Source organism: Patiria miniata, unplaced genomic scaffold (assembly GCF_015706575.1).
Source record: "Patiria miniata isolate m_02_andy unplaced genomic scaffold, ASM1570657v1 HiC_scaffold_13, whole genome shotgun sequence".
Lineage (NCBI taxonomy): Eukaryota > Metazoa > Echinodermata > Asteroidea > Valvatida > Asterinidae > Patiria > Patiria miniata.
The window spans coordinates 6,682,499-6,754,587 of NW_024037051.1; the positions used below are offsets into that span (position 1 = coordinate 6,682,499).

Below are 72,089 nucleotides of genomic sequence, written 5' to 3' on the forward strand. Positions count from 1 at the left end.
GTTGCTTTAGGTGTATATGTTATTAAAGGGGCATTGCGTCCTGAAATCGCCGAAAATGTCATGCTTTGGATTGTTTACTTATCCTATTTCAAACATCTAGTTGAAAGGAAACCAACCTAATGTCTTACGGTTCCCTAGTCTGAGTATCACCGGATATCCACGGTGATACATTGTAATATAAAAATTATTTACATCTTACCAGATACTGGTAATAATGTCCGCTTTGCACAAAAATACAGACATCGGCAGCTTTGTTAGGGGGTATATGTAGGCCTAGTGTTAATAATCGTCGGATTTTAACAGCGCCCCCATTGAAAGTATAGTACGATCCCCCCCCCCCTCCCCCTTACCAACTTTTGATTTTCGGAGGCCAAGTGTCATTGCACACTACTCGATCATGTCTTGCGCAAAACGATCGAGGAGGTGCAGGCGCGGATCCGGGGAGGGGCCCCCAGCTCCATGGGAGTCGCCAAGATTTTTTCTAGAGGGGGCAAAACATATTTTTCCCAAAAAAGTCTTGTATTTCTCAACAAATAGAGGGGGGCAGGGATTTTTCATAAAAATTGGCAAAAAATATGAATTTCTTTTTGATAATATATCTGTCCCTAAATCGAGTTGGAATGTGTTCCAGAGTCTTTTACGAGTCTTTCCAGGAAGTTTGGAGCAATTTAATTTTTGACCCAAATTTACAAACATTGCAAGGGGTTAGCTTTTAATTTTTTTAAATAAAAATTGGCTAAAATATGAATTTCTTTTTAATGATATATCCCTCCCTCAATCGAAATGGAATGTGTTCCAGGGTCCCTTAGGAGTCCTTCCAGGAAGTTTGGAGCAATTTCATTTTTTGACGAAAATTGACAAAAATTGCAAGGGGTTAGCCTTGCAGGAGGCCATAAAAATTAGCTAATATATGAATTTCTTTTTAATGATATATCTGTCCCTAAATCGAGTGGGAATGTAGTCGAGGGTCCCTTAGGAGTCTTTCCAGGAAGTTTGGAGCATTTTCATTTTTTGACCCAAATTTACAAAAATTGCAAGGGGTTAGCCTTACATTTTTCATCAAATTAGGCTAAAATATGAATTTCCTTTTAATGATATATCTGTCCCTAAATCAAGTGGGAATGTGTTCGAGGGTCCCTTAGGAGTCTTTCCAGGAAGTTTGGAGCATTTTCATTTTTTGACCAAAATTGACAAACATTGCAAGGGGTTAGTCTTACATTTTTTTATAAAAATTGGCTAAAATATGAATTTCCTTTTAATGATATATCTGTCCCTAAATCAAGTGGAAATGTGTTCGAGGGTCCCTGAAGAGTTTTTCCAGGAAGTTTGGAGCATTTTCATTTTTTTTGACGAAAATTCACAAAAATTGCAAGTGGTTATTTTTACATTTTTTTTATAAAAATTGACTCAAATCTGAATTTCTTTTTAATGATATATCTGTCCCTAAATCGAAATGGAATGTATTCCAGGGTCCCAGAGGAGTCCTTCCAGGAAGTTTGGAGCAATTTCATTTTTTGACGAAAATTGACAAAAATTGCAAGGGGTTAGTCTTACATTTTTTTATAAAAATTGGCTAAAATATGAATTTCCTTTAAATGATATATCTGTCCTGCAATGGAATGTGTTCCAGGGGACCTTAGGAGTCTTTCTAGGAAGTTTGGAGCAATTTCATTTTTTTTTGACGAAAATTGACAAAAAAATGCAAGAGGTTAGCCTTACAGTTTTCATAAAAATTAGCTAAAATATGAATTTCTTTTTAATGATATATCTGTCCCTAATCGAGTTGGAATGTGTTCGAGGGTTCCTTAAGAGTCTTTCCAGGAAGTTTGGAGCATTTTCATTTTTTGACCCAAATTGACAAACATTGCAAGGGGTTAGCCTTACATTTTTCATCAACTAAGGCTAAAATATGAATTTCCTTTTAATGATATTTCTGTCCCTAAATCAAGTGGGAATGTGTTCGAGGGTCCCTTAGGAGTGCTGCTGCCGAAAGCTTCTGAAGAAATGCAGGGTCTTACCCGATGTCATTGCACACTACTCGATCATGTGTTCCGCAAAACGATCGAGGAGGTGCAGGCGCGGATCTGGGGGAGGGGTCCCCCATCTCCATGGGCGTCGCCAGGACTTTTTCTAGAGGGTGGCAAAAAAAATGTCCCCAAAAATTCTTGTATTTCTCAACAAATTCTCGATTTATCAGTTAAAGAGGGTGGCAGGTACATTTTTACACCACTATGACCTCGCGCCTATTTTTCTGGGTTTTTTTTCCTTTTCCGGAGGGGGGGGGAGGGGGTAAGCGCCCCCCCTCCTTGCCCCCCTCGCGATGCCCATGCCCAGTCTGTCCAAAAAAAAACAATGCATAGAATTCCGTGGGAAAAAAATGCGAAACACCCCCCCCCCCCCTTTCTGACACGCTTAGACTGTTTACTGGTAATAATGTCCGCTTTGCACAAAAATACGGACATCGGCAGCTTTGTTAGGGGGTATATGCATATTCTGTGATATAGGCCTAGTGTTAATAACCGCTGTAGAATAGCTTTACTTTTTTGTGTCAGAGCAGGGGAGGGGTTCGAACCCCCCCCCCCCAAAAAAAAAAACAACAACCAAGTTCCTCAGGATCCGCTCCTGCATGTTACTGACTGTAAAAAAGCAAGTCAGTAAAAGCCCCATGCGATGGATTTTTTTCCCAATTCAATCCTTAATGTACATTCTTGTATTCCACTTGACTTTGTTTTTCATTTTGAATTTCCAGTTTTAAGGGTGATGGACTTTGTTATCTTGCGTTTTTTTCCCTATTTTGCGAATGACTATATTTGTTGGGAATGTTCACAATTAAAGAAACTTTATTTGAAAGATGTAAATAATGTTTATATTACAATGTACATCTTCATTTTTCCCCGGTATAATATGGCGTTTTTACGTCAATTGGAAATTGCGCCATTAATAATGGTATAGTCATATGGATCGAACGAAACTCCGTTTGAATTATAGTCAATTATGATTCATTGATTCATGACATAGACCTCTGTTTCGTTTTCAAAACTACCGTACATCTGCCGAGCAGATGTAAATATCAAACTAAACCAAAGTATAAAAGATAGAGGATAAAAAAAAATCAAAAAGTTATGTGCTAGTCAAGCTTTCAGGGATCGGTCTGAGCCATAACAATGCCCCAGCCGATCCCTTAGTTCTCTTCCGGGGTCTCGGCGTTCCCGACCAATACACATTTCCTTCCCTATCCATCCATGTAACCCCGGAGGGCCAGGCACCATGTAAAAGCAAAGAGCTAAGGGAGGAACAGGGCGGCCCCTAAGCCCTGATCCTCCGAGTGGACCAAATGCCCTGAACCTGTACGAAGGCGCCAACCTGGAACTCGCGGACAGTACCAGCAGCAGTGCTTACCGGTTAAGCTAAGGTACTGTTGGTATTTTACGACGGGAAATTAAACATCTTATATAATGACTGAACGAGTGCGATTAAAACCAAAAAGACACCGAGGGGATTCGAACCCGTGCCCCGCGCGATGCGTGGACGGCGAATCTAACCACTAGGCCATTCGGCTTTCTTAGAGTTCTTCTCAAAAATAATAGGCGTAGAAACGTGGCACATTGGTGGGTCCATCTGTTTGGGCTCCATGGACGAAAAGGAGTTGACATTTTGGGCAATAATGAGCCCACTGTTTTCATTTCTTTGGAAAATTGTATAGGCAGCCTCGTTAGTCGTAGGCCTACGTGTGCTAAACGTGCTTCTCGTTACGCAACAATGGAAACTATTATTATGCAGGCCTTTTTTGAAAAAGACATCAGGCGTGCAGGGGCGGATCCTGGAATTTTGCCGGGGGAGGGGTCAGGCCCGTTAGAGATGTTTATATCCGATTGTTGCGGACAGGCGGACCTTATCATTATTATAATTGTTATAGATGTACATATTTTTGAGTGCGTCAGTATGTGGGTGGGGGTTGGTGGGGGGGGGGGTTCAAACCTCTCTCAGGGGTTCCGCGCCTGACTTCTACTCTTTGTATTTGGACAGACACAGATTCTCAACTCCCCTACTACTATTTTAAAAGCGTACGGACGTCTTTAAAAAGAAAACGATTTTTACGGATTTGTTTGTAAACACTGTATATCAGGCCTACATGCATATTCCGTTTGCTGTTCCCAACAGTCCTTCGTCAGCCTGTTATCAAACATTATTTTCGTGAAAAATAATATCAACTTTAAAATCTAATCCTTATTAAATTAAAAAAACCCGACTTTTAAAATGTAGAAGAGAACAGTGTTACACCAGGACACCACATTTCACTAGGAGCGCTGTTCATGATACCGATGTGCATCTTAATACGCATAGCGCTTCGCTCGAACACCCCGTGCCCTGCAAACAGCTAGGGCCTAGGGCGCTTGGCCGGGAAGGGCTGACGAGTTTAACGGAATCTTGTGAAGGACGGTGGGGATGGCATTCTGGGTAACTTATCGTGGCCTATATATAAAGACATAATTAAAGCTGCTGTAGCTGTTTTAAAGGATGCAGGCTAGTCCGGTTCCCCAGACCCCATTGTCCTTCGGACTTCAAAAAATATCTTTAGGGTTGCAGACCAGTAAATAGCTCAGGCCTTAATCACTTATTAACGGTGGAAACTACATGATAACAGTGTTATAACACTACACATAAACCTTTGTCAATACTGTATCAAAAGGACCAACAATCTGCACAATTCTTTCAATACAATAAAACAGCATTGCCAGGAATTATGAACACATAAAGCATGAAAACAATGTGGCTATGCTGTATAACATAATGGCAGCTCATCATTATCATACACGTGTTTACATAAATCCGAGTCAAAAAAATCGCTCTAAAATACCTCTAATTCAGCTAAATAAAGAGAGGATATATTACAAAATACAGGCAATGCAATAACCAAGCATTGCAGTCGATGAGATGATATTGAATGGGGCGCAAAATTCTGTGAACAACGTGGTTAAACTTGTGAGAACTACCAGTGAGAAAAAAAGACTACATGTATAGCAACGGTAAATAGAGGGCGCTGTTTAACATAAAACAAAACTGGACAAACCATATATGGGACAAACGGTTTAGAATCGATAGTTCATGAATGCCGAAAAACGTAATGTTGACAAAGCGATAAAAAGTACTGGGTTCTTATTCCAAATTATGGACAAAATGAAAATGTAAATGAATACAACTTTTATAAAAGATTTAAATAAGTATATTCGAGCAGGAAATGATTTGGGCAAGAAACTAAAACTAGTAACTAGCTACACAATGCCACCCTGTCAATTTTAAACATCATGAGATTTCTTTAGTTTAGAATAGGCAACAGTTTTCAATTTTACTTTTATGTGACACACTAATAATGAAGAAATGCATTTACATTTATGTAATACAAAAAAAGGAGTGAATATAAGCGCATGGGTCTGTCGGAAACAAGGTACTTAAAGAGGCCCAACATTAGTCCCACTGACTGGGGCGATAGAAGTTAGAACTCCTTTTTTGATATTTGCGAGTACGACAGACCAACATCCCATTGGTCAAAAAAGGAGTTCTAGCGCCCCAGTTAGTGGTGGGATCCGGGACTAGCCGAACATAACTCCGAGTCGTCAGGGTTACTTGAAACCATGGAGCTATAAATTGAAACCAAGTCGTTTCTCCTCTGTCACCGTTCGAAACAAGCTTCCACGAAAGTGTAAAAGGCCCGATCTCGTGACAATTAGTTGACATCAAATTTCGTCACGATAACATCCCGTTTCGTTATTCCGTTAAATTCCTCATACAACGGCCTCGAAATTCTTCTGCTTCAGTGAATCAGACGACCAAACTTTTGGTCCGTTACCAAGCCACTGGCGGTTTTGCATTAGCGCAGGGATGAGACGGGAACCAGATCAACCACAGACACGCACACGCATAGCAGACATTCCCCAATCATTCATCGCATGCGGAGCGATACACCTGTAGATCTGACCCAATTTTTTGGCAAATGACTAAACAAAAGTACAGCTTAACCTTTCGAAGCGAACCCATTGAAGCATTCTGGAGAGGAATGCGCTCCTTCCCGTTGTATTTAGAGGAAGTATTTGCCAGCCATTGCTACTTCAATGAGATGAATTAGTTCCGGCGGAATTAGACTGTTTTTGTGTGAAACGGCCACAGCTAGCGCTGCATGAACTGTGTGTATACAATGTATACATGTACATGTGTAGCAGCCGGCAAGTGGTGTGTCAAGACATGGAGGAATAAGAAGAGTACGGGACTGGGGCCACGGATCATACGATTGTGCGATATTAAAATTGGGATTTTTATGATATGACTGAATGCTCCTCAGTTACATAACGTGAGTAAGTATATTTGTTAGCTGTAGCTGTATAGTAATAGTTTGTAATTTAAACCGCTCTTAATCATTCGATTTCTGTTTTGCTTTGCGCCTTTGCGTACGTGTGTTATGACATGCAAAGCATTGCGTTGTGTACAATTTAATACATGCAACATCCGTATTCGATCATATAGCCTCAGTCACACATGCTGTTTTGCACAGGTTGCCATGGGAGTTGACATTAAGAAAGCACAGTCATTGTTTCAATACGTTCAAGTTATATATCAGGCTTTGTCAAGTTTTCTTCTGGATTAATTATTAGTTCTATTATTACTAGTTAGAAATAAATAGGTTACTGTTTTTAGACAAACATGTTATTGTTAATTGTAAATATTGGCCCCAATTGACCATCGCACTTGTTTGCAATCGATTACAAACCTATGAACGGGTACGAGCCAGCTAGACTGGTTCCCTGACCTTACAATTCCCCAATGTATGTAAACTGCTCTGTTTCTTCTTATATGGAGTCAGGGAACCAGACTACAGGAAAATGATCATTTTCTTGGTTTTTATAGCATTTTCGAACCCAAAACCTCAAAAAAGTCAGTGTAACTATATTTGCTATATATTTCCAACCCCCCAATTCCATCCATTTCTGAAAATTACAGCAAAAGCAAATGATGTATATTCCCTTTAAGAAAAAGACTTCTAAGTTGTAGGCTGTCATGGCTGTAGTGTAGGCCTGCCCTATCCCTCTGACTCAATGTCATTTTTGTTGCAGCAGGCCACCACTCTATAAATTCAGCCGTGCAGTTACTTTTTGCCAGTGTTTATGGATAACATGTTGATCTGCTTTCATATAAATGTATTGTCTAGTCACTGCATACTACTAGTATTCTGAATGTACATACATGTACATTTTCCTCTGATTTTTTTATTGTGGTGGAAAAATCGGAGATTTCAAAATCCAGTTATCATATTTTATTTCAAACCAAATAACGGTTGTCCGATTTCATCAGAAGTTCCCATTCAGATCACAGTCATGCCAACCAAAAAGTGAGGTGCCACATATTGAAGACCGATGAATAAAAACTATGATTTGGTAGGCCTAAAGTTTGCAGGATGAATGACCACTGGGTCTTTACAAAAACACTCCTGAGCTGTAGTGTTGATAAAAATGGGTGGGAACTCTTCAATCAGATGAATACGTGTAGGCAGGCTATTCATGAACCAAGAAGACAGCTATAGTGTGCGAATGCAGTTATGATCAGACATCATGGAGCAAATTGAGGAATGTTCCAGTTGTTGTCTTTAGCTTGTGTTCCAAAAAAAAAGGGCCAGATTTTTAAGGGTTGGTTTCGACTGTTACCAAAATCCAAACCGAATAGTAGAATTCAAACCAAACTTTAAAATATCTGGATTTTATTCCCACCACTGTTTTATGAACAGCATGCCTGTGGGATCGATGAATATGCACACTTTTTAAGTCAATAGCATTTTTTGACGAACCATGTTCAATTGCACCATGTACATTTGTATGTATTTGTTTCTGGTTCTGGTTGAGTCAGTAAAATTCACTCAAGAATATCACACCAACTTTTACCTTTAAACATGTACATGCATGCACACTGCACATATTACATGTCTGACAGCTACATGTGCTCAACATTCCAACACTTTCATGCTTGGCTTGTCTAATTGGCGAAGAAACATTTAAAATATATGTCAAACAAGGGTCAAGGTGTCCCATAATTCCATCTGCATCCATTCCATGGGCCTTTGGCCAAGAAAAGGTCAAATGAAAATTTTAACCCTAACTCCCTAGCGTCTTTTACTAGGAACTGGACCAAGTCCATCAAAATCCATCAATCACTGTGCGTCCAATACAAAACTGTACATGACATAATGGAATCCACCACTAACACACTGGATGACATTCATTGACTTGCTACACATGGCTTTTATCACAATAGCAGTACATGAAGCTAGGCAAAATCAATCGGACACCCCTAGCACTGCTTCAGGCCATTAGGCCCAAGACCATCAAACTCCATCAATATTTAGTCACGTCAGGCCTTCTGGACCAAGTCCCCCAAAATCCACCAAAATGAGGGGATGGATTTTGATGGAGTTGGGGTGGTTAGGGTTAATGTAGAAAATGTCGGATGGTGGGGTAAAATGTCAGGACTATACCTTTGGTGTAGATTTAAAAAAAAAAAAAAATTGTTATGCTTTTTTGTGAATTGTACATTTTGATGTCCTAATTGTTTTCAACCCATGTTCGGTCTCCATGCAATGTCTATTGGTACATCACATTGAAGTGAAAAGGAACCAGATTGGGATCATCCTTGCCATTCCTTGTTTGTACTTAATACCTTTCATTGACATTTTACTTTTCTTGTCCATACGTAGATATCGACAATCTATCACGCGTCAATCGGATGGAAAGATGCACACATTTTGTAACTAGTGGAACTGGGAGGAGTGCAATGCATACCCGAACATTGAAAACGGTTTGAGAAAATCTGCCTTTTCTCAGGAGGAGAAGTTTAACTTAAAAATAAAAAACGACTTGGTTCTTCTGGATGCCCTCCCGTGACTGGGGAGTAAATCCCATCAAAATGCCGTTTGGCTTGCGTCTGAAGAAAACCCGGCGGTACAATGTGACGGGCAAGAACTCCTTTGTCATAAGGATAGAGCTCTTGGATAACACGCTCCTGGAATTAACGCTGACATCGGAGAGCCTGGGACAAGATTGCTTGGATACCATTGCGCAGAGACTGCAGCTTGAAGAGGTGGGTGTGTCTCAATTATTTTCCCCCACACTGGTAACTGTCATTCCCCCCCCCCCCCTTCCTCCACCCAAGGTCAACCGGAAACTTAGCAAAAAGTGACCGGTGCCAGCAGCCTAGTTCGTTTCCATTAGGGAATTAAGACTTGTCCTGAAACTGTCCTCATTTGATACTAGTGCTTGGGTAGATCAGGCCAGGAAAGCTACATTAAGAATGCGGGAGCTGGTTAGTGTGAGTACCACCGGTACACATACATGGCAAAACGAGGCACAACTCAATTTCAGCTGATTAGTACTGAAACCATGGTGCCACCACGTGACAGGAACACACGTTTTTGGCACTTCTTTCCTCCAATAATACAGAACGTCTTGCAGTTTTAACTGCCGAGTAGGGAAAGATTTCCATATACGAAGTTCACTTATTTTCCTCTGTATTGACTAACAAGCCCCCAGATAGCAATTTCATGTCATCAAAGTCAATTTGAGCAGTGAGAAAATACAAGCATTTTCTTAGAAAACACTTAGAATTTTTCAGTCCAATCTCATAGGGTTTGTACACAGGGTGTTGAGTGAACTTCGTATATGGAAATCTTTCCCCGAGTAGTGCTGAGGGTGCATAGTTGTGCACGGAGTCCACAGGACCTTGGACAGGTCTGCCACGATCTTACAATATGACAAAAAGTAACTACATGTAAGGTAATGCATATGAAGCCATTTTGACTTTGCATGCAAAATGTACTTGTTTGACGTTGAAAGAGCTACGTGTATGCGTACAAGTCCTATTTCCTAGAGAACACTGTACATGTACCTGAAAACCAGTAACCAAAAGCTACCCACCATTTATGACACACTACAGCTACCGTTACTATTTTGTGTACATGTCCAAGAATAATGTAAAGTAACAGGTCTCCAGAACCGTGCTCACCAGGGGGTGACCTTGACATAATTTCTCAGATCACGAAGGTCATCACAGCCAAGAGGTGGAGCGCCTGTGTATCAGTCACTTTCTAAATTAATATTTGGGCACCATACCGGTACGTGTAGTGTCAAACAGAATGATTGAAACACAATGATTTGAAAAGTGACAAGACTGTGTGCTACACGTAGGCATACATGTTCAACTTCAAGCTTCATGTACAATGCACAGGGAAGTTTTTTGTATTCAAGAACATTACCCAGTCTTTGATCTACCATCTTACTTTTGGAAACTCTGGCCTTTTCACATCGAACAGATCTTGGGGTTTATCAGGAGTGAAAACGTGTGGCGTTTTACACTTGAAAATGTTCAACCCTGCGTCAACCCTGAGATCGAATTCGTCCCGGGTTGAACTCAACCCTGCTCCAGACTGGTTGAGATTTCAACCCGGGTTAAAATTCTCAGACAGGGTTAAAAAACAGTAGTAACCGAGCAAAATGAGCTCAGTTTGCACGCAACAAGTATGAAACGACACAGGGGTGAATGGGGGTTGAAAAATCAAAAACTCCACCTAGAGCGGCGCTGAGTTTTGCAAGGGTTGAGTTCAACCCAGGTTGAGAGGTTCTAGTGTGAAAAGGTAAAACAAACACATGCACATGTGGCAGAACTACAAGTATTATACAATGCCACATTCATCTACGGTACATGTACATGTACATCAGGTCCCAATTGCATGGATCTGCTAGGCAGAAAAATATTGCTTACCAAATGTATACGGTAAGCAGATCTCTCAGAACCAGTCACAAGCAAAATTCATTGCTTAACATTTTTGGCTTCGGAACTGTAGATACCTGCTGAGCAAATATTTTTTAAAAATCGCTGTGCTTAGCAGCTTCGTGATGTTGGCCAGAGGCTAGCACTAAGCACTTAACATAACCAGGGCGACTGAAGACCTTTTTTTTAAGGATGTGGGAAAGACAACCTGCAATGTGAAATTCTTGGTGTGATGTGTCATGTCTGGCTGTCGAGGCAGGAGGTCTGGTTCAAGTGAGGTTATGCCTATGAGGCTTCACCGCTATCGCCACAGAGCTATAAATTTGAAAAACGGTTGTGTTAGTCATTTGGAATGATACAAACGATCTCTTACTTGCTTGTAGTCATACCGTACACGTACAGCGTGTTCCATTTTTTGTATGTGAGCAGGCAAGTGTGTTGATGAGAGAAAAAGACTTCAAATCAATTGACCTGACGATTTTCCAGATGTATAAATTTAGCACCGATCGTTATGTATTTAAACTTTGACAATCGATACATCCCCATGAAATATGCCCTGAGCCTACTGTGACAGAAATTGTTTGGATGGCTCGTTAGAATATACATTAAAACATGCCGTTTAGCAATTAATAGCACATTAATTTGCTTTTTTTTGTATCCTCATACCTAGGTTTCTTGTGATGAACTGCTAAATAAATTTCTTTTCGCCTAGTGAGATTATAAATTATTCAGTCAGATATGGTTTAAGTTGACTGCATGAGGTAAGAATGCAAATTGCCTTGGACTTCAGTGGCAAATTGTCAACAACAAAAATTAAAAACATATGTTCACTCACAGGGAAAGAAACCTTGTAAAGGCTTGTAACTTCAAATTGACCTTACAGTTACACATAAAGGTACAAAATACATTCCTGAACACAAAAGAAAAAATTGGCTCATTTGGATACCTTTTATGGTATCTGCCCTTAAATTATAAATAGCTCCATGGTCTGACTAACGCATACAAGCCAATCTATTGTCCAAAGTACGGTACATGTACATTTGTACATGTACATGTAGCATACAGGAAATAAAATACTCAGTTTATTAGAAAACAGTAGTGAGGTCTCATGTACATATTTTAATGAGGGTATAGGGTAAACTGGGGTAAAAACGCCCGATTTTTAAGTTTTTGTTAAATATCTCTTTACTTCTTGGAGACACCAGGAAATAAATGTGTGGTTTTGTGCAATACATGTCTCCTCTATCAGATGCAAATATAATATCATTGTCATTATATTGATAAGGGGAAATTTTCCCCCCTTTTCGGGAGGAAGTTTGGCGGGCGTTTTTACCCGGGCCTCGGGGTAAAAACGCCCGCCCACATTTATAAAAAAAAAAATTGCCATACCACAGGTTTCCCTGTAGTATAGTCGTATTTTTGTAATTTATTTAATATGGAGGGATACTTCATTAAATACAAATAACTTTTCAAACACAACTGGTTAATTATAACTACAAACTTGATAATTTGAAACAGGTATTTTTATGTGGAAGGAAGTGGAACATTAGCGTACATAATTCACCCATAACAAACTTGTAGGTTATGATAAGACCTGCCAATATTGAAAAATCAATTTCAATCTTGTTTAGCCAAATCATAGTTCCATGTTATTAGGCATGTATGTGTGCTTTTAGCCTACTGCTGGTAACCTAAGGCTTTATCAAGGGAGAACTATAGTACTAAGATAAGATACTAAGATTTCTTAGAGAAAAGAAAAGCGTTCATGGAGAAACTTCTACTCTGTAACCACAAGAAAGAGGAAATTGCCAGTCATAAAAGACGTACAATTTGAAATCTGTGAGCAATACATCATGAATGAAACACAACCAAAAAGAACCACCTCTAGTCTTCAAGATAATCTACACACCACTCATCAAAACCCAGCAGCTAACAAAAGTATTGCTGAAAGACTGGCATTTAATTCCGGAACACCTGAAATTACATGTATGCAATCTGTTTCCCAGCGAACCAATTCCTGCCTATAAAAGGCCAAAAATCTTCAAATCAAGGTTTATCAATAAGCCGGAATTGGACTTATTACAAGGTTCACACAAAATTTTATTAGATGCACTTATGTGTATCTATAGATGCACTCTAACATTTGACACGACTAATTTAGCCGAATATAAAATACCGGTTTTGGCTTACTACTGATGAAGCTCTGCTATTAGAGCATGAGAGTAGAAACCGGTCTAGTTGGGTCTTACAACCATTTCTAGTCATTTTTACTTATTAAAAGTACACTCAAATCACCATAGAGGTGTAATTCCCTAACAAATGCTAGTCTGAGTATCACCCATTATCCACAGAGCCCAGACTCCTGTTTAACGTCTTATATATCAAAGCATGCAGATTTATGCGATCTCGCGCCTCAGCCAATCGGAGTCGACTTTACTAAATAGTGACGTCATTTCATTCCCAAATCAGGACTAAACGTTTGATTGGTCAATTCGAATGCAGTGTTATGTTATGCAACAACAGCCGGGCGCGTTATCGCGTAACATAATAATAGAGTGCATAACGCAGGGCTTTTTAATCCATTGTCTATAACGCGCAACGGTGAATGACCGAAGACCCGATATAGAAAGTGCCCGCTGATTGGTCAAAATCTAGGAGGTCAAGAGGCGGGGTCTTGCCTAAGTAATCAGCAAAATTGCTCACATATCATAGACCCATGGCATTCGCCACTAAACAAATGCAAGATTCCTTACCACTACGTAACGTCAGTTAGTGATACCGCCTGCATGTACCTCCCCACTTCACATAATACACTGTTACATATTTATGTGGAAGGACTCTAATAGCTAATACTTACTCATACAACAAACAGAATGCTGTAGAAAGTTCCAACAGTGAGGTTTTTGAAGATAAATGAGGCTGCAATAGAGTTTGATGTCAAGAAAAGTACTGGGCGTTTTTACCCCGAGACCCCTGATTTTGCCCGGGGTAAAAACGCCCACTTAAAAAACATTATTAAACAAATATTAAAATAGATTTTAATATTCTAATCATTTATAATTATGTAATTAACCCTTCTTAATATATATCAACTAAAGAATAATAAAAATATAAAATACTTTTTTTTATAAAATAATTTTAAGCAATATAGGCTAAACCTTCGACGGCCATTTTTTAAAACTTTTTTTTAAATATTTTTTTCAACAGCACCTACGTACCCTTCAAATATGTTAATGAATTTAATTCTTTTTATTATTAGTTTTTATCTACATTGTACTTATTAAAAATATATTCCATTGAGTTATTCATCTTGTCATTTTTTACTAGCAGGGGAAACAAGTCAATTGGGCGTTTTTACCCCATGGGCGTTTTTACCCCAGTTTACCCTACATGTACAATACAGTACACAGAAACCTGTGCTGATGAATTTTCAAAGAAATGGGTAGTGCTGTGCACACCCATAAATAATGCTTGGCACATTCCAATCAGTACCTGCCACCTTGCCAGGATGTTTGTGTGAGTTGCCTTGGCAGTGTCATCCGAGGTCACGTCAGAAAACACAAACATAGCCAAGTTGGGTAGTTGGACCATGGTTGGACCTACATGTAACCGCAGGATTTTTCCATCTCTTGGTTTTTAATCAGGATAATGGGCCCAGACTGGCCAAGAGGAAATGTGACATTTTCTGAAGTCAGCACATTTTCTGGAAGGGCTTGGCACCGGATGACAAATGACTGCTTTTGAAAATATGCCAACAGTTTTCCCCCTTTACATATATGTACACCTGTACACCTGTACACCTGTACATGTACATGTATATAGCAAGTCATATCCTAATGTCTGCTGCCAAGCAGATATTTATCATTCTGACAAGTCAGTCATACATTGTGTACATAGAGCCAAAGGATGCAGTGTACAGTACAATGTATGTAAAGGATTCAGTTGCCTTTGCAATATTGTTTCAAGCCTTCTAAAATGTATTTTTAGTTTTTAAATATGACCTTCACGTAAACACTTAGTAATGCAAATATTTGTTTAATCAGTGAACGTTTGTATACATTTCAAACAAGCCAAACCTATTGGTAATTTTGATGATTAACGTTCATGTTGTATTGTTTATGATAGAATATTTACAATGTACCATTGTAGTATACATGTACCAATACAGTTTACATGTTGTGGAGTTGAATGACCCAGATTGGAATGGGTAACTCGAGCCAGCTATTTTGGAGTAGGAGGCTATTTTCGAAGAAGTATGGAATTTGTCAGACACTGCTGGTACTGTAAAGAACATGGGTACCAGTATAATGGTATAATGTGCCTAAACTACAAGGGCGGTGGACAGTGTCAGATTACTTTACATTTGTAGGACATGTTCTCAAAAATTAATTTCAATGGACATTATCTTTAAAATGCGAAAATGTGCACTAACATGTACATGTACAAGTATACATACATGTACGGTACATGTACATGTGAGTTTGTCTTACAGTCACTATGTGGACATGTGAACAAAAGATTTCCACATAATGCAGGTTGTGTTGACGTTATGTGGACGAAGCCGTGTCCACATAACGTTTCGCCCTCTCTGGAAAACAGGTTTAATTAGAGGCATTGTCGGGTTAGGGTTATCCATCGCAGAATGAAGAGAAACATTCAAGGAAATCAAAAACAAAATTTGGGGTTGAAAGAGTTTTCACAGTTTAAGTAAAGTGTTTTTTTGGTACTGAGTTTTCTTAACTACACGAAAACAAAGGAATGTCCACATCATGTAAAACAAACATGGGTGTACTTTACTGTGGTCTTCATGTGTTGAGTATTAAAAAAAAGATACAGCATAGCACTTGGAGAGCATTTAAAATCATTCTTGACAATTCTCAAAATATTGAAAGATTTTTCGCATGTTTTTTTCATTGATTCCATTTTGTTGCTGTAGGCTGCATCACTAATAAAGTTGTCATTGATTGACTCTAAGTGCTTCCGAGTTGTCTGCAAATGAACACAAGCCATCGCCCGCTGCCTTCACTTCAGCTCTGCACAGGATGCACACATAATTGACAATCAATTCACACATAAATAGCCGCTGGGCTTTTTGACAGGTTTTGCCAACCCTGCGTTTCCTCCTTTAATGACAAGAGATCTTTACATTGCAAATGCCTACATTTACACATGGACCAGTCCGGTGCCAAATTTCAACTCAGATTGCGACATTGACCCTGCCCTGATGATCAAGGCCCCAACCTCAGCCGACATTTTTGGCATAGTTTTACAGGTTGAACTATGCGACCCTTGCCCATTTAGCTCATAAACATCAGCCCTTCGGCAAATACTATTAGTGGTCCAATCAGTCCCATTTATTGACATTAGCTCCACTTGGTTGTTTTGTTTATGGAGCTACAATGAAATTTATGTGGTTTTTGTCTCTGAAGTAGAAATGTTAAAAGTTTGCTTACATGTATACATGTACAATGTACATGTACATGTACATGTACATGTACATGTTAATGTACATTAGCAAATTAAAATTATTAAATTTACGCACGTACCGGTACAAGCATACCGGTATGCAAAGATTGGTTTTCCACCGAGGTACGGTACCATACCAATACTTTTGAAAGTTTACAAGTATACAATTTGAGAGCTAATGATTATGTATACATATGTACCAAATTTTGTGGAATTTGATGACACTTTATATATTGTATACATGTGCATAATTGCCTTATTGTATGCTTGTTTGCTTTCAAGTACATGTACATACCTGTCTTGAATATGTGAGACAGTTTTTTTCTTTCAAATTTTAAAGGGAATGTACAACATTTGCTTTTGCTGCAATTTTCAGAAATAAATGGATTTGGAGGATTAGTATGTTATAGCAAATATTGTTAAAATGATTTTTTTCACATTTAGGGCTTGTAGATGCTGGAAAAACCAAGAAAACCAATCATGTTCTTGCAGTCTGGTTCCCTGACCCCACTTAAGATGAAACGGAGCAATTTATAGACTTTGGGAATTGTAAGGTCAGAGAATCAGTCTAGCAGACTTGTACCCCTTCACAGGTGTGTAATCAATTGCAAAGAAAATGCGAAATAACTACTTATGAAAATTCGGAGCAGTTTTTGAAAAATAGCCAGTTTTCTCCAACGCTGGTCAGCCGACCAGCGTTGGAAAAGTAGAATTTTTCTTGAAAATGTCAGCACAACAGGAGCCACGAGTTTACAGGATGCTTTAGACTGTCATTCCCTTACAATCCAGTAAGGTATTTCGTGATAATTTGATCATTTCATTTTGTGATGTTTGCAAATGTTGTATCTTCCCTTTAATGAAGGGACTTGGCAGAAATGAAAGTGTCTACTATCCCAGACACACATATAAGTTGATACACATGTACATGTACATGTATCTGTGTTGTTATTCCCCACGCAGACAGTGTATTTATTTACCCGTACACATCAACACATGTATTTATTTATTTTATCTTTCTCTGGTCTAGACCATGTACTTTGGGCTCCAGTACATCAACAAGGGCTACAAGCTGCGCTGGGTGGACCTGGAGAAACCTCTCAAGAAGCAGCTGGAGAAGAACTCCCAGGACCCTGTCCTGAGATTCTGTGTGATGCTGTTCGCTGCCAATGTCCAGCAACTCCATCAGGAAATCACAAGGTCAGCCCTGGAGCCTGTATAATTTGTTAAATATAGAGGCAGACTTTATGGGAGATTTGAAACCAATCTCCCTTGGGCTTCAACACAAAATACTACTTTGTAAGCTTGACTCTTGAAATATGCCCTGGAATACAGGGAAAATATTCCCTTATTTTAGGACGAAGCTTAATGGTGACCTGTTTTCATTGCTTACAGTTTTTCCTGTGCCGGCTTAGTTGTAGAACGTTGTACTTAAATGTGCTTAGTTGTATGTGACTGGCAGCTTAATACTTGGGGACCAATGTGTTGAAACTGCTAAGCACTGAAATTTGTTTATTAACACACCGAATATTTGCCCAGTAGAAATGGGTTCCCATCCTAAGTGGGACTGTTTCTCAAGTGATTTTAACACAAAAACTAGTCTCACATCTTTCTTTCCTTTAGTTGAACCATTGAAATTAAAAGAACTTTTTCAAAGGTAGGCAACTTTTTGAAGTAAAGTTTATTTTTTTAATAAAAACAAAATTCTTTACTTCCATCGCCAAAATTAATATCATTAATATGCGAGCTTTTTTGTCTCCAACCTGTAAGAAGCTGCAGTGGAAATGACCAACTTTTTTTCTGACCAGTGAGCATGTCGAGATACATGTACCACACATGTATACACATGCGATTTTTACCAAAAGTGTACTGAGCCATATGTGTGCATTCCAGCAAGGTGGTTTCTGTTGTCCATCATCCTTCAAATTCCAGCCGTGTTTTTTGTCCCTCAGCCCAGGCCTTTGTCATGCATGCATTCCTCTGTAAACCGCTGATCCTTTTTATGGCTAACAATATATGCAGTGGTGATTTGGGTTTGGCTGAAAACAGGGCCATGCTGGAGAGACACATGGGCATGACCACTCATGCATGTATACACGCTATGGTCGTACTGGTACATGTATTGTATTTGAATCCTGTTATCATGATGCAGAATTTTCGTTTTTAAAGAGGTTGTGGAATGCTCGAAGACATTTCCGTCATTTTTCGGGTATATTTGGCCTAAGGTGTGACGAAATAAAAACGACTATTGTGTCTGTCATGAAATGAGTACAAAAGGTACTTTTGAGAGCTGTTTTTCAGGTCCTGTTTCGACCCGAACGTGCAATTTGTGTAAAAGTCGTCGTTGGGGGCAGCAAACAAAACATGGTAAATCGTGGCGTAATAAACAGGACTCGTTTATACTACGCTGCATCGGGAGTCCTGTTTATTATTTCACGATTTGCTATGTTTTGTTCGCTGCCCCCAACGACGACTTTTACACAAATTGCACGTTCGGGTCGAAACAGGACCTGAAAAAACATCTCTCAAAAGAACCTTTCGTACTCATTTCATGACAGACACAATAGTCGTTTTTATTTCATCACACCTTAGGCTAAATATACCCGAAAAATGACGGAAATGTCTTCGAGCATTCCACAACCTCTTTAAAGGGGGGGGGGGGGGGATGTTGTTTAATTTGACAAAGAATTCCAAACTGCATGTATCTTTTGGCAAAAGACATTCGTGAGACTGAATACAAATGTACACTTTCTACCGGTAATACTACACGTAGATTTCCATGCACATTTTGCAACCCCGACCCTCCAACCTATACAATCAATCTGGGCTCGCTTTATCAATTCTATCACGGAGGCCCCCTCAAATGGCATAAGCATTGTGCTAGCTATTGTTCACATTAGACAAACTGTCACGGGCACACAGTTGCTTTGTACAGTAAATGTCATGTTAATATCATGCACAGTGGTTTCTCCATAGAAGGGGGTTTCATGAGAGTACAGACAGTGATCACGTCACATTTAATGTCAACACTTTGAAACCAGTCATGTGCATTATGATGATCTGATGCACCGTGCCCTCTGGAGACATGCACACACTAGGGAACAAAAGATTGTATACGGTACGTCTCCACCGGGAAATTTCTATAGATGAATACGTCTCCACAAGGTTTTCACGAAATATGGATTTTACTCAAAAAGTAGGAATTTCCAAGGTATGTTGATCTGTCTTAGAAAAGGGATATTAAGTCCGAATTTCAGCCAAGGAAATTAATTCTGGTAAAAGTAACAGCATTTGAAACTGTACTTTCAAACTCGAAAACTTTATTACATGAAAACAAAGAAATGTCTCCACAAGGATACAAATTTCAGTATGTGTGTACATACATGTGTAGGCCTACATGTGCAGTGCAGAAGAGAACGGTTTGATGAAAAATGGCATCACATTACCACAACATCCAATTTTGTAAACAGATACATACATGTATGTGACATGGTCTATACTGATATTTTCTAGAAGTCTGTGCAAAGTCCAACAATGCGAACCTACCGTAGCAGGTGATGAGACCATGGAGGAAGGAACATCCTCCATGATTTGACAACCGCTAAATCTAGATTTTGTTCTCTGCCCGTACAGTGTAAACAACAGCCAGTAGTATAGCCGTGTTCCCTAACGTGGCACACTTCGAAGCTTACCCAACTTTCCTCGTGTAGTGTTGCCAAACCTCTTTGTTGACAAACCTCAAATTCATGCAGTAAAATACTAGTACTTTTACCTTATTAACGCATGCTATTTAACCTAGCTGTGAACAATTTCAGTTACATAAAATTTAATCCGAAATTCAAAAACGGTGGTGTCCGGAAATTGGGCACAAATTGGTTGAGTGTTCCCTAACGTGGCGCACTTAAACAAATCTCAGAAAATTCCAAAGTAACATTTAAGAATTTCTGTAAACTTGACAAATTCTGATAAATCATTATTATCTCTACTTACATACCCAGCCAGATGTTTTTCAGAAAAATATTTTCTTATTTTTCGGGGCATTTTCAAAGGGTTCACTTTGCACTTGAAAATAAAATCGGAAAATCACGCCAAAATTGATTTTTCTTCTAACTTTGTAACGGGTAAATAAACTCGCGATTTATGAACAGGAGTGTTTAGAACTTGATGAAATTTCACTCTCTGTGAAATTTCAGTTACAACTTTTGCTCTAGCTAGGCGCTACAGGCGAAAAATCAAAGTGCGCAACGTTGGGGGCCGCGCAAACGTTAGGGTACATCAACAATAATTACTCACTGTCAGAGCTTTTCTCAGACGTTCAGCATTGTTGGGCTTAAACTGTATGTTGATTGAAGAGACATTGTATGTGCTCATTGGCGTTATCTGTAGAGTGTGTGCAGGACAAGGTGCCTGCATGTACATTGTAGCCACACAATTCCAGAGTTCATATCCAAACATAATTAAAAATCGTTGATGATCCCCACGGAATCCACTTTTATCAGTTTTTTATTTGATTTGCTATCAAACTTCAGCATTTACTGGTACTTACATTGTATACATACATGTACAATGTACAGACCCTGTACAGTACATAAACGTGTGCAGTACATGCACCGGATTTTTGGAAACTTTTTTTCATGTACACAGTAAATGTAGTTTACTGTTGTTGTTTTTTTGAGTTTAGTCATGATTTGGTTTTAAAGTCCAGTTATTTAAACACCCATGGATGAATAACACTGCACTGGAAAACAAACATTTAAATCTCACATTATCTAGAAAAGCCTACACTGCAGTGTCATTACATTTTCAAGGAAGTTTTGGAAGTTCCTGCCCAGGTTCTCTGAAGAGATTGCGTATTCACCTCTCTCCATGATGAAACATCACTATGTTTAATCTGCATTTTTGTGGTGTGACCCCGGAATGTCCTAACCCTGTGTTCTCTGGGCCTGCGGTAGGGTAGATTCCGGTTTGAAAGTAAACAAGCTCAAATCTGCCCCCAGAATATCTGTCCCTATTGATCACGGAAATGTGTGGGGCAATTGCTTCATTCAAGTTACCTCATGTGAAAACCACTCCAAATATTGAGGTTTTCCTTTAGAAAAGGTGGTTTCCAAACATAATTGTATGAAATGTTTGGTCATTTCCAGAACACATGTACCGGTGGCTTGAAACGATTTGATCATTTGCTATTAAATTGGAATATTACCCCAAAATGCATTGACTGGCATTCCATGCGTATATTTGTAAAAACAATTCAGCAGCCAAAAAAAAAAAAAAAACATCAGCTGAAGACTGGCAACAGATTCAAATTTTAAATTAGAAGCATAAAACAAAATACATGTTTCAGTTCTTAATTTGTAACGAGGAATCCTTTTTAAAAATGGAATTTTTCAACAGAACACGGACATCAAACTTTGACTAAAATGAAAACATTTAAAACAGGGCCCAGCATGAGCTACGGTACAGCGCACATGTACCCATTATTGTGATGAAAGTGTGTTACTTTGATAGTTACATGTACTTGCCCACCTTTAAACATTACAATTAGATTGGATTTATGGATGACATTTTCTCACACCTATTCTTTTACAACTCAGAATGCCTGCCTCGTACGGAATCTGAAATATGACTGATTCTTGCTCTCCGCCCACACTGCAGATTACAGAGGCAAAACTTAATATCAATATGTAGGGCCTACTGCATGCATACAAAAACTATGGTAAACTTGTAATAGACAATGATGAAATACATGTACATGTGGACCATAAACACTGTGTATCCTATATTTAAAGACCCTATGCTGTCTGATGTCTGTCTGTCTGTCTAATGTCTGTCTGTGTGTCTGATGTCTGTGTGTCACGTTTATTTGTAAAAGGCGTAAAGAGTGTGCGCAAGCACAAAATGCAATGGTTGAAGGAGAGGCTTGGTCATTGTGAGGAAAAATTCACAAAAAGCTTGGTTGGTATTCGAACCCACGACCTCCTACTTAATAGTGCAGACGTCTTACCACTCAACCACCGAGCTTGCCGAGGTCGACTGGCCGGTTTAAATGTACCGGTACATGTACATGTAGCAGTGTGGACCGTAACCAAATAATAAATGCAATGTACATATGTACATGTACATCCATTGGATTTTCCTGCTTACGTGCTGCAGAATCTGGAATGTTTACAAGAAGCATGTACAAAATTTTTTTGCTCTTTTCAGATACGATCAGAAAGCTACGTACATGTAGTAGGGCCTATACAACGTACGTGTACATGTAATGCACATTTTTGTAACAAAATACATTGTACGTTATTTGAAGGGCCGTCAAACTACTGGTACATAAATTCATGTTACAAAATTTTCCTTTCATGTTTGATAACAGGTACAATTACCGGTACATATAAAAAAAATGCCATGTGGACAAATATGTAATACAAAGTATATGGTCATTGTATACATTTGGGGTCCACTTTTCTCTGTTACAGCTGACATCAATAATTTGTTAAATCTTGATGCATTCCCTAAAGCAGTCGTCTTCCAAGTAGTGATTACGAACAGCAAACTACATTTTACTCACCCAACAAATACAAAAAAATGTTTGAAGTTCCTAATGATAATTGAATGGTAAATTAATGAAAAGTTTGCGGAAACACCATGTGGGAATAATTTCTCAACTAAGAGAATGGTTCTGAAAAGAACCAGAGGTATAAACTCGGCGTTCCGGTCAGTATGCTCTGACCGTCTTCAGGAGACAGTAAATTACTTCATGATAATTGAATGGTAAGTTCAAAGGTAACAGGACAGGAAAATTTCACACCTTGGACCCTTAATTTATAGAATGACCATACCAGTACGTATCGAGTTTTGTTTCTTTTAAATTAATTATACTGGTATTCGATGTGCACACATGTTGCCTTGCATGGCATAGAGTGACTTCGGCACACGTCAGTGCATGACGTTAACCAACTCCTTAATTTGTCATTAAATTTTATGTGGTCAAAAGTAGTTTGCACTTGGTAACCTGTGTATATGTGTTTTTTACTCTTTATTGCAGATACCTGTATTTTTTGCAACTCAAAGCTGATATTATTGAGGGGATATTGCCATGTAGCCCAGAGCAAGCTGTGCTGTTGGCCAGCTATGCTGTGCAAGGTATGTGTTAACCCTAACCCCTTGGGCTCTTTTACTAGAAAGTATCCTGAATCTGCCAAAATCCATCAATTTTGCCATGCAAAAAAATGTTGGTGGCCAGCGAGTCCATTAGAATCCACCAGCTAGGCTGGAGTATATCTGTTGAAATCCTGAATCCGCCCAAGTCCCCCAATAGCTCAATTCAGAGGTATCCGGAATCCATCAAAATCCACAGGGGTGTGGAGTTTGATGGATTCAGGTACGTTAGGGTTAAAGCTACAGTCCATCACTTGCAGCTATCCAAAAAGTAACTGACGTAATTATTGATGAAAAACATACATTGGTGTAAAGATAGTATGGCGTCTAAAGGCACATCGTTGGAAATTTCCGTTTGTAGTTTTTTAATTTTTTTATTTGGCGAAGCGCGCACAAGCGTTGGCACGACGCACACGCATGCGCGGATGCTACATTTACCGGTATAATTTGTCAGATTAGTGCGCGACATCGCGTAGCTGCAATTGGCTCAGCGAGACCGTGTCTCGGACGCTGAATTCAGGCCCAATTCAAAACATGATTCAGCAACTTTTGATTTGAAATCGAGATCCTTGAATGTTGTTTTCTCAGAATATACAGCATTCACTGAGCTGAAACTTCATCGGGTTAGTTGTTCAGTACCCGTCTTTAGATTTTGAGCACGTCTGTTGCTTCAAACGAACAAAATGCACCAATTACAAATGATGTACTGGTACCTTTAAATTTGACATAATAAACAAGATTGTAGCACATTCATTTCACTTTTATAAATAATTGATTTTTATGAGTTACTCAATATGGAAAGTACATACCGGTACATATGTGGATATATTATACTTGCTTATGATGAGAGTGGAGATCAGTGTTGTAGTGCTCATACTAGTACTCATACTGGAGTACATTTTTTTGGTACGCATACTCATACTTGTACTCTTGGTAAAACATTGCCGTGCACTCATACTCGTACTCATGGTAAAGTACTCATCCTCGTACTTGTACTCATGGAAATACACACATGTTTACGTTACATGCCTAGTGTGGACATTCCATTGCTTTCGTGTAGTGAAGAAAATCTAGTGAAAAAACTCATTTTTCTCAAACTGTGAAAACTCTTTCAACCCAATTTTTTTCTATGATTCCCTTTAGTGTTTCTCTTCATTCTTTATAAACCTTACCCAAAAATGCCTCTAAACCTGTTTTCCAGAAATGGGGAAACACTGTGTGGACTTGCCCAAGTCCACACAACGTCACCTCTACCTGCTTTATGTGGACCTAGATGTTCGGAAGTCCACATAGTGAATGTAATGCCTACCCACTCAACTACAACACTAGTAGATCCAGTTCAAGTTTATGACAAATGAACAAGTTGCAGATCTGGAGGTTAATGTTTGTCTTTTATTGTAATATATGCTTTTGCTGTGACTTTTTTTTTTGCCAGCTGAGTTTGGAGACTATGACCAACAGAGACATACAGTTGAATATCTTCAAGACTTTGTGCTTCTCCCAAAGGTACGTGTGTAAATGTGAGTGTGAGTATGTGAACACCGGCAATCGTGTACCTACATGTAGGACAAAAGTGTTAGGGCACAAACAATACGTCCACGATTGACCGATAGTCCATGATTGAAATTTGTGTACAAAACCAATAAGAGCTGTTGCTAAACAAGTACAAGCAAAGGAATGAGTATTGTAGACAATAGACCGCTTGCAGATGCGTTCGATAATCGACGCGCGAAGGCGCGCGACGCCATGTTGTGGGACAAGCGTATATCTATCTATGCACATTTAGTCCCATAACATGGCGTCGCGCACCTTCGCGCGTCAATTATCGATCGCGTCTGCAAGCGGTCTATAGGGGGTCCACGATTGCCGGTGTTTACAAAGATGTGTGTGTGTGTATATGTAACTTATCATTTATCCCAACTCAAACGCTGGGATTGGTTTGGTTCGTTTCTCCTTTTATTCAATCCAAATTGAGTAATGTATTTTCCTGGTCTGTATTTTTTTTAAAGTACTGGGCTAAATTAAATGGAGATTTAAGCTCAGTAATCAACTTTTGAATCTGGATTTCTTTTTTTTTACTCTAAATTAAATTGTTGTCATTGGAAAGATTCCCATATCTGGCCATCACTAATTGTCCCTTTAGTGACCTATCGGCCATCAGAAAGTGATAATATGCCCTAAAAGGTCAAATTTAGCAGGAAAAATATTGAAGTATTTACTGAGAAAATTTTCAGACCAGTCTCATAGGGTTTTTGCACTGGGTGACAAGTGACGGCCAGATATGGGAATCTTTCCTTGATTTTATTTTTTAAATTCATTATAACATGAAGTTCGGTTGTGAAGTTCAGTTGTAATTATTATGTTTGCAACCTACGTGTAGGTAGTTCCCCATTCTAGTTTATCTGATTACTTATTTGTTTTTTAATTTAAAAAAGGCTATTTAATTTACATGTAGCATTTTTTTTTTTAAATTACATTTAATAACCTTTATTGAATTGATTTAAACGGTGCAAAATAATTATTACTATTGATGTTAATGTCTTGATGTTTCATTTTGAGTAGATATATCAGCTCGCTATATATGCAAACAGTTACCATATGTACATGTATTCCCATTTATTTCTAACAGCAGTGGTTGAAAAATGTGATGACTTCACAGATACAAATGTATATTACATACGTACATGTATGTGCAAATATATATGAGTGAATGTAAGCACCATCCATGTCACGTAGTAGGCTTCAGTGAAGTAATTTGATTTATTCTCCCCCCTTTTTTGTCCGTCATTATTGCTGGCATATGGTTACTTTTGAAGTAGGATGACATATGGATGTACCAGTACCTGGCCATGTCCTTTGCTTTCCTTGGGGAATTAACCTATAAATTATTAGAACTAGGTATGGTACAGTGTATGTCAGGTTAGAATGTAAGAATTTTTTTGTCTGTGAATTTTTTTTATTTCTGCACGTAAGCTTGTCTATTTTAAGCAAAGCAATCAATTTCCTTCTGCAGGAAAAATGACTTCAAGATTGCACGTTCAATTTCACTATGCCATTAGGTTTTTAGAAAGATGCGGAGTATTTAATTGTTTAATTAACCTCAAATAGTTGCTATATGCATGTATGGACGTGTGTAGGCTATGTGACATTTGTCTTTTTGCAAAGTGGTAACATTTTGAAAGACTCTGAATGTGTTATGAAAATGCTGCAGATGTCATTGTAAATATACAATACACTAACCACAGTCAAATAACAAAAAAAACTCCAGTTGATTTCGTGCATTTAACCACCTGATTATCTTGTCTAGCAACTTTCCAGTTTCTGTTTGTTGGATATTTTTTGGAACACAATCACCTTCTTTTTCATTTCTCTGCCTATAGAATCTGACCTCCGACCCCGAGATCCTGTCAGAACTGATCCAAGAAGTGATCAACGCCTACACCAATCACGGTGGGCTGTCGCCCGACGTTGCCGAGCTGGCCTACATCACCGAGACCTCACAACTCGAAGGTTACGGCCAGGAGAGCTACCCAGCGAAGGTACGTTCAATTTGTTCTTCTTTTCTCACATCACAAGGTCCTAGAAAACTAGAAAAGGCTACTGGAGGATTCTTGACAGTGTTGTAGCCATCGAGACTGATCTTGGTCTCGAGACCAGTCTCAAGACCAGTTTGGACGTGTTCCCGGACTTGGTCTTGGTCTTGGTCTCGGACTGTCGGTCTCGGTCTTGGTCTTGGTCTCGGACTGCCTGGTCTTGACTACAACACTGATTCTTGAATCCTTAAAAATATTCAAATGCTGGTATTGAATGTCAAGCAGAAGTTCAGATAGTAAGGATGAATGGAATCAGTTGGCTAAGCTTACATTGTGTGTCTTTTCTCTCCAGGATGAGACGGGTCATGAGCTGCTTCTCGGTGCCTCCTCCCTGGGCGTCTTTGTCAAACATCTCAACGGGCAGCCCACAGTCACATTCAAGTAAGTCATTCTGGGTGAAGTACCGTGGCCTTCTGGTCTGGTACCGGTACATTGAACTCATGATGTTGGGTCAATCTGAAGGTTGCGGGTTCAAGTCCAGCCTGGGTTTGTGGTGCGTGTCCTTTGCCTGTCACTCAATGCTTCTTCCCACCCAGGACTAAATGGGTACCCGTGAGGTTAGAGATGGTCATGTGTTTGATTTAGCTGATTGCGCCGATATCCGCTCCGTTCACAAGTACCCCCTCACCGGCAAAGAAAGTACAGTTGGGGGTGACCGACCGACGCCATCTTGCCTGACTGTAATTTTGCCGCGACGCGCGGCCGTTCCACTGCTTTTTTTTTATATATACAAATCCCCTGGTGTACGTGCGTCACACTCCAGGAACGGTGCGCGTCAACCAGCTAAATGTCCCACCCATGGGACGTCGTTGCTCGGTAAAAGGGCGCCCTCTTTAGTTGGCGCACGGAGCCCATGGCAGCATTTTGCTGTATGCTCCCCAGGGAGCTGAGATGGTTTTGAAATGTTTCATTGGCTCTGTGAGCAGGGGTAATAATATTGTTCTGCGCCATGATAATTAGTTCGGTTGCAGGTGTGCAGGTTTTCCTGGGATTCACTGATTTCCTTGTTTTTTACTTCTCACTAGTGCTATTACAAATGGAGAAATACTGTACAAAAAGTCTTGTGTGGTTTGGAGTTTTCTCGTTTTTTTTCCTTCTAAATTCTCAGTTGCATGCCTGTTGGTTTGTAACGGGTATGTGCGCTATATAGATTGATATTATTGTTATTATCACTCCGTCTGAGATGTTTCTGTAGTTTACCAAACTGGATGTTTCCAGTTCCTGATTACAGTTGCAAGGATTTAAGATTTGAAGGTGAAGACAGCAATTAGAGTGCGTCTACCGTTGCTTAATGCCAAATGAAATCTCTATATAAGAGTCTTCTGGCGTTGAAATGCTGTTGGAGACAGGTCTTATTCAAAAGGCAAGGGCCTACATCAATTAGAGTGCGTCTACCGTTGCTTAATGCCAAATGAGATCTCTTTATAAGAGTCTTCCGGCATTAAAGTGCTGTTGGAGACAGGTCTTATTCAAAAGGCAAGGGCCTACATCAACTACATGAGAGAATGGCAATTGTTGATTGTGATTTTCCTACACGTAGGTGGAGCGACATTGTCAACATGGGCCACAACAAGCGCTTGTTTGGCATTGAGACGGCGCACAACGAGGAGACGGTACAGTTTCAAATGGAGGATGCGGAGACGGCCAAGTATGTCTGGAGGATGTGCAAGACGCAACAGCAGTTCTACAAGATATGTCTGGCCAACACCAAGTGAGTTGCGCCCAGATATTTTTTAGTGCTGAGGTTTTGCTTTAATAGCAGAGAAAATATATTATAAGATGGAATTTTGCGTCGGGGTGATATAAATCAAATTAGGTTTTGCCCTTCACCGACGTTTAAACACTGTGTACTCAGTGTGTTACCTCCCAAGTGAAAGTTGGAAAAAATCACTCGGGTGGGACTCGAAACCACGACCTCCTGCTTTCTAGTGCAGATGTCTTACCACTCGACCACCAAGCTAACGGGATCGGTTGGCTGGTTCGAATCTGATGTACATAGCAGCGGGTACCGCATAAACTATTATAAGATGGAATTTGTGCGTCGGGGTGATATAAATTATCAAATTAGGTTTTGCCCTTCACCGACGTTTAAACACTGTATACTCAGTGTGTTACCTCCCGAGTGAAAGTTGGAAAAAAATCACTCAGAGGAAATATACTTGATTAGCAGAAACAGACTACCAGCCAGAATGTAACATGATGTATATTGCTTTGTCACCGGTTATCCTCTGATTTAAGTTCAGGTTTAAGGATTTTTCCTGATTTCACGATTTTTCGTGAAGATTTGTCCTGACTTCAGGATTTTAAAAAATTCCTGTTTAAATAAAAAATTCTTAGGTTTTACCGTAGAGGTGTTGTTAATACCTGTAAAAGTTTATTTGGAGCGAAAGAAATGGATATTTAACCCTTCTATATCGGTACTTATAACTATCACAAACTGTAAAAAAAAAATTAACCCCCTACCTTTCTCAATAGCTTTTGTACAGGCTGGTCACCAACTACCAGAAACCCCTATGGATTAAACCGTATAACTGTCAAAGCCTGTTGAAGGGGTTTGATAGATAGGGTGCCAATTAATAATGGTACAGCTTGTGTACAAGCATGCTGATTTCCTCGTTTTTATTTCTCAGGAATGCCATTACAAATAAAAAAAAAAACACTGTACAAAGTCTTGTGTGGTTTGGAATTTCTTCGTTTTTTTCTAAATTCCGAGTTGCATGCCTGTGTGTAGCAGCCATTTTATGGGTGATGCCTTTGTTTGGCTGGAATGCATGAGTGAACCTTTTGTGCCTACATTGTTACTGAGCTTAATCCATCATTGACAGACACTCACCAGCGCTGACCCACCTCATCCATCAACGTCAGTCAAGGCATGGTACCCTCAGTTAACAAACTACCACAGCCTGTCGATTGTACCAATATGGGGCCAGATTACAGACCAGGGCCCAATTTCACGGCGTTCCTAAACAGTTAGCAGAAAAGTTGTATTTAGCATAGCAGAAAAATTTGCTAACGTTAAGCACTATTTCACGGCGTGTGTGTGCTAACGGTCGCGCGTGCATGGAGATTTCTATTGTTACGTCACTATGTTCAGCAAATATTTCCTCTGAAGTAAGCATGCCTTTTGCTGTGCTTATGCTTACGGTCTCCATGAAATAGACGCCGGCTCTGTTAGCATAAAATTGTGTGTTTAGCAGCGCCGTGAAATTGGGCCCTGTTAGAACCTGTCACCTGATAAATGTTGACGTATAGGGTAACTCTCTACAGATTGTCACTGAGAGAGGAGGGCTAAAGCACGGATCCTCTGCACAAGGATAAACGACTCATCTGAGCTTGTGTTCAAATGTACGCAACGGTTTGTCTACAGGCGTGATATGCCGTGTCTGCGCATAAAATAACGCAGAACATGTATAACTTTGCGCGCGCGTCATGATCGCCGACAGCAGGCGTCCTGACAGAAATTTGACCTCTGAAAGACTGCAGTCACGCGCCATGTCTCGTGCACGCGCATGCACGACGCGCAAGTGCCATATCACGCCTCTAACCAGAAATTTTAGGAAGTCGTTCATCCTTGTGTAGAGGATCCATGGTTGAAGGGATGCCCTTAGGCAGATTCAAATATGCACTGGAGCCCTCGGCATCCCTCAGATCCTCCGCCGATTATTTCATGGATTTTAAATTTTTCCCCAGATCTCACCCTGCAAGCACACAACTTTGTTGAGCAATAGCTTTTGTGTCTCAAGGTGAAGCAAGCGAGATTGAGTGGCTCCAACGGTAGCTTGTCTGTCAAGCAAATAAACCCAAGTGACTCTTTATTTTTAATCTGTGACTTTGGATTTTGTCTCCCAATAGGCCGGCTTCTCTTGAAGTTTCCCTGGACGGCATCTCCGGGTTTGACAACAAGAGAAAGTTGATCAGCAACAGCTCGTACCGTGGCGGCTCCATAGAGAGAAGACCTACCCTGAAGCGGCACTCAGAACTGAACGAGCAGAGCAATGTTAACATGAAGGAGGTTTCATCCGATGGTAGGAATACCTAATTTGATTTTGTAACAATGTCTTGGGGAAACAATTCTTGGGCATTGTGCTTCAAATGTGCATCTTTATGTACAGTTTTTCTTGTATCTTCCGTGCTAATTCAATGAGTCTGTTATTTGTGTGACAGAGTCCATTCATCAGACGATAGCACCTGACGGTCCAGCCTTCAGCCAGTCTCAACTCAGTCTTGACCACCAGTGGGCTCAGGATAACTACGGTCAGTTCACCATGTCCCAGCTCAGCCTGGAGAGGCCTGCCACAGCCGACCACCATGCCTACGCCAACGGCAACCTCCGAGTGACCAATCACAACGGCAGTGTCTACAGTGTCAACTCGGCCAACCACGTCATCCCCATGCAGGTCTCCCCGACGTCTTCCAACCTCAGCCTGACGGGAAACGAACTCCTCAAGGCCCAGCTGCAGGCGGCCTTGCCCGCCTACCGGCCCAGCCCGGATTACAACCCCAACGTCCACGGACAGCGGATCATCATGCTGAACCACGACCAGAGCTCCAGCATGGGCAATCTCGGGGCCAGTGGGGCCTACAGTCACATGGACGGTCTTTTGTACCAACAGCCTGAGCTCCGCCAACGGAGCCACACTCACAACAATCAGTACAGGCACCAATATCGGCTCAGCTACGGTGGCCTGCCGAGCCATCACCCAGGACACTTTTTGGAAACGGCACCCCTCCACCACATGATGTACGGGTCAGGAAGCCACGCGGCCATCATCCACACGTATAGTGTGCCTGAACTTACCTCCCACCTCCAAACCACGGAAGAGTACATAGCTGCCAAGCTGCTTAAGAACAAGTTCAGACCTCCGCCGCCATACCCACGGGGCAGCACAAGTACGCCGGACCTGGCCCGGCAGAACTGGCAGAACTATCAAGTCAGTAGCAGCAGCCCTGACCTGGTCAGCAGAAGATTGCAACACATGCTCATCCATCCTGTGCATGAGGTGAATCATGGTGTCAGCTCCATGGAGTCCAACATGAGCACCTCCAGCGGCAACATCGCTCAATCCCTGCCCATGGAAGCCTTCCAGAATCTCCATGTCAGCCCTGACCCGAGTAGGCCGCAGGATTTTAGTAGGCCGCAGGATTTTGGTGCGCAAAACATGAACATGTTCATGAGTCAGCAAGCATTCCCTTCTTCCCCTCAACATGGTGCTGCCGGAAACCTGGTCATGCATAACTCTGGGAGCACAAGCCCCACCGAGGTCCCCATCTTACAAGCCCCAGCTGGTTACGAAGACTCAGGCGCTGTCTTCTTGCCAGATAGAACATTCCCAATGGACTCCCAAGTGCAGAGTCCAAAACTCACAAAGGACTACCACATTCCATTGGTGCGTCCCCCAAGTGAGTTTGCCGATACCAGCGACATGGATTCCAATATATCACCCAATAGCGTTGGCAGCCCCCCTCATCAATTCAAACTGCCAGGTCACAACCAGGAAATATTTATCAGTACTCAAACCACCGTGCCTGAAAACTCAGTCGCAACCTATGCATCAGACTTTGCCCCAGTTGAGCGCAGGCGACCAAACTCCATAAGCACCCAGACGGCGCAAAACAGGGACAGTGGGCTACAGCAAAGCCCTGGGTCGCTGAGCCCTGAAATGCAGGAACTCAACCCCGGCCAGTTTGCAATGCTGCACATTGACAAGGCGAACTTGGTGGATCCGTCCAGGTCCCAGCTCAGCCAGCGTGACTCTGGCATCGTTGAGACTGCCTTGGTTGGTCCCCCGCCTTCCTCTCCCGTTCACAGCCCTTCCAAACCTTCCCGGTCAACTAAAGCATCTCGGATTGTAAATGCCAGTCCAGATCAGGCTGGGCCGATGACCAGCGGTTATAGTACATCTCAGGAGTCGGAGCCAGAAGAGGCTGCCCAGGGTGCCGACGGTACGGAGAAAGACAAGAATGGCTACATGGGGCCGTTGAAGCTGGCAGCCATGAGCGGTCTAACGCTAGTCAGGCCTGGAGACAAAGACGACGAGGATGATGATAATCCCAAACACCCAAGAGATGCCAGAGTAAGTTTCACGTAACACTGATAATTGAAATGAGCATAAACTGGTCTTTAAATCAGCATTTCAAATTCAGTTTTGAATGGAAGTGTTCATGCTTGTTTTCTCTCAAAGACACATGGCATTTTTTTTTTACGTGACGAGTATAATAAATTGAATTGAATTGAAGGCAAATTTCTTTCAAGGTCCAAACTGAAATTTCAATAATTTTTTTTCATTTTGGTTGGTGTGTTTCTCCTTAAGCCTAGACATTTAACACAACACCTCGTGTTCTTTAAAAAAAAAAAAGGAATTCAGTTGTATTTTTCACCATTGAAACACATTGAGCAATATACATTTGATGAGCATTTGATAAATAAATCAGCTTAAGTGTCAATTACAGTGTCTGGTAATATTGAAAAACATGTTGTATTTAGCAAAAAGATTTAAAATCTCTAGTTTTTTTCATACATAATCATGTATCCGATAATTTCCCCCATTAACGGCATTCCATATGGCGTTTCATTTAGTTACCACCATCAGCCGAGATTTTCTTAACCAGATTTTCAAGCTGTCTGCCTAAATCTTGAAGCCTTGTGTTCTCTCCCCAAACCAGAGGAAGATACTGGAGGAACACCTCAGAGATGGTCAAGTATTCACAGAGTATGATCTCATTCCCAAGAGAAGACCCAACGCCATCTTTTACACAGCCCAACTACCTGATAACGGACACCGGAACCGATTCAAAGATGTGCTTCCATACGAGGTGGGTGCAGATGGTTTATGAAAAAAATGTATCTGAACAGAATCGGTGAACTGTGACATCGTTTTGATCATTAGTAATAGCCTTCTCCCCTGAGTGTTAATAAACACCAAATGTTTGGTAAAATGGTGCTTGTCAATGCAGTGTTCTGTTATTGTTTCATGATACAAACTTCTGTTTTCCAAGACATAAGGACAGACGTCCAGGCTTGGACAATTTTGTGGGGTGCTGTGGTCCAATGGTTAGGGTGTTCGACTCGTGTGCCGTGGTGCATGGGTTCGAATCCTGACTGGGAACATGATGCTTGTGCTCTTGAGCAAGGCACTTTACCATTGTTGCTTAGTCCTTCAGATGGGATGTAAAGCCGTAGGTCCCGTGTGTTGTGTAATGCACGTTAAAGAACCCAGTAACACTTATCGATAAGAGAAGGGGGTTTGCCCTGGTGTTTCTGGCAGTGGCTGCAATATGCGTGCCGCAGCACCTTGTAAACCCTTATAAGGTGCTTCATAATGGGTCTCATATTTCTCATAAACTTTATTTACCTTTCTTTGATAATAGACATAATTTCCAGCGCCTTGAGTACCTAATTGTTGGTAGATACGTGCGCTATATAAGACTCCGATATTACTATTATTATTATTATTGTTATTATGACCAAACCTCAATTCGTTCCTTGATCTCAGGACAAGAGGATAGAGCTAGCCCCCATGCACGACAACAGCACGGGCTACATCAACGCGTCCAACATCAAGATCCCCATAGCCAGGGAGAGCTGCCAGTATGTGGCCACCCAGGGCCCGCTGCCGAGCACCGTCAAGGACTGGTGGCGCATGGTCTGGGAGAAGCGGATACACGTCATTGCGATGCTGACCAAGTTAGAGGCAAGTGATCGGGATCCTTCTAAATTTTCACTTGGCTGAATTTCATAGAACTGCTAAGTACAAAATATTGCCAGGTGCTAAAGGAGAACCAGTCATAAGTGCTACACACTACATATTGTTTCTGCTGGTTACCGTTTTTTTTCATTATTATTATTAAGCAAATTTTTTCTGTGCTAAACAAAAATCTGTGCCTATTAAGGAGATCCATGAAATTTGCCCCACATCTGTTCATGATCCTTTCCTATCATGACAATGTGGACTGAGAATGCACACATAACCATTGGCAAGGTTCTTAAAGCACACATCAGTTATATATTAGTTTACCATAAGTTTACTATCAGTTTACCATCAGCTTACCGTTAGTTTACCATCAGTTTACTGTTATAGTGTACCATCAGTTGACCATCAGTGTACCATCGGCTTACCATCCGTGTACCATTGGTATACCATCAGTTTACCATTAGTTCACCATTAGTTTGCCATCAGTTTACTATCAGTCGATCAGTTTACCATTATAGTGTACCATCAGTTTACCATCAGTGTACCATCGGTTTACCATCAGTGTACCATTGGTGTACCATTAGTTTACCATTGGTGTACCATTGGTGTACCATCAGTTTACCATTAGTTTGCCATCAGTTTAGAAAGTAAATCAGGTTTCAAATCTTTCGGAGACCATCTCCCAGGAGAAGGCGGTAGTGTTTTTTTCCCAATCAAAAACAAATGTGCATAAAATGATAGAATCAAAACCTTCGTCTTGCAATTATCTGTAGCTGTTGATGGAAGTTATCAGATTATGACTGATTGTTCTTTCCATGTCTGTGTTTCAGGAGGGAGGCAAGGAGAAATGCTTCAAGTACTGGCCGGACTGCAGCTCCTCCAAAAACACGGTGGAATTTGGACCGGTACGTTTGATTCTTGGTTCTTGGTTGGTTCATCTCCTAAATACTCCGCGTGGGAGTTTATACAGGAGACCAGAAACACCGGGGCAAACCCCTTCTCTTAGCGATAAGTGTCACTGGGTTCTTTTACGTGCATTGGATTACACGTGCATTGGATTACACAACACACGGGACCTACGGCTTTATGTCCCATCCAAAGGATGAAGCAATAATGGTTAAGTGCCTTGCTCAAGGGCACAAGTGTCCACCCGGCGGGCTCAAACCCACGCCACTTTTGCCTCTGAAACACCAGAGCATGAGTCTGGTGTTCTTAACCGCTAGGCCATGACACTCCATTGTTGTTGTTGCCTCAGCTTGCTGATCTTAGATTCAGCTGTGAACTTTTTCTCCTTTTCCATTTTTAAAGTTTCAGTTTTTGCCGATAACTCAGAATTGGATGTGCTACCTTTCAGGGTTGCCTTGTAGTCTTAATTATCACTTTTCAAGGATTTTTTTAACCCCTCACTTTATCATTGAGACTGTCTCTAGCTAATCCCGAGCATTTCCTTCTGTGATTCAGTTCCGTATCATAGGCCAGTTCAGCAACGACTCCGGCTGTTACGTAACCAGCGGGCTGACGGTGCGTCACGTTCCCTCGGGGGAGCAGCGGACGGTCTGGCACCTCCAGTACACGGACTGGCCCAACCAGGGGTGCCCTGATGATGTCCATGGGTATCTGGGTAAGTTGGCCTTCACAGCTATTCATGGTAAACCAGTCAGTGTTTTGGAAATATAGGCTTTGATTTCAGCATTCTTCTTCTTCCTTGCAAGTGCAGCCTTCATATGGTTGAAGATAAACGCACTGCCAGAAACACTGGGGCAAACCCCTTCTCTTAGCGATAAGTGTTGCTTGGTTCTTTTACGTGCATTACCCAACACACGGGACGTACAGCTTTACGTCCCATCGGAAGGATGAACAATAATGGTTAAGTGTCTTGCTTAAGGACACAAGTGTCAAGACTGGGACTCGAACCCACACTCGGCCGATCACAAACACCAGGGCTTGAGTCCAGTGCTCTTAACCGCTCGGCCACGACGCTCAATGATATTGGCTCTTAAGACCCAGTTTCATGATTTTTAGGCCTAAGATGTTGGAGCATTAGGAAGTGTTTCAGAAACCTAAGATTTGCCTCCAGCGGAGGCTTCAGGATCCAAGTTTTTATGATGATGTCCATGGGTATATAGGTGCATTAGGCGTTGTTTCAGAAACCTGGGCTTTGCTTTCAGCCTTGACTTCAGGCTCCAGTTTTGTGATTTGAGGCCTTTGATGGAGCTTTTAGGCAGTGTTTGAGACACTTAGGCCTTGATTCCAGCTGTGCCTTCACATTCCAATTACATGATGTTAGTCTTTTAAAGTAGGACCATAATGTAGTTTTTCAGAAATCTAGGTTTTGCCTCCAGCAGTGCCTCATGCTCTAGTTTCATTATTTTAGAGCCTTTGATAAAGGAGACTCAGGCTCATTGATTTAGTATCATGTTTCTTTTCTAGTTCTGGTCGTTTCTAACCGCTCCTTGTCTGCAAAACTTCGCTACTTTCATGCAATTGGATTTGTTTCTTACAATGCTATTAATTCCAACTCTTTGTTAACAAGTTGTTGTTTGTGTTGTTTTGTTTTGGTCTTGCCAGCTTTCATTGAGGAGTTCCAATCGGTTTGCCGTCACGCCAACAGCATCAGTGACAAGCCCTCACCACCGTTAGTCCACTGCAGTGCGGGGGTCGGGAGGACCGGGGTCCTGATACTCACGGATCTCATGCTGAACAGCTTGGAGCACAACGAGGTAAAGAGTTGAATCAAAGTTGATCAATCAATCAAGTCAAGGCCCTTTGGCAGCTCGTTCCCAGGATGTTGGAGCGTCTGCGCAACCAGCGCATGCTAATGGTGCAGACGGTCGGCCAGTACACTTGTGATTCACTTATGACTGACTTATGATTAATTCTTGTGATTGACTGATGATTGACTTGTGATAGACTTGTGATAGACTTTTGATTGACATGTGATTTACTTGTGATTGACTTTTGATTGACATGTGATTTACTGGTGATGGACTTGTGATTGACTGGTGATGGACTTGTGATGGACTCGTGATTTACTGGTGATGGACTTGTGATTGACTTGTGATTGACATGTGATTGACATGTGATTGACGTGATTTACTGGTGATGAACTTGTGATTGACTCGTGATTTACTGGTGATGGACTTGTGATTGGCTTGTGATTGACATGTGATGGACTTGTGATTGACATGTGATTGACATGTGATTGACTTGTGATTTACTGGTGATGGACTTGTGACTGGCTTGTGATTGACATGTAAAGACTTTCCTAAAACCCTGGAATTTCTGGTACGTGATTTCTAAAATTTACTAAATTTCCTACTATTTGCTTCAAACTGTAATTGTTTAATTTTTGGAAGAAAACTATTTTACTATTTTGGGTTTCTTCCCCAGGAGATAAACGTTCCCAGGATGTTGGAGCGTCTGCGGAACCAGCGCATGCTGATGGTGCAGACGGTCGGCCAGTACATCTTTGTCTATCGCTCGCTCATTCAATCCCTCAGGAACACCAGGCTCATATAGGACCGAGCCAAGGAACGTAGAGAACTCCGTAGGGGAAGTTGAAAGCCTTATCTTCAATAAGGACCATCGTAACCTGAGCCCTGCATAGTGGCATCATGTCGTCAGCTTGGCCTTTAATGGTCCACACTTCCACGAAAATGAGTATGAGTGCTTTGACACCGCTATGAGTACGTTGCCATGAGTGCGAGCACCTGTCCTTTACTCAACGAATCTCCATTAGTTCTTAATTGGGTTCAGGTACCAGATTTTGGTATAAGGCATTTTATTTGATGAGTACGAGTACATTCCTGTCATTACAAAGCTGAGTTCTTTGCCATCAGACATTGAGTATATGAACAAGTAAAGGGAATTCTTTTGTGGTTTGAGAGTGCAGGTACGAGTACGTTTTCATTGGTATAAGTACCAACACTAAAATTGTGCACCAAGACGGGCTGTATGTATGTGTATTATAACACTGCCCCCATGATAAACAATGTGGCACCTTCATTCCAGTCCTGTGTATGAGTCTTTGTGGGTGAAATGAATACCGCAAGAGGTAGCCTCTTTCAGGATGTACATTCTTTAACCCTCCTAATGTTTAAACAGTCACAGACAGTCAAAATGTCCATCCACTTCCCCTGCTATACTCTTAACACAGGCTAGTCACCAGCAGTCAGATCATATGTCAAGCAAGCACTGTGACCAGTCAAATTCAGTCACCAGAACAAGAACACACAATGCAATGTGAGCACAGCTGGCTTATCAATCACCCACAGTCAAAGCGAAGCTGTATAAAGTTACATGAACAGTCACAGCCAGTCAATCTTGCTGTATGTACCGGTAGGCTGGGAGCTCGTAACTGTTGAAAACAGTCACTTGATTGATTTTGACTGAAAGGACAACTTGGCACAGAGTGTATGTTTGCATAGGAGGGTTAAGTGCATGTTACGCCCCAACTATAGTTATGGCCGTAGTTGGAGCAGTCCAAACTATAGTTTGGATGATCCCATCTACAGTTGGGATGCTGCTATAATTGGGACGTAACATCCCTACAAGAACTCTACACCAAACATGTACGCATAGAACACACTGTAAGATGCACATTCAGCACTGTGGCTACTTTACACCTTAAAGGGAAGATACAACATTTGCAAACATCAAAAAACGAAATGATCAAATTATCGCAAAATACCTTACTGGATTGTTAGGGAATGACAGTCTTAAGCATCCTGTAAAATTGTGGCTTCTGGTGTGCTGACATTTTCAAGAAAAACTGTATTTTTCCAACGCTGGCCGACCAGCGTTGGAGAAAACTGGCATTTTTTCAAAAACTGCTCTTAATTTTTCATATTTAGTTATTCCGCATTTTCTTTGAAATTGATTGCACACCTGTGAAGGGGCACAAGCCTGCTAGACTGATTCTTTGACCTTACAATTCCCAAAGTCTTTACGTTCACTCCTTTTCATCTTAAGTAGGGTCAGGGAACCAGACGACAAGAACATGATAGGTTTTCTTGGTTTTTCCAGCATCTACAAGCCCAAAACATTAAACAAGTTAGTTTAACAATATTTGCTATAACATACTAATCCTCCAAATTCATTTATTTCTGAAAATTGCAGCAAAAGTAAATGTTGTACATTCCCTTTAATGGAGATTCCGGCATCGTTTTCTGTAATGCAAGGTTCTCGCTGTCCCCGTCATTTTGAAGGGGGCATATCAATATTTGGATTTTTAAAACATTTACACCAGTTGCAATTATTCTGTTCCAATCCATCTCAAGTGTGAACGTCAATCTGTCCGACAGATTTGCAATATTTGCTGCCTTGTGTTTAGAATATATGCACCACTATAATATGCACTGGGATATATACATTCCATATATTTGTACAGTGTCTAATGTTTGTATTCACATTCGGAATTTCTTCCCGTTTTTTCTTTTCCAACAATACTAATTAACATCATCCACAGTTTCGATTACATTTGAACATATTTTCTTAAGGTTCATAGTCTTCCTGAGTCCCTTTTTTAAAGATCAGACATCAGCGCCAAATCTTTCGTAAGAAATTTTCTTGAATATGGTATATTTTTCCATCGATCTGACAAAGCCTAAGAATCCTGACTACCAGAGCAGCTACTTTGTACACCGTATTTCGAGTTTCAGCCGTAGAAAAGTTGATTCCTTAAAATTGCTAGTTTTCTAGCAGTTCAAAAGTTATTCAGTTTTGAATGAGACATCAACCGAAAATATCGACTTACATTTTGTTATTGAAAGAGATCGAAAGTGTTGATTTTTGCAGAGTGAGGAAAACTGAATAGCCTGGAGAAAAACCCTCGTTGCACAGGAGAGAACCAACGCACAACTCTACTCACATTATGGTCCGAGCCAGGAATCGAACCCGGGCCACAGTGGTGAGAGACGAGCGCTTTTCGCACTAGCCACTAGTGCAACCCAAAAAAAGAAAAGAAGGAGGTTTTTGCTTGGAATAAACATACAATATAGATCTTAGATCAGGGGTGTGAAAAAAAAGGTGTGAAAAAGCTGAACTTTGGAAATCTATACTTTTGTACACAGCAAGTGGGGGAAAAAGCTGAAATCCAAAACAAAAAAAGCTGAAATCAGCTTTAAAGCTGAGATTTCACACCCCTGTTAGATAAAGACCAAAAAACAACTTGATCCATTTAAAAGAAATCCCAGCATACTAAAAACAGCTAAAACCTTCAGTTTTCTCCACTCTAAAATGCAATTTTAAAATGTGAAATCTTGTTTAGCAGCAACGTTTATTCGAACCACATTGTGTGTGGAAATTGTCGAGTTTTTCACTGTCGACTCACTGGTTTACACAGCACAAACATGTCAATTTCATTAAAAGACCACTTATATTTGTACATCAAAGGTGAATCATGGACCATGCATTCTTTACGGTCAAATTCCTTTTGGTTCACTGCAGCATAATGACAATTACAGTAAAGAGAAATAATTCACAATGCGTTGTTGTGCATGGCTTGTTAGTACCTTTTTAAGTTCAGCAGTGTAGACTATTTCAACACAAACTTTGTATGAAGTATTTATTTACAAATGTATCAGATGTGAAGTTGTTTTAACCGGTGTTAATGCGGTCTAGTGAGCGATGGACCAATGGGGCACTTTTGCACATTTAGTATTAGTGCCAGCAAGATGTATACATTCCTACTATGCCTTCTTTTTTTTGCACTCCACATAACTGACAGTAAGCAAATTGAATTTGTGTGTACAGTGATTCAGTGCTTGGATTGGGATATACAGTCGACTCTCGTTAATACAAACTCGTTCGGAACGATCCAAATTGTTTGTTATATCAGAATTTTGTATTAAGAGGAACATCACTCCCATTCATTGTGCACATAAATGCACAGTCAGGACCAAGGCCTTGTGTTTGCTATAACCAGAGTTTGTATCAACAGTGTTTGTACTAACGAGAGTCGACCGTATGTGTCATTTTTGCATTCGTGATCAGTAAGTGAAGATGCAGGGAAGGTCCTTTGACCTTTTTGTTGCAGTTTACAGGAAAATTTATTTATCATCTGCTATTTAACCTCCAAAATATAAAACTCAGACAAAATGTTAAATAATTTTCCAAATAAAATTAGAAACAAGAAGACTAGGCTGAGCTGAACCTCAAAGGCTCAGTTAAGGGAATTACCTATATTCAGTGACTTAGGGGGTCAGTCAAAGTGCCCCCCCCCCTTCAGTAAGAGAACAATATAGGCCGTCCCTATCTCTTCAGGTGCTTCAAAACCATAGAGCTATATTAAATTACTAGAGCGCTAACTCGCCATTCTGCGCGCGGAGACGCTTTGAAGCCGTCCTGGGCGCAGACATTTGAATTCATGTGCGTGTTTGTAGAACATAATGAAATTAGATGGATTGAATTTTGAAAGTGTACTATACATGCAACGCGCAAGAACACACGCAAACAACTTAAGCGCGTCATTGACGGTTAAAAAAAAACGTGACGGCAGAAAGCATCTGCAGCGAATACGCGCACTCATTGCGCTGTTTGCGTGGAGCAAAATGAAAGGCTCATTTGCTGATCGTCCGTTTCGGTTTGGGGCGTATCGGCTTCGATAACGCACCGGTATGGAATACAAACGCAGATATGCAAATAGCCGTACAAAAGCCGTACAAAATTTCTAGGTCTCCGTAGGTTTGTGTACAAACATGGATGAGCCCAGCAGGCATTACTTTGTACACGAAGTTATCGCTCTAGTAATTTAATATAGCTCAGTGTTCAAAACACAGAATTTAAACATTCTCATTCTGTTTATGATTTTTTGTTTGGGGGTGTATCTTTTTTGTTGTGTTAATTTTTGAAGGAGATTTGAGATATGTAATCACAGGGTAATTTTAGCTGAAATCTAGGCTAATATGCAAAGGCCAAGTTTCTCTGCTTTGGTGTGAAGGACTGGCTAAGTAGGAACGTTGGCTCAGCGTGGCAGAAAAGAAAGTCTGTGTGAAATGTACGTATATATTTTTGTATGCCAGTGTATCACGCCACACGTGTCTTAATGTTGCAGTATGTAAACTGTGTTATTGACAGATGTCATATTTGGTTACTGTACTGACTGGATTGCAAGTCGTGTGTACAGTTTCAAGTTGAGCTTATAGCTATGCTTTAAAGGTAATGTATAACATTTGCACACATTTAAAAAAATGAACTTCCAAATTATTATGAAATACTTTACTTAACTGTAAGTGAATAATAGTCGCAAGTATCATGTGAAATCGTTGCACCTGGTATGCTGTGATATGCTGTCATTTTCAAGAAAAGTGGAATATTGTATCTTTTTCCAACGATTCGGGTGAACCAACATTGATAAAAACCGGCTTTTTTTTTGGATACTGTTACTACCCCTAATTGACCCAAATTAGTTTGTCAACATTTTGTTTGCAACCGGTTATGAATCTGTGAACGGGCGCAAGCCAGCTGGTCGGTTCACTGACCGGACAATTCCCGTTTCATTTGAAGCGTCGGGTCAGGGAACCAGACTACGAGAACAGTTTTTTTTTTCATTCCGGCATCCATGAACACAAAACTTGAAACAGGTCAATAAAACGATATTTGCTATCAACTACTTGCCCAAAAATCCGCCCATTTCTGACAATGACAGCAAAAGCAAATGTTGTATATTACCTTTAAAGACTGAACTGAAAAATGAATAGAAAGGATTAACCATATGCGGGCAAATGGTGTTTGTTTTGGGTTTTTTTTTTTTGTGGCTCAGGCAGGCCTGCACATGCTCTTGCATTTTAAGCCTGTCGCTGATAAACCCAGACCCGAAGTCAAGTTGATTTAAGTCAAATCCACAGAGCTATATTTAATTACTAGATCGCTAACTCCTCATTCTTGCGCGCGAAGACGCTTTGAAGCCGTCCTGCGCACAGACATTTTGAATTCATGTGCGTGTTTGTAGAACATAATGAAATAAGATGGATTGAATTTGAAAGTGTACTCTAAATGCAACATGCAAGTAGAACGTATGCAAACAACTTAAGCTCATCATTACGTTTAAAAAAAACAACTCACGAATCATCTGCAGCAGATACGCACCCGCGTTGTGCTGTTTGCGTAGAGCAAAATGACACGCTCATTTGCTGATTGTGTGTTTTGGCTTTAGGCGTATCGGCTTCAGTAACGCACCGGTAACGCAGATATGCAAATAGCCGTACAAAAGCTGTACAAAATTTCGAGTTCTCCATAGGTTTGTGTACAAACATGGATGCGTTCAGCAGGCATCACTTTGTACACGAGTCAGCGCTCTAGTAATTTAATCTAGCTCTATGGTCTAATCACAAGTCATTCATAAGCCACCATCAGGCCACAAGTAACGGGAGGTTACAAAATGACAAAGGTATGCCTTCGTCACAGGTCATCTTAATAGCTTGGCGCTTGACTTGAAACTGGGTATCTTTTGATCGACTTTTGATCAACTCGCCTATAGACTCGTGAGGATTTGACTACATCTATGGATTTTAACCCATAATAATACTCATGGAAATTTTGCTGGTCAAAATGAAAAGTAAATGTGTAGATAAGATTTGGAGGTTTGCATGGTGAAGATAGCAATGAGATTAAGTTTGCAGTTGCACCATGTAACAAATCTCCTTTGTGAGTGTGTGAGGTTCTGAAAAACTCGTTCCTTTCAGAATCTAACAAACTCATTAAAAAAAGATTGTTACATGGGTGCAACCATAAACTTAATCTTATTAACCCTAACTCCCGAGGCCTTTTTGCTAGGATGTAGCCTCAATCCTGCAAAATCTTCCAATTAGACTCATGGAAAAATAGCACATAGCCTCAATCCTGCAAATTCCTCCATTAATTCTTGAATATGGTCTGTGGAGGGTGACCACTGCCTGTATCCTGCAAAATCCTGCGGCAGTGACTGTCAGTGTGTTGAGGCTTGGCCAGTAACATCCTGGAGCAGTACGGATGATTTCAAGCATAATGCAGGCCTATATTTATGCATGGTTGAGCAAAAACAACACAAGGTCTGGCCCAAGACCTTGACAAAGTGCATCCTATGAAATCAGTGACGCACTTTTGCCATGTAACCTGAATCCTCCAAATTCCTCCACTTTGGGAAAGAGGATTTTAAGGGATTCAGGGCAGTTAGGGTTAAGCAATGCATAAGTATTGCACCGCACCCCTTGCCTAATGGTTGTGGCTAATTTTAAGTTTGTGCTAACAAATTCAGAACATTTTTAGGCAAAAAAGAGTTGGGGACACCCTGTTTATTGTTGAGTTTGAATTAATATGGTCAGAGTTATATACTGGACTAACTGGTCTTTTAAAAACAAAAAACAAAAAAGCTCAATTATTAGGGCCTTAGCTCAAAAACTGAATGTCCATTGTGATGGTGCTGGCACAATTACTCATGGAAAATGTTGTCATCCCTGGGGAAAAAAAACTTCAAAAAAGTAAAATTGCAAGTCAAAAGTACAAAAAGCAGAAGAGGATTTTTGAGAATTTAAGAAGCATGCATCCAGAATGTCAACTGTAAAACCAATTGAATTAAAGGCTATTAATATATGAAAAGCTATTGTAAGGTCACAAATGAGAGATTTGAAGTGGTTTTTCCTTCAGCGGATTTGAAAAAAATATAGATCTTTATATAACAGTGGTATAATGCTATCTGAAAATCGTGAATGATTTCATTTGCATTTTCAGCCACGGGTGCATTTGAATTTGAATAGTCAACAAGGCATCAGGTATATATTAAGTCTAAATGCTAATGATAATAATTAGGGTTGAGCTTGGGGCGATAGAACTCGATCGTTGTCAGTATTGGATATTATTGGGATTAGTTGAACTCGTGTTACGTCAGTTTTTACCTAATGTAATTAGGTTGTTTTTACACGTTTACTATTTTGTCAGACATCAGGCTTTTAAAAGAATTTGTATGTGTGCCACCTTTATTTACTTGTACATGTGTAATGAAATGCTAACACCAACCATTCTTATATAAATGATATACTTTCAATATTTTGTATCGGGCTGTAATTGTAATATTGACATTATTTCACTGTATTCCTTATATTATGACGCTCACAAATAAAGTATATTCCAAATTGATAGTAACCCATTTTTGTTGTGTGATTGTTCTTGGTTGGTTCTTCTCCTCAATACTCCGTGTGGGAGTTTATACAGGAGGCCAGAAACACCGGGGCACACCCCTTCTCTTAGTGATAAGTGTTACTGGGTTATTTTATATGCATTGCATAACAAACAGGACCTACGGCTTTACGTCCCATCCGAAGGACAAAGCAATAATGGTTAAGTGCCTTGCTTAAGGGCACAAGTGTCCACCCGGCGGGCTCGAACCCACGTCACTGTTGCCTCTGAAACACCAGAGCATGAGTCTGATGCTCTTAACTGCTACTAGTAATGATGGTAAAAGTTAGCAAATTTCTTGTTTAAAAAGTGAGTATTGTTCATTCATTTGAGTCTGTAATTGTCCTTGGGAAAAGAAAGTTTTTGGTTTGCTTTGTGTATGGCAAAACACTTGGAATGCTGTTTTTTTTTGGGGGGGGGGGGTTAAAAAAAATGGCCATTTTCCACCGAAAGCTTGGAATGAATTAAGTTTTTATTTGGCTGAGGTTACACCTAACAAAACCTGTAGCGTTTTTATCACTTTTCGAATCTTAAATTTATGGAATTTTAAGTTTCTGTATTTTGCCATTTTTGGATCAAATTTGGAAACAGCCTTATAGTAACATATTACGGCGCCCTCTATAGGCGACATTTTCTAAAGTCCGGCTTCATCTCCGCTGAGTACGTATTTGTACGTTTTAAAATATTCCAACAAAATGAAGAAGATTCGAAAGTTTGTCTGGGTCTCGTAAGATTAATGTTTCTCTACAGAAGAAAATGTACATGGTGAGATACATTTTTAATGAGGGCAGAACTTAAACATCACGACGCTTTAGTGCAAACCGCAGTTGAAAAATGCACCGAGGTTTGACAAATGGTTGAAGTACTAAACTGGTAGTCTTGCCACCAAGTTTGATTTTAATGGGGGAAAGGGGACCAGCTTTTTTTTGGCCAAGGAAGATCACGTGACATTTGAAGAATTTGCGGTATTCAATTTAATTCCTACGAGCATTGTGGGTTATCTGGCGCAAGTGGCGTGGACAATGCATGCAGTGTACATTGAACATCATTATGGTGTCCACAGGTGTAGTGGGAATCAGAGCCTGTTTCCTTCCGGTCGACGGCCGGTATGCGTGCACGAAACGGCCGTGGATAATCGGACAAAATTTCGGATTTTTTAGAAAGTGTTTTGGATCAAAAATTTGTAAACAGCTGAGAACGACTGATCACAAACCCTGGTGAGTTATGATGTTACTGACACTTCTTTGATTTTAGGACGTATTCATCAGCTTTCATTGTACATTTCGTGACTGAATGAGATTTGTGTGCGTTAGTGCTGACAATCGTAGCCGTACATTTTCCCATTGAATTGAAGTGCAGATGTTGTCTAGTTTCCGGACAAGTGGGACAATAAGGTATAAAACATTAAGGCCTAATTTTTGTGTGAATTTTCAACTTATATATAAACTCCCTTTGTCTTCGAAAAGTTGAGTACATCTGGGGGAAGTGTTCAGATCTTGTCACAGTTTTGTGGGTTTTTTTGGAGGGGGAGTCAATAAAAAGTTAACTTTTCGAAGTGTTTGGGTGGAACTAGAATTCCATACATGGATATCAGTTATCACCAATTTTTTTCTGCAGTGACCTATCACTCTGCCATCAGAAAGCGATAACGTGTCATCAAAAGTCAAATTTAGCATGTTTAGGAGGGAAACTATTGAAGCATTTACCATGTTTACAGAGAAAACACTTTGAATTTTTTAGACCAGTCTCATACTTTTTTGTGCACAGTGTGTCAAGTGATGTCCAGGTAATGAGGTATGGAACTCTTTCCATTACTATTAATCATTGAGCGAACGTGCGCCTATGCCAGTGGATAGCGCGCCTGCCTCGCAAGCAATGCTGCTCGAATTCGAGTCCCAGCATGACCGATGTTTTTTTAAATGTATGTTCCGACAACCTTACAATGTATGTTCCGACTTCTCAGCCTATGTTCCGACACCCCTTTGTTCACACATCCCTATGTTTCAACACTCCTATGTTTCGACACCCTTATGTTCTGACTGCTCAACCTATGTTCCGACACCTCTATGGTCTGACCCTCTATGTTCCGACCCTACAAACGTAAACATACGATGGTCTCTGGCCCCAACGCACCAGTCTGAATAGGCGAACACAATATTTTTGCGTGTTGTCGGAACATATGGGTGTCGAAACATAGGGGTGTCAGAGGATAGGTTGAGCAGTCGGAACATATGGGTGTCGGAACATAGGGGTGTCAGAAAAAAGGTGTGTCGGAAGATATGTTTGTCGGAACATAGGTTGAACAGTCGGAACATAGGGGTGTCGAAACATGGAGCGAGCAGTCACCGATTCTACTGGCGAATCTCCCCATGTCATGAGCCTAGAGCTGGGTGTTCCAAGCTACTTTGTACAAAGTCTGTGGGCAAAAGTATTTTCCAACAAAATTTAAAAAATATTACTTCCCAAATTTTAAGTCCCAAATTTACTTCCGAAACAATGTAATTTGCAGTGACTGACCATCATCTTGAAAAAGTTGTGTTAGGATGCCGCACTTTTTGCTGGCAGAATTTTTTTCTAATAATAATATTGAAGCCATGTGTTTATTTTTAATACACATTTAATACACATTGTATTGACGTATGGGCCTACTCCTTTGATAGACACATCAATGCAAATAACATCAAAGTGAAACTTCTTCTAACAAGTCAGTCCACTAGGCAGGGAAAATTCATGCATTTGTGTGCACCACTGTGGTACAGTGCCCCTTTAAAACTATAAAACCAAATCAGATCATCAGATAGACAACAGAACACAGAAACCTTGGTCGAAAAATTAGTGTCATCATATTTTTATTTTGTGTGGGCAAATTCTTTGATTTATGAATGCACCTGCGGCACGCAATCAATAATGAATCAGTTTATGAAACAGTTATTTGCAGCATTGTGCATGGATGCATGGTGGTTTGCTGTACTGCATAATCCTAGCATCCGTGTAACACTGCATCCATAGGCCTTGGTCATTGTGGGTATTTGTTGCACTCAGATGTGATGGGATAAACCACTTTTTTTCAAGGATAATTATAGCATATTTGTATTCATTAATTATGAGACGCTGCATTTCAGATTAGTCAGTTTGTGGTGCGACCAACTAATTAAGTTCCATACATGAATAGTTACAGGTACCAACCCCAATACCGTAATTGGAAAATGTCTATAATTTGCACCCTTAAAATACGAGGGAAAAAATGTTGCAACCTGACGCCACTTCCGCGATTGTGTACAAAGTCTATGGAGAGTCAATTTTTTTTTAAAAGTATTTCCTAACAAAATTGGAAATGTTTCTCAGTCCCAGATTCATGTCTTATCATCATTTTTGCAAAGAATGACCTTCATTGAGATGATATACATGTATATGAAGAAAAAAGTGCGTCAGGTTGCAACATTTTTTCCAATACAGGTATGTAAGAGACCTTAAAATAAATCTTCAAGTTCAGTTTAAAAAAACACCTGGTAAGTGTAATGTAGGCCTACAACCCTCCTATGCAAAACATGCATTCTGTGCAAAGTTGTACTTTTTAGTCAAAATCAGTCAAGTAACTGTTCTCCTTGCCCACATAAATCAGGATTGACTGGCTGTGACTGTTACGTTACGTAACTTGATACAGCTATGCTTTGACTGTAGGTGATTGATGAGACAACAGTGCCCTCCAGTTTCCTGCTATTTGTCTGTTGACTGAATTTGACTAGTCAGAGTGCTTGCCTGATAGTTGGTGATTAGCCTGTGTAAAAAGGCATGGCAGGGGAAGTGGAAGAAAATTTTGACTGTCTGTGACTGCTCAAACAGTAGTAGGGCATATGGGTCATGCTATAAATTTTGGGTCCACCTTTTCCTGTCCCCAAGCAACGTGCCTAAAATAAAAACAGCGCGAAATGCCAAGCAGCGTTGCTTTGTGCTCTGCGTTCGCTGGAATTCACGGTGTCCTTAATGTAAAACCTCAAAAGAAATCGCCTGTTCTGGACAAACTCTCGGTGCTGAGATTTGTATAAAAGTTTGAGCACTATGCTCCAGAGAAAGCTGTGGAAAATTGGGACTTACGATTGTTTTTTTTTAATCAAAGTGTCATCTACATGTATGGTCTGTAACTTATACATGGGATAATCAATAGAATATTCTCGATATTGGATTTCTGATATATCGATTGTAATAATTCTGAAATTGACGGTGCTTAGAGTGTGGACTTTTTTTTTGGTGGTGTTTATTTGCATGCATTAGGTCACCAGTCTCGTAAAACCATCTGTCTTCCGTGATTTTCATCCATGAGTGAAAAAGCCTAGTTTCAGTTCCCACGGTAGAGAGAGCCCCCCTTTTTTTTGATAATCCAGGAAGTTGGTTTCACATGTCTGGCAACTCAAACATGCCTGGAGTGTTTTATAGAAGTTTTGGGAAATAGATTGACACATGGTAGTGCTTTTCGTATTTGTCTTTAACAAATACATGTACTTCAAACTTGTAGGCATACCAGTGGACGTTTTTGTTAGTAGTTAAAGGGAATGTACATCATTGGCTTTTGCTGTAATTTTCAGAAATGAACTATTTGAGGGGTTACTATAATAGATCAAATATTGTTACACTGACATGTTTGAAGTTTTGCATTTGAAAATGCTGGAAAAACCAAGAAAAACACAAATGGTGGCGTAGTCTGGTTCCCTGACTCCACTAAAGATAAAATGGATCAATTTCTAGATGCCGGAAAATTGTAAGGTAAGGGAACCAGTCTAGCTGGCCTGCACCCGTTCATGAACATGTTACCAATAGCAAACAAAATTGGACTGAAAAAACCCCGGTGAATTTGGAGCAGTAGTTGAAAAATAGTTAGGTTTTTCCAACGGTGGTCGGCCGACCACCGTTGGAAATGTATCCAAAAATACAATTTTCTTGAAACTGACTTCACACCAGGTGCCATAATTTTACAGGATGCTTTAGACTGTCAATTACCAACATCCTATTTAGGTATTTTGTAAAAACTTGGTAGTTTTATTTTTCGATTTGTTTGCAAAAGTTGTATATTCCCTTTAAGACTATATAAACCACTCATTGCATATGCTCCTGTGCAAATGTAGTCTTGTTTTGAAAACTGAGAAGTTATTGACTTGCCTCGGCGTTTACTAACTTTGTGTGTTCACATTTTATTGCACACTCTGATACGAAAATCTGGAAAAAAGCCTAGTGATATTTGGTAACAATAATAAGATACCGTAACCTCGGGTGTTTATTGTGATTGAAAACATTACCAAGCAGAGAGCGACCTTTTTAGTTAGGATGATGGTTCGACCTCTGTAACCCTCTCGTAAAAAAAAAGGAGAGATTTAAAAAGATGAACGCTTTAATAGTCGTTGCTATTCTTTCCTCAAGTGAAATGTATTCACAAAGCTGACACTGACCTTGTGGTGACGCTAGCTTGTCTGAAAATTGTTAGAATTCTGGAAAATAGAAAAACAATATAATTCTGCGCGACAGAAACAGTAAGCGCTGGCAAGTTGTTGAATTACCAGGCCTATTAAGGCACTTGAACCAAAGCTTTGTTTTGTTAGCTTTTTTGATTATTGTTTGTGGAAGCGCTTTTAACTGTCCTTTGATATGTCAGTATTTCAGGCCCTCTGATTTTTAATCCAGTCAACAAGCAGCAAGCAACTTTATCAAAATATTAAACACTGATAAAGTACTACCGATACATACCGGTACATTGTAGTGTGGGGGAAAATGTGAGTTGGAAAATTCAGCATAACGTTGTGTTTATTTTAAGTTGTGTGTGGATTTTTTGAGGTGCTAAAAAAAACACCATTTTATGCAGGTTTTAAAAGGGATACATGTAACTGACCTCGTTAAGGGGTACGATATTTCAACCTTTTTGAATTTTTTGCATACATGTACCGGTACCTCCACAAGATGTACCGTACATAACAGTAGATCAAATAATAGCCTAATTCCCTATCTTTATATAGAATTTGTGTTGTGAAATTACATAACTTATAGACTATGTACACATGTATTGGTAGGACTTTGATGGTCTTTTTTATACTGAAAGTGAAATACCCATACCAAGACCTAAGAATACATGTAGATTTGCTGGCTAATCTTTAGGACAAGGATTCTAAGGTCAGGACAATAGGCACATAAATGACGCTGCATACAATGTATACCAGTAGATGGACCTTACTAAGTGCACCGTGTGAGTCACTGATTAAAGAACCTGGATTTGCATTGTTGTGGGACTAAGGGTTGAAGGCCAGTCAATTTTCTTTCTTAAACATGTAAATTAGAAATTGAATTAAGAAAACTACATGTACATATATACATGTAGTACTGTTCATAGGTTGCTTATGATACATGTACACGTTGTGTACACGTACACTTGTATACATTGTACAAATGTACTTAATTTTTATGTGAAATAATTGTCCAAATGGTAGCACTACGGGTATGAACGGTACTTTGTACATGTACATGTACCAGGTACATACCGTAGTGTATAGTACATGTACATTTTTCGTGTGCCCGGCAGAAGGGCATGACCTTATGCAATAGCGCTCAATCACCAAAATGTTCCCAGCAAAAGGGCATATGCAGAAAACTGCCTCTATTTTAATGAAATTTAAAAATTGTCATCAGAAATTAATACAAGTTGTTCCAGAACTTATGATTCATACGTGTGACAAATTTCAAATTCGTACGATTTGTCTTACGTGTGGGAGAACATTGGATACGTAATACGCGCGGGGGAACAATGGAACCTTTCAGTGCAATTTTCTTGAAACTGATTTTTGAGTCAGAACACTCATATGCTCTTCTGCCGGGCACCCGACAATTTGTACTTGTGCAGTCACCGTCAGAGTGTGAATTTAATCTATAAGTAATTTTTTGGGTCAAAATGTATCCAAATATGTTATACAATGTGCTGATCATGTTGACATTCTGTTACCATTCCCAAATGATACGATCGTTACTGGTGCTGCATTGCATTCATACCGGTACATGTACATGTATGTGTACCCAGGTAAGATGGATGAAATGTATGCACATGTACATGTGCATATGTGAGTTGCAGTAATTTTTCAAGGGTGCGTATTTTTCAGTACACATGTACCAGTAAAATTTTGCACTGTGTACACTTGTTACACAAGTTCAGCTTAATACATGCACTTACTTTAAGTGTTTTAATACATGTACATGTAGGTCTACCTCCTATTTAGACATGATTAAGTGCTTGAATAGTTATAAATACATGTGTGTACAAGTACATGGTTTACGGTGGAAGGAGTGCATGTACGTAGGTTTCGATCCAACTCGGACCCAAACCAACTCGGACCCAAGCCAACTCGGACCCATGCCAACTCGGACCCACTACCAACTCGGACCCATGCCAAGTCGGACCCACTACCAACTCGGACCCACGACCAACTCGGACCCACTACCAACTCGGACCCACAACCAACTCGGACCCACTACCAACTCGGACCCATGCATGACCAACTCGGACCCATCGTTTTCAATCATTCGACATCGTTTTCAATCATTCATTTCATAAAGTTTGTCCACTTCTCATCTGTTATTACAGTGATGCTGTTTAGTATAAATTTTCATTGTAATTGTAAGGTAAATTATCTCATATCTGTATTGCAGCAGTATAACATTTTTGTCGTTGTAAAGCGCATTGTAATGCTATTTTGAAATGCGCTTTAAAAGTGTAATTAATTATTTATTATTTTTATTTGTTTCCATTAAACCATATTGCGCTTTAAAAGTTAAACCAATTATTTAATTTCATTAAAACATATTAATTGACATCGTTCACACCATCTTGCTAAATTTAACAGCAATTTATTTCGTTTTTAATCCAAACTTCAACGTAACGAGTATACAAATTAAGAACAGATCTTCATAGAAAAATAAAATTGGAAAGTATGGCATTAAAACATAAACACTTTCAAACATAGCATTATTAACTCAATAAATATTACAACATTATAAGCCAATAAATAAAATAAATAAGATATAAAAACAAAGTCTTTTCTAATCTCTATTTTAAAAAACCCACATAAACACCATTGCACACACTGCAAGAAAAACGAAGGTTCCATATTAAACAAAAAGTTAAATCAAAAAAGTATAAAAAGTTAATCGGATTCGTAACCCCCCCCCCCCCCCCACAAAATTCAAAGCCAGCATGTGAATTAAAAAATGATCAAGTTTAATCCCCTACAAATAGAAATATGCAATGTCAATCATCAAAAAAAGGAGTATTGAGCTCTGGGAAGATTATCCTTCAAGGACTTACAGGTAGCTGCCTGTATGTTCCACTATGATGTTCCACGGGGGGAAAAAGTTAAATCAAAAAATTATTAAAATTTAAACAGATTCATAAAAAAATCCCACAAAATTCAAAGCCAGGATGTGAATTAAAAAAACTCAAACAATTACATGAAATGAAAGGCCTAAATGGTTATTTCAAATTAATAACTTCCTCACTGAAACAAAATGTGCCACTTAAAACCACTTGTTACACGACACAAAGGCCTGCAAAAACAAACAAGTAATTTATTTTTTACTGAAAATTATAATCCTTTGAATTTCGTTATAAGCACTAACATTAAGATCACCTATAAATATAATCTCTGAAACTAATGATTGAGTCATTGTTGGGTCCGAGTTGGTCGTGCTTGGGTCCGAGTTGGTAGTGGGTCCGAGTTGGTCGTGGGTCCGAGTTGGTCGTGGGTCCGACTTGGTAGTGGGTCCGAGTTGGTAGTGGTTCCGAGTTGGTAGTGGGTCCGAGTTGGCGTGGGTCCGAGTTGACATGGGTCCGACTTGGCATGGGTCCGACTTGGTTTGGGTCCGAGTTGACCTGATACCTGTACGTACATGTATGTAGGCCTATATTTTGGATTTCAGGTTAAAGGGAAAATACAACATTTGCAAACATCGAGAAATAAAACTACCAAGTTGTTACGAAATACCTTACTAGGATGTTGGTAAATGACATGCTTAAGCATCCTGTAAAATTATGGCACCTGGTGTGAAGCCATTTTCAAGAAAATGGTATATTTGTATACATTTCCAACGCTGGTCGGCCGACCACCGTTGGAAAAACCTCACTATTTTTCAATTACTGCTCCAAATTTACCATTTTTTTTTCAGTCTAAATTTTGTTTTGCTAGCTATTGGTTCCATGTTCATGAACGGGTGCAGGCCAGCCAGACTGGTTCCTTTACCGTACAATTTTCCGGTATTTTTGATCCATTTCATCTTAGTGGAGTCAGGGAACCAGACTACTTGAATATTTTTGTTTTTCTTGGTTTTTCCAGCTTTTTCGAACACAAAAACTTCAAACATGTCAGTGTAACAATATTTGATCTATTATACTAAACCCCCAAATAGTTCATTTCTGAAAATTACAGCAAAAGCAAATGTTGTACATTCCCTTTAAACATGTTAAAGGAGACAGGTTCATGTGAACTAAAGTGTACATGTACATTTTGCTATTGTTCATATCTCAGTAGGGGAAGTTTTTATCAGTTGATGAGTGCTACGTACATGTACCGGTACATGTAAAGTTCAAATGTGCACATCAGGTCTTCTCTCAGTCAGCAACATGAATGTTCTGATATAAACATGTCAACCAGTGACAAATGAAGACATCAATTACTTCAGGCACAGGTTGCCATAAATCAGCGTTTTGCCTGGCAGCGTGTGGACGGGTCCGCAGTGTCTGGACATGCATAAAAGCACACCAACTGAAAACATCACGCCAACTCAAAAGGGCGAAAAAACAATTCCTGGTATCCTACCATCCGGATCCCTTTCTCACTGCATGGTCAACGATGGGTGACCCGTACAGCTGCAGGGCACCAGTGTACGTAGCTGGACTGTTTTATAAGCTGTGCAGTTGCCGCAAGGCATGGCCGTGGAATGTTAATCTTAAGCATTTAGAATGTTGAGTGTTGCTTTGATCATCATACAGAAGGAACCTTTGAGTTTGAAACCTGGGTCTTTTGTGTTTGGCCGTTCTCCGGACAACAGGTCTAGTGGCCAATGGCCTGGCATGCAGACCACTAGTATTATATTGTACATGTAGGTCAGATCACGGACACAATTCAAAGATTTGAGAAGTTTATAGTGCTGTCATGGGCGTCGCGAGGGGGGGGGCAAGGGGGGCACTTGCCCCCCCCCCCCCCCCCCGGAAAAGCCACCCCAAAAAAAAAAAAAAGGAAGAAAAGAAAAGAAAAAAAAGAAAAGAAAAAGAGGCGCGAAGACAAAGTGGTGTAAATTTAATGAGTTGGGGGGGGGGCAAAATGTCCCTGCCCCCCTCTAAAACTGATAAATCGAGAATGTGTTGAGAAATACAAGCATTTTTTGGCAAAAGATTTTTTTGCCCCCCTCTAGAAAAAATCGTGGCGACGCCCATGAGTGCTGTGCATTTTTTAATAATTTAGTATCCGATTAGTCGAACTTGGATTTGGTGGAATTTTTGAAAATTTGTAACAAGCCGATCAAGTTTTACATACATAAACATGCAAAGTTACATGCACTAGTCGGGAATTAATGAACCGCCAATCAAGAACATTATACATCAATCAATGTATCAATTTTTTATGAAAAATTAGCTGATACTTTACAGATTTTAAAGATGCAAATCAGAGCTAATTTATTCACGGAAGCTCTCAAATCATGTGTGGAAAGTGTCAACCAAAAAAAAGTTGTTCTGTACAAACTTTAAAATACAATGCAGCTTTAACCCTAACGATCCCCAACCAGCCAAACTCCAACACCAGGGTTTGTTGGAATCTGTTAGGATGAGTACTGCACTAGTGAACTGACTGTACTTTACCTACAATTAGGCATACCGGTACCACAAATAAACAGAGTCCAACTGTTTATACACACAGTTTACCATTATGGTGTTGGGATTTGCGAGGATGAGGAACGTTCCTAGTACATGAAAATCACCCTAGGGAGTTAGGGTTTTAATGCAATTAAAACAGCAGTATTGACATTTAAATTCCACATTTTCCTGAGACCGCTCTCATGTTTCAAATATTCATAAGGGATAGAAAAATGCTATTCGCATATTCGGCGGACGATTAAAGATATAGTCCATCTTTTGTAATTTGTGCATTTTGTTCGTTTGAAGCAACAAAAGTGTTCAAAAAAACAACTAATCTGAAGTTTCAGTTCAGCTTCAGCTGTATATTCCGAGAAAAACAGCATTCTAGGATCTCAATTTCACATCAAAAGTTGCTGAATCACGTTTTGAATTGTTTTGAATTGCAGCTATACGCGATGTCGCGCACTGATCCGACGCATTATAACCGCGCGCGCCTGTGCGTCGTGCCAATGCTTGCGCACACTGCGCCGAATAACAAAACGAACTACTAATTAAAATTTTCCTACGGTGCGTCTTAAGACGCACCGTTGGAAAGGCCTTCTTTCGTTGATTACTTCAAAATGTTAGCTTGCCAGAAAGATTAATTTCACAGGGAGTTTAGTCCACTTGCTCTCTTTCAACCAAGTATGTTTTTCATCAATAATACGCCAGTTACTTTTTCAGATGGCTGCAAATGATGGACTATAGCTTTAATTATTAGAATATGCGGTACATTTGGCACAGCCCTAGAATTGTATGGGAGAGATGTTATGACACCTATATGATCAATGTATGGCTGCGTCAAAAGTACTTGGATACGGCTGGCAGGTAGAATATGTAACACACCCTTCTATGGAAAAGTTGTGAATTATACTGAGCCATAGCCCCAAGTGTTCTCGCCAAGAAATAGAGCGTGTAAGATGACCTCAAAACCTACAAGATTTTATTAGAATAGGCCTACGGCACATCTAGAATTGATGACCAGTATTATAAAATTCAGATTGTTGACCTCAATTCATCCGTTCCATCGCTCATGTGGATAACAAGTGGGTAAATTCAAACATGAGAATCTGTGACTAGACTAGTCAGTGTTTAGTACCAAGACTTTCACATAAAAAGATAATATGGACAGGCGAGACTTGCGTGCTCTATTCGGACAAAGCCATACTTAAAAAAAAAGGTAAAGGGGACGAACCTGTGTTCACAGGAACGGAGTGCCCATCTATCTTTCATTAGCGATTGGGCCAGACTCATATGCTGCTGTGGGGGGATCGCCACACCTCCTCCGGCCGCCACAGCGAGTCTGTTAGCTTCCCAGCATTGAACAATGCCCAAGTGCGTGTAGATTGCAGCTGGGCGGAAAGTCAAGATGGCATCTGCCGTATCATAACGCCGAATGATGGGAAGAGACAATTAACTGAATTAATTCAAAAATAACTGAAATCCCCAAACAGCTACAAAAACTGGAAAAGACAAGGCTGACAAACCCACTCTATGACCACATACAATTTCATTTTTTTTATCATTACTGCTCCTGCATTGCATGAGTGCTTTAAATTGTATGCACACTAATTAACGCAAGTTTTGGTAAGGGCCTAAATCCGCAATCTTTGTTCCTGACGTTTCTCATCTACGGTACTCTCCAATAAGTGGGGAGTAAAAATCCTGTTTGCAAACACCATTCGCGTGTTGGTTCTGGTCATACTGAACCCCGTTCTCATGTTCATTCAACACAAGAACAGGGTTTCGAATACGCCCTATCGTAGGAGTCTGTGCATGTTCACTTGAATTTTTATACAAATTGTCCAGTGTGCAAAGTGCACACTAGACCATACTGTGTCACTTGAACAGTTCCTGCATGAAATTTGCGGGGCCAGAAATCTCCAAGTTCATGCATAATGCTAAACATAGTACCGGTATGCGTGGCAGTGGGACTTGGTAATTAAGAACGAGTGGTGCATCCACAATCCCATTATATCACACAAACACAGGGTGATAACGGCAGGCTGCTCAGCCGTGATTGATGTGCTACCAGTATGATGAGGGAGTCAGGGGAGCATACAGAGTCAATCTGTCACTGAGATCATGGAGCAAGGAACAGACTGAGATAATGCACTGTCATGAAGTGAATTTATGAAGTGGGGTGGGAATTCTGTGTCCCCACTGGAATCCTAATAGAATGATCGGGTCTGGACTTTGAGGACTCCGTTTATGAACAATAGAGGGCGCATTGTGACCATTCAAGAGAGTCTTGCGGGCGGGTCACACTCAAAGAATGTGTGTACTAAAGAACATGCACACATAAGTGTTGTGCATCGGATCGGGTTGACCAGGCAAAACCGACCTGAAACATTATACAGCCTGTCTAAAAAAAAATGGTACAATCAGAAAAAATATTGGTTAGATATGAAATTTCAAAATAAGTCATTCTTACTTGGCATAATATTAAAGAACAAAGACTGGGCTTTCCAATAGTGTTTGTTTGATCGTATTTGCTTTTGTCAATTCATAGATATAATCAATTTAGTGCGATACACCAAAATCGATTTTGTGCCACTTTTATGCATGGGCAGAGTTGTTTCGAGTACTGTGCCATGCTGTCTTGAAGCTCACAAAAGATTGCAACTTGGGAAAAGAAACAAAACACAGATTAAAGTACACAAATGAAGTCTGGTTTTTTCTCGATACAAGCTTTAAAAGTCAACATAATAAGTTCAATGATAAATATTTTCTTTTCATACATGTAAATAATAAACAAATAAAAATCTGTTCAAGTGTGATTAACATTTTGTTTAACTCATTCTTTCACCATTCTCACTCAACCAGAAAGTGGCACAAACTCGATTTTTGTGTTCCGCAGTAAACTGGAGTTATCTCTGGATTGACAAAAGCAAATGAGATGAAAGTATTTGAAAGCCTGGTCTTTTTTTTCTTTAATGTGATGCTCAAAACGACTTACTTATGTTGAGATTTAATATTGAAAAAAAAAATCATTTTCGATTGTACCATTTTTTTTTAGACAGGCTGTAGACAGGCCTCTATAACCGAATCCGAACCGAAACCGATCTGAACTCCCTAAAACCAACCTGACCCGACCAAAGTTCAAGGAAAACTGACCCGAACTGACCCAAAGGGGAGTCGGGTTGGTGCAGCGGTACTTTCCTCGCCTTTCACCGCTGTGACCCGGGTTTGAATCCCGCCTGGGCCAATATGTGGATTGGGTTTTCAGTCCCTACCTGATTCCGTGGGTTTTACCCAGAATATTTTCTGGGCTTTTCCACCCACCTCTAAAACTGGTATTTCTTCTCATTGTCTTCTCTCTAAGTTGGTGTGATGTTTCCCCGCCTGGGATACTTTACCGACTGTAATATACAGATGCAGATACAGAAGCCGAGCTGACCCCCAAAAAAACCCGAATTTCTGGCTTGGGCAACTGTGTCCGCTTTTTGTGCCTGAACTTACCAGGGTTGAGTAAAAAACAAATACATTATAACATGCTCGTTACTTGAGCATTTTTGAGTTTTTCATAAAGAATTGGAGAGGATATCATGACACTCAAAATGTCAAAGCACTCAACTTATTAAACGTCAAGTCCTCGGCCTAAAGATCACAAATTGTACTTTAAATCTATAATCCTAAAACTTGCACTGCACGTGACTCATACAAACATGTATACGTACTTGACACTCCCAGTAATTTACAGTTCTTGGTACTGAACAAAAAAATAATAACCAACTACCAAACAAAGTAATAGTACATACATAGGTTCCCCCAATACCCCTTTCTCCTATTTGTGTATCACTGCAAATTCCATCCTCTCAACTTGGTGAATGAAAGTACGTTTGCATTGAATATCTGAATTGTTCACAGCCAACTAACACGTGGGCAAATTATTATTCTTCCCGCCAGCGTCACGTCCCGAGCGCACCATAACAAAGGGTGATGTGAGAAACGGGCCACTTCCAAAACTGAATGCCGCCCTTAACCCATCTGCTCCTATGAATGGGGAACTGCTCTGCGTAATTTACGGTACAGACTGTACATGTAACCCATTCAACTCTTGAAGTTATTATGAGGGTTGTTGGGCTTGCTGGGCTTGCAGCTCGAGTACTGTCCTGTTGTGGGCCTTTTGTTGGGTCCCAATAATCTGGCATTATTCCATTGTGGTCTTTGAAAGCAAAGCATACCTCCAGACAATTGTATTTGGTTTGGACTCCATATTGTACATGCACCCTCTTATGGTATGTTGTATTCCAGTTATTCTCTTCTTTAAAGGTATGGGACAACATTTGCAAACTTTCAAACCTCAAACCGTCAAAATGTGACGTATCCTTGTTGATTGTAAAGTTACGTTTCGTAAATAATGGGATCAAGCATCCAGTGAAATCATTAGGCCTAGTATGCTGTCATTTTTCACCATATTTCCTAGCGATGGTTAGGGCCAAACCATTGCGTTTTTAACAGAAACCTACGGTCATGTGCACATTTTGGGTCAAAAAAATTAAAATGCATTTTCACAATTTTCTAAAAAAAGAATTAAAAAGCAGAATTGTGATTCCACAATTTTGAGGAATTGATCCTGGTGGTAACAATTATATATTCCAGACTCTTCGAAACGAATTCTGTCATGTCACTCTATTTTTGTGGCAAATGGTCTTTTGAACTACAAATGTAGACCTTTTAAAGAGGTTGTGGAATGCTCGAAGACATTTCGTCATTTTTTCGGGTATATGTAGCCTAAGGTGTGATGAAATAAAACGACTATTGTGTCTGTCCTGAAATGAGTACTAAAGGTACTTTTGAGAGCTGTTTTTCAGGTCCTGTTTCGACCCGAACGTGCAATTTGTGTAAAAGTCGTCGTTGGGGGCAGCAAACAAAACATAGTAAATCGTGACGTAATAAACAGGACTCATTTATACTACGCTGCATCGGGAGTCCTGTTTATTACGTCACGAAAAATGACGGAAATGTCTTCGAGCATTCCACAACCTCTTTAACGGCACGGCATGTACATACTCTCATTCTTTAGTTCAATTATGGTTTTTCCTCAGTGCCTTTTTTAGATGGGTGGAATTGGATTCGATTCCGAATGGAATCGTGTGAATACCTGTGTGGCATCAGAATCGATTTAAAATAATTTGGAATCGCCCAAGCCTAATTTTGTCAATTTAGTGTGAGAGTAAAAGGAATCAAGACAAGCCATACCGTTGCAGTAACCAGATTTAGGAAATGGGATTGGTGCGGTAACATTCCACAGAGGTTTAGCCATTAGGATAATCTGTAATCCAATATGATGTAAGGATGGGATTGGTCCTGCTATGATTTGTGCCACATCTGTCACTAGGTCTAATGGCTTGTGCATTGCTGGAATAGAAAAAGGCTGAGATGTTCTAATAATCCTGCAGTACTTAAACTTTAAAGGGAATGTACATTTGCTTTTGCCGCTATTTTCCTAAATAAATGGATTTGGAAGATTAGTATGAAATAGAAAATACCGTTACACTGACTTGTTTCACGTTTTGGGCTTGTACATGTACATTGTAGATGCTGAAAAACCAAGAAAACCATTCATGTTCTTGTAGTCTGGTTCCTTGACCCCACTTAAGATGAAACGGAGCAATTTATTGACTTACGGAGAATTGTAAGGTCAGGTAATCAGTCTAGCAGGCTTGTACCCCTTCACATGTGCATAATCAATTGCTAAGAAAAATGTGGAATAACTAAATATGACAAATTAGGAGAAGTTTTTGAAAAAGTCAGTTTTCTCCAACGCTGGTCGACCGACCAGCGTTGGAAAAATACATTTTTTTCTTGGAAATGTCAGCACACCAGGAGCCACGATTTTACAGAATGGTTTAGACTGTCATTCCCTAACAATCCAGTAAGGTATTTCGTGATAATTTGATCATTTCGTGTTTTGCTGTTTTCAAATGTTGTATCTTCCCTTTAAACCATACATGTAGTAGGCCTACTGTACCGGTACTTCTTCAACATCTGGGTTTTTGTGGTAAAAGTTTATTGTTCACAAAGATTCAACTGAATGAATTTGAAGTTTTTCAACAAAGAGGTTTGGCAACACTGCATGAGGAATTAAAGGGAAAATACAACATTTGCAAACATCAAAAAATAAAACTACCAAATCATTTTGAAATACTTTGCTGGACTGTTAGTGAATGACAGTGTAAAGCATCCTGTAAAATCATGGCACCTGGTATACTGTCATTTTCAAGAAAAGTGGTATTTTTGTATCAATTTCCAACGCTGATCGGCCGATCAGCGTTGGAAACAACTGGCTTTTTTTCAAATACTGGCCCCAATTGACCATCGCACTTGTTTGCAATCGATTACAAACCTATGAACGGGTACGAGCCAGCTAGACTGGTTCCCTGACCTTACAATTCCCCAATGTATGTAAACTGCTCTGTTTCTTCTTATATGGAGTCAGGGAACCAGACTACAGGAAAATGATTGTTTTTCTTGGTTTTTATAGCATTTTCGAACCCAAAACCTCAAAATAGTCAGTGTAAATATATTTGCTATATATTTCCTATCCCCCAATTCCATCCATTTCTGAAAATTACAGCAAAAGCAAATGATGTATATTTCCTTTAAGTCAAGGGAAATGTTGAAGTGCGCAACGTTAGGGGACTCTACATGGGGGGGGGGGGGGGGGGAGGGGTGCGGATTAATTATTCCAATTTTTTTCCCGAGGGTAAAATATCATGCCTGTTTTGTCAGTAATAAACAAACAGTACATTTATACTTTATGGACAGCCCTATAAAAGCAAGTGGTCAACTTGACTGAATGAACACAAGACTCGACCAGTCCTCAAATTTCTCTTTACTGAGGATAACCCTCCACATTCCACAACTAACCTACATGTATCTCCGCACAACAGTTTCTATCCCCCGTGGACCTTTTGACCCTCGCACCAACTGACAGTGTCAAAAAGCCGTCTTGGCATTGACATTGACACTGTGTGATATTTACATAATATAACCTGCCCAAATGCGGCCTGCATTAGAACACACCTTTGTTGATGTGCCTGTATTTAATACATGTACTATACGCCTCAGTGTTGAACAAAACTTCACTGTGCAGTATGTTTAGTGTGTTCACAACTCCATTGGCAATTTGGCATGATGCGCATACAGTGCTGATATAATTTACGCTGTGAAATACATTGTACAGTACGTTAGGCCAAAAAAAAAGTCTCCGATTTCTGTTATGGAGTTTGCCCAAAAAGTGGTGCGGCGACGCGGCTTTTTTTTTTTTTTTTACCTGACTTTTTTGCTTCAAATGTCGGCTGATGACTGCAAATGGTGCCCGACTAAACTTAGTGCAAATATATGGGAGTCCAGAGAGGCCACATAAAGTTTATTCTCGATCATAACCTCATCTAAAAACACGTTAAAATTGTGCAGCAGCAGGATTCCAGTCAAAGCAGTGAGTTTGGCGGTTTTGAGACATCATCTTTCATTGAAAAACAAACTTATTCATTTTGCCGACGTGCATGGCTACGGCGACGCGCGCGCATACCAGAAACCGGAGACTTTTTTGGGGGGCCTTACTGTACACTATGAAATACTGCAATAAAGTACATGATTTTGGAAAATGTACACACGTACTGTAGCTACCATACCGTAGCTGTATTTTCATGCAAAAGTTTTGAACGCATTCCATAATAACTGCCCATTTACATGTATGTAGATTTGGATATTTTTTTTCTTCAATAATAAACAAAAAAGAAGATAACTTATGCACAAAAGTTGATGACGTCATCATTCTGTACTTGTGTCTGTAGTACAGTATGTACATTGTGACTATTTAGATGTTCGCAATATTTACTTAAAAATATTTCAATTACACAATGTGATCTTCTGGCTGATACAGCAAGAGAAGAGTACATTTAGAGTGCACCCTTAAATAAACGTTAATTGATAACAAAGGCTTCTCATTCCAGTGATAGTCAGTGATAAGCAGTCAACCAGATGTGGTCTTGGTATTCTATTCCCTGAAATTAACCCGAGATTGTAGAGTTTCTGGGAATCAACAATTTCATTAGTACTCTATTCTGAACTACATATACATGTATATTACCATACGTAGTGGCATACGTGTGGTACCGTACATCATGGGGTTTTGGGCCCTTTGATGCTAAGTGTTGTGCCAATATTTCTGTGTCAGTAAACTCTTCATTTATCTGAACCCAAAATTAATTCCCTTACATGTACAATGTACACATAAGTGCCTGCCTGGAACATACATGTACACGTGAACATGTACCGGGTACTTACAATGTACAATGTACATGTACATGTATGTGTCAATAAAAAACAATTCGGGCGATTCACAATGCAGTGCGCCTCCAAGAGTTTGCCGCGGAGAGTTCATTTTTCCTAGTGCATTGTGATAGATGGTCGACAAATTTGCAGCGCGGAACATTTGAAATTGTTATTTTTTTCCGGTCAGTAGTTTCGTAAGCGTATGATTCGAGTACATGTTTGCCCTTTTCTTTTTATCAATATGGTGTTTTTTGTAAGCAAGGCGCTAGAACGCTATGCACCAATCTGTAACAAATTAGCACAAGTTGTAAATAACACTCGTTCAAATGGGCCTTGTTTTGTCGACCGTAAACTTGAAAAAAAAGGACTCTCCATGACAAACTCTTGGTGGCGCACTGCATTGTGGAATCTCCCGATTTATGCTACTGAAATTTTGAGTCGTTGAACATATTCTACCCTGGAAGAGGCTCAACCCTGGTCTGGACCAGGGTTGGATTTTACCCGTGTAGAGCACCAGACCCGTGTAGAAGCCGTGTTGGATTCTTGCTAGAAAGGGGTTCCTGAAATCTCCTTGTTGAACTCGGGTCCAACCATAGAGCTATATTCAATTACTAGAGCGCTAACTCTTCATTCTCGCGCGCGGAGACGCTTTGAAGCTGCTCTGGGCACAGACATTTTAAATTTATGTGCGTGTTTGTAGAACACAATCAAAATAGATGGATCAAATTTAAAAGTGTACTCTAAATGCAACGTAAGTACTTACACAAACAACTTAAGCGCGTCATGACATAAAAAAAAACATCACTGCGAAAAGCATCTGCAGCGGTTTGACGCGCACACGTTGCGCTGTTTGCGTAGAGCAGAATGAAACGCTCATTTGCTGATCGTGCGTTTTGGTTTTGGGCGTATCGGCTTCGATGACGCACCGGTATGGAATACAAACGCATATAAATAGCCGTACAAAAGCCGTACAAAATTTCGAGTTTTCCATACATGTAGGTTTGTGCACAAACATGGATGCGCCCATCAGGCATTACTTTGTACATCGAGTTAACGCTCTAGTAATTTAATATAGCTCTATGGGTCCAACACAGAGATTTTGGACAGTGCGAAACGTCCTCATGAAGTCATACATGTAGTCTACATGTACATTTTTTGTGTAAGCTTGAACCCATCACACTTCTGAACAATCAAATCATCCCTACTCCTGAGTTTTCTATTCTTTCCACGGCCAGATATTCTATCGGGGCAATTCTCTGGCATCTAGCTGTTTGCCACCTTGATTGTGCCTGTCATCGTTTCCAATTTGGGCCAATCCAGGAAGAGTCCATGGCGATACTGGAATCTGAAACTTGCTGCGTAAACTGGCAGGTAGAGTCGTCAGACATGCAACCCCCACAGTGGGGGATGCGAGCCCCTGCTCTGCTGACAACTGAAACATGAGGAAGGAAAAAAAAATGACACCAGAAAGAAAACAAAAACAGAGGCTGGCCATTTAACATCACAGTTTATTATGGGATAAAAATTACTGGCATTCCCTTTTGAAAATGAGTACAGTTTTTGGAAAAACCCTAACCACCCCAACCCTGCATACATTTAGGCCTACATGTACATTATACTGAAAATCCCCTGCACTGTCTGCTCCAGGTTGTAACTGGCTCTGCCTCAACATATTGACAATGGTGCTGAAGGATTTTGCAGGACTGAGGCAGTGATCACCTCTCTAAGGACCACATTCAAGAACGAACGGAGGATTTTGCAGGATTGAGGCTGTATGCAGTTTTTGGCAGTTGGATGATTTTGCAGGATTGAGGTTGTATCCTAGCAAAAATGCCTAGGTACCGTAGTTAGGGTGAACTCTAGGCCTTAGGAACCATCTTCAATCTTCCAAAATCCTCCAAAATTTTGCACTGTGTATGTGCAAATGAATGATACCCAGCACCTCAATCCTTCAAAATCGCCAGACAGTCCTGCCTCTCAAAATGCATTCATCCTCAATCCTCCAAAATCATCCTCTTCTTTAAACACCATTCATCCTCAGTCCTCCAAATTCCTCATGTTTCTCAAACACCATTCATCCTCAATCCTCCAAAATCCTCCAAAACCGCCATGAGGATTTTGGAGGATTGAGGAGGGTTAGGGTAAAGGTACTAATCTAAACGTACTGGATGTGAAAACTGTTCAACAGCTGTACAGGTTGATGTTAAAGTTGGGCTGATTCTGACCAATTTTGTTAAAGTTACAAGTGACAGTCAGTGAGATGTAGACAGTCAGTCAGGGAGATACCCTAATGTGGCGCGGCCCCCCCAACGTAGCGCACTTTGATTTTTCTCCTGTAGCGCCTACCTAGAGCAAAAGTTTTAACTGAAATTTCACAGAAAGTGAAATTTCATCAAGTTCTAAACACTCCTGTTCATAAATCACGAGTTTATTTACCCGTAACAAATTTAGAAGAACAAATTATTTTGGCATGATTTTCTGATATTATTTTCAAGTGCAAAGTGAACCCTTTGAAAATGCCCCGAATAATAAGAAAATAATTTTCTGACAAACATCTGGCTGGGTATGTAAGTAGAAATAATAATTATTTATCAGAATTTATCAAGTTTACAGAAATTCTTAAATGTTAATTTGGAATTTTCCGAGATTTATTCAAGTGCGCCATGTTAGGGAACACTCCGCCAATTTGTGCCCAATTTCCGGACGCCACCGTTTTTGAATTTCGGATTAAATTTTATGAAACTGAAATTGTTCACAGAGGTTAAATAGCAAGCATTAATAAGGTAAAAGTACCAGTATTTCACTGCATGAATTTGAGGTTTGTCAACAAAGAGGTTTAGCAACACTACACGAGGAAAGTCGGGTAAGCTTCTAAGTGCGCCACGTTAGGGAACAGGACTACATGTACACTGTAGGTACTGGTACATGTACAAAGAGAACACTAGGCTGGCCCTCTGGGACCAGCAAAAGTGACAAACTACATACGACAAAGGAAAATTTGTTCTTAAGGCTCATTTTGTGGGACCCTGTCACATTTGTGGCCTAGGGGGCAGGATGTCGCAGGTTGCGGCAGGCGTGTCAAAGGAAGCAATTGGTGTGTACCCAGGAAATTGGCGGGAAGTTCCAATTTGGCGGTTCAATTTGTCCAGAACTTTATCAGCCCGGGCCAACGTTTGGATCACAGTGTCATTTCAATGTGAAAGCATACACTGCAGTTTTAAATTTCTGTCAACAATTTATTTGATTTGGGCTATACACGTTAATTGCTGCTTTTTGTTTCGTTTTTCATTTTATATAGTTTTGGTTTTTGTTTCATATTTTTGTGGAAAAAGGAATAAATGCGGGACTGTTGTTTTGTGTCGGTTTGCATTATTTACTGTATGAGAAATATGAGATCCATTATGTAGCACCTTATAATGGTTTACAAGGTGTTGCGGCGCATATTGCAGCCACTGCCAGAAACACCGGGGCAAACCCCTTCTCTTAGCGATAAATATAACTGGGTTCTTTAACGTGCATATTACACAACACACGGGAGCTACGGCTTTACGTCCCATCCGAAGGACGAAGCAATAATGGTAAAGTGCCTTGCTCAAGAGCACAAGCACCATGTTCCCACGGCCAGGATTCAAACCCATGTACCACGGCACACGAGTCGAACACAGTAACCATTGGACCACAGCACCCCACTAAGTGTACATGTACATCATACATGTACACCTACAGCAAGATCATGATTAACCCTTACCCTACTAGACCCTCCAACGCATGCCAATATGTGCCTCAAGAAAATCTCCTATGTTTTTTGCATGGCCCTCCAATATCTGCCATGTCATTTCAAGGGTAACTGGACAGGCACTCCAATACATGCCACAGAGAACAATGAGAGTCCTCTGATAACAAAGTGAGTGCCCCCAGCTGGTCAGTATCAGGCACCCTCCAGGGCCTCCAACTCCTGCCAATTGGAGCCTTCACTGTCAAGATAGTTTATCTGCCATTAAACTGCAGCTGGAGGGCATTGGCATAACCAACTGACATGCAGTAAACTACCCTCAGAGAGTAAGGGTTAAGTCATGAAAAGGAATTAAGACACGTATTGGACACGAACGGTACATGTACTGGTACATGTACATGTTTCATGTATACTGTTATACCCATAAAATGAACAACTTTGAATTCAAACAGAACCAATTCAATTGAACAACATAACTATCACTTCTGACTGATAAAGTTACGTCCCCCTTCACACACAAACACACTCAGTGAATTCCTAGTAGTGGGTAGATTTGAATAGTATCCACTACATTGTATCCGCTACATGTACTGGAAATGGTAATTACCCAACTTAACAATTGGAGTGTAGGAGTATTTATTACAACATAACGTGGGCCTGGTCTCACACAGTCACAGTTGGTTTGTTAACAAAGCCCTGGCCTTGAATCAGCTTTCTGTTGGTACTGTGTCAATCCACCTTGATGAATTCAATAATTGTATTGTTGATCGCCGCCTTTTCACTTTCTTTACATGTACCGTACATGTACATGTACATGCACGTGACCTTTGGCTGTACTTTATGCACTCCCAACCTTTGGTGCGAAGAAAAAGCTGGTCAGGAGTGACCGCATTTGCAGCCAAATTGTTTGGTGAATTCTTATATCGACGTTAGTGAAGTTGGAGGGTACAAGCTTTTTAAAAAAATGTGGTTTTCAACTAGAATAATATTTATGGTTAACGTAGCTTGTACATGTATACGTTTACCATTGAAATTGACTGCAGACGTTGTCAGGTTTTTTTTAAATGACTGTTCTTGCACATGTAGGCCTATGAAATGAAAAGATTCATTTTCTTTTAAAGGCAGAGTACATCATTTGTAATTTGTGCATTACATGAATACATGTTGTTTGAAGCAACAAAAGAGTTAAACATCGACATGTAAAGCAGGTTGCTGAACAGCCTGATGAAATTTGAGCTCCGTGAATGCTGTGTATTCCAAGAAAACAATATTCTAGGATCTCAATTTCAAATCAAAACTTTTCGAGTTATGTTTTGAATTGTGCCCAAATTCAGCATCCGGGACACTTTCTCATTCAGCCGATTGCAGCTACGCGATGTCACACACTGAGCATCGAATTATAGCAACCTTGTGCTTGTGTGTGTCGTGTCCACACTTGTGCGCGCTTCGCCGAATTAAAAATAAACTACACATGTACTAACAGAAATTTCCTTCAAAATGACAGCTTGCCAGAAAGAATAATTTCGCAGGAAGTTAAGTCCCATTACTAACTTTAAAACAAGTATGCTTTTCAAAAATAATTTTGTCAGGTAATTTTTGGATAGCTGGAAATGATGGATTGTGCCTTTAAATGGTACCGGTCTGTATGTACCGGTATGTCCCCATGTCCCCATGTACATGTTGTATTTGTACAAGTACCGTACATGTGATCTTTCCTTTTGGGAGTTCTCTGGCCATATATTTACAACATCGCCACCAAAATTCCCTAATTATATGTAGGCCTAATTGCCGCGATTAACAGCTAAAGAGCTAAAATGTTTTCTGAAACTCAGTAAATAATAAAAATGAGGATTTATAAAGCGCAAACATATCGACAGTAAGGTGCTCAAGGCGTAATACATTGTACATGTACAAAGCAACCCCCCCCCCCCAAAAAACCATATTAATAATCAAATACAGTTGAATTTATTCAAAACCCAAGTTGAAGCCTACAGGTTCAATTGCTTTAACATGGTTTCAGATCACAATTTTGATGGCAACGCAGTGAAATTTTTACTAGGACCCATAAATACATTCGGGAATTTCGTCAAATATTTTCAACTTCGGTCCAGCCAAAGACTTTGACCATGATTTTTACCCCACATTTGCTGCATGCAGTTGCATGCACTGCACAATTGAGTATTTCAACCAACTAATATAACAAAACTTTTCCATCTTCTTGTAGGAACCACAGATAACTTCAGTATGGACATGAGGCAGGCCTACAACCTATGGAACCAGCAGACAAGCAGAACTTGATGTTTGAGCGTAGACAAGCAGAACTTGATGTTTGAGCGTAGACAATAGACCAAATCTCACCCCTTTGTGACAAGTCAGTCGAAGGAAACACCGGAAGCACTGAGCAACAAACAAACAGGGTTGTCTAACTTGGGCTTCGACATGAAATCCAACATGAAATGAGCTGTTGTTTTTGTTGTTGGATATGGGGAAGTCTAGAGAGTTATGCCCTGGATAATCTCTTTCACTCTTCCCTAATTGGTTGGAGAGAGAGACTCTTTTGAACAGGAAGTAAGAGGGCGGGCCCAGGCACCAGGCCCAGGAAGGAAGCTAGTCGGTTTGCGGCAAGGACAACTGAACCTTGGTCTATCGCAGTGGGTAGAGATAATGATAATCACAACTAGATTGTGGATGTGACATGCGCACAATGGCCGCTCAGGGAAGAAGCAGCGTGTATCCGGCCTACATGCACAACAGTGTGGTGTCGCAGCCCAGCAGCACACAGTCCCACTTGATTAAGAGTGTCAGACAGGGTGCGACACAGATGGCAGAGTACTACCACAGCACCATGGTGCCCAACGGACGGGTTTCCCCACCCCAGACCAGGGACACCAAAGACAAGTACTACCCTGCCCCGCAGTCGGAAGTCCGACGGATCCCCAGCATGGACGACCCGCTAAGAAACAAACCCCAGGACGAAATGGACCGATACACCCACAGCAGCAGTAACAGCAGTAGCAGTGGCTTGCCCTCGGGACAATTCTTAGCCACTCCGGTGAAAGTCGAGGACAAGTATGATGGTAATTATGAAGACGTTAGGCTGGGGCAAGGGGCTGAGGTGAGACCAGCTCTCCCTCAGGAATCCCGGACTAGTACGGCAACCAGGGTCCAACTGATGAGGAATCAGGACCAGATAAGCACTCCTACGGGTAACAGGAGTCAGTTCTGGCGTGAAGGAGTACCGGATGAAAAAAGGACTCGGTCGACAGGTAGCCCACACCGTCGGCACAACACCAGCC

General features: G+C 40.3%; 2 protein-coding genes across 3 annotated transcripts in view; both read left to right on the plus strand.

Moving 5' to 3' along the window:
* Positions 1–6,253: 6,253 nt before the first annotated feature.
* LOC119721155 (tyrosine-protein phosphatase non-receptor type 14-like) lies at positions 6,254–39,374 on the plus strand. 2 transcript variants are annotated; one of them, XM_038191017.1, is made up of 16 exons: positions 6,254–6,350; positions 8,738–9,120; positions 17,300–17,469; positions 23,309–23,406; positions 24,857–24,927; positions 26,802–26,960; positions 27,307–27,395; positions 28,555–28,725; positions 30,867–31,039; positions 31,179–33,088; positions 33,678–33,827; positions 34,508–34,705; positions 35,536–35,610; positions 36,167–36,326; positions 37,274–37,425; positions 38,096–39,374. In XM_038191017.1, the coding sequence occupies exons 2-16, from the start codon at positions 8,911–8,913 to the stop codon at positions 38,222–38,224; spliced, it is 3,915 nt and encodes a 1,304-aa protein (XP_038046945.1). In that variant the 5' UTR covers positions 6,254–6,350; positions 8,738–8,910; the 3' UTR covers positions 38,225–39,374. The 2 variants fall into 2 exon arrangements, with proteins under 2 accessions (XP_038046945.1, XP_038046944.1); XM_038191016.1 differs by having other exon boundaries at positions 6,254–6,346.
* Positions 39,375–46,945: 7,571 nt separating this feature from the next.
* Positions 46,946–72,089, plus strand: part of LOC119721156 (signal-induced proliferation-associated 1-like protein 1) — a 46,704-nt gene continuing 21,560 nt past the window's right edge. The window contains exons 1-2 of the mRNA XM_038191018.1: positions 46,946–47,073; positions 71,018–72,089. The exon at positions 71,018–72,089 is cut by the window's right edge and continues 827 nt beyond it. Coding sequence (XP_038046946.1) covers positions 71,489–72,089 — 601 coding nt within the window. The 5' untranslated portion in view covers positions 46,946–47,073; positions 71,018–71,488. The remainder of the gene's footprint in view (positions 47,074–71,017) is intronic.

Bases quoted from the DNA above. Each gene is read 5' to 3' on its own strand.
- LOC119721155 (XM_038191017.1), top strand. From the start codon at position 8,911: ATGCCCTCCCGTGACTGGGGAGTAAATCCCATCAAAATGCCGTTTGGC. The intron at 23,407-24,856 runs GTATGTGTTAAC...TTTTTTTGCCAG, and splicing joins GGCCAGCTATGCTGTGCAAG to CTGAGTTTGGAGACTATGAC. The intron at 33,089-33,677 runs GTAAGTTTCACG...TCCCCAAACCAG, and splicing joins AACACCCAAGAGATGCCAGA to AGGAAGATACTGGAGGAACA.